Source organism: Lepisma saccharinum, chromosome 4 (genome assembly GCF_977018435.1).
Source record: "Lepisma saccharinum chromosome 4, izLepSacc3.1, whole genome shotgun sequence".
Lineage (NCBI taxonomy): Eukaryota > Metazoa > Arthropoda > Insecta > Zygentoma > Lepismatidae > Lepisma > Lepisma saccharinum.
The window spans coordinates 70,520,050-70,592,138 of NC_139232.1; the positions used below are offsets into that span (position 1 = coordinate 70,520,050).

At 38.2% G+C, this 72,089-nt stretch overlaps 3 protein-coding genes across 4 annotated transcripts in view; 2 read left to right on the top strand and 1 right to left on the bottom strand.

Moving 5' to 3' along the window:
• The first annotated feature begins 19,578 nt into the window (after positions 1-19,578).
• Positions 19,579-20,451, top strand: LOC145986966 (uncharacterized). Its single transcript, XM_083121430.1, has one exon. It carries the CDS (start codon positions 19,579-19,581, stop codon positions 20,449-20,451), a length of 873 nt encoding a protein of 290 aa, XP_082977556.1.
• A 21,066-nt stretch (positions 20,452-41,517) lies between these two features.
• Positions 41,518-59,285, top strand: LOC145987192 (coiled-coil domain-containing protein 167-like). Its single transcript, XM_083121709.1, has 4 exons — positions 41,518-41,538; positions 47,085-47,151; positions 52,889-52,983; positions 59,095-59,285. The coding sequence occupies exons 2-4, from the start codon at positions 47,116-47,118 to the stop codon at positions 59,264-59,266; spliced, it is 303 nt and encodes a 100-aa protein (XP_082977835.1). The 5' UTR covers positions 41,518-41,538; positions 47,085-47,115; the 3' UTR covers positions 59,267-59,285.
• A 7,674-nt stretch (positions 59,286-66,959) lies between these two features.
• The window catches only part of LOC145986565 (WAS/WASL-interacting protein family member 2-like), a 6,148-nt gene continuing 1,018 nt past the window's right edge, over positions 66,960-72,089 (bottom strand). The window contains exons 2-4 of one of the 2 annotated variants that reach the window (XM_083120723.1): positions 72,060-72,089; positions 70,272-70,368; positions 66,960-68,686 (exon numbers count right to left, since the gene is read on the bottom strand). The exon at positions 72,060-72,089 is cut by the window's right edge and continues 72 nt beyond it. In XM_083120723.1, coding sequence (XP_082976849.1) covers positions 70,286-70,368; positions 72,060-72,089 — 113 coding nt within the window. In that variant the 3' untranslated portion in view covers positions 66,960-68,686; positions 70,272-70,285. The remainder of the gene's footprint in view (positions 68,687-70,271; positions 70,369-72,059) is intronic. The other variant, XM_083120722.1, reaches the window with a different exon arrangement.

The following is a 72,089-nucleotide window of genomic DNA, read 5'->3' on the forward strand; positions in this document are numbered from 1 at the left end:
ACGCGTATCGATGAACATGCTACGTGAAATGTTTCCAGGGCGTCTGATCTCACTTTTAAGTCACCTTCCATGGCCAACTCGTTCTCCCGAGCTCGCACCCTGCGACTTCTTTCTGTGGGAGTACCTGCAGGCTAAAGTTTACCAAGGAAGGCCGAGGACAGCCAATGATCTGAAAGATGGTATCAGACAGGAAAGACCGGCAATACCGACCAGACATGACGAGGAGGGTAATGCAGAACTTCAGAGCGAGACCTCAGAAATGCGTACACCGTGCAGATCGGCATTTGGACGATATCATTTTAAAACAAAGTCAACTATGTCACCCAAAATGGTGACTTGTGGCAATTTTGTAAAAAATAATTGGAACATTTTGTTCTTTGCAAATGTGCAATAAAATGGTAAACCTTGTTCTTTCCAACTGTGCAATAAAGTTGTGCATAACATCTATCGTTGCTTCGTTATTCACAAATGAAATCCGGAAGATATTTCTGCCGCACCCTAACTTTTAATTGTTACGCTGTTCAAGCATGGTATTGGCATTGATGAAAATTGAGTATAATAAATGCTAAACAATTATATTTTGATAAATTACTTTTACTACTTGGTAAGTCTTTCGGGGGGAAGGGGTCCGGACCCCCTGGACCCCCACAAAAACGTCCTTGATACCTAGGTATAATGTGAAGCCATGAGAAATATTCTCTTTTAGAAGAACACACACGAATGTCCTGTTATTTAATGCAAAATATGCATAAATATTTTTCATTGTTTTTGTTAGTATTTAAGTTTTTTTTAAAAAAAACAGATTTTAAAATCAGATATCAATTCTGAAACATATAAGGCTAAGCTCTGGACCTCATTCTGGGCTTATTTGGATTTCACGGAACAGAAAATCAGGAGTGAGGGGGATCTTGAGCCACCCCAACCAGGAATAATCATCTTCCACCCACTGGATATAGAAACTACATTATATAGAGTTCCACTTCAGTTCCGTTCTTTCTAATTTTAAAAGTCCCATAGCTACGCATAAAAATATCTTTAAACAATTTATGGCAGGTGTGTACCATATCCAATACCTTTTAGAAGCCATGTATTTAGTATTTTCTCAGACATCTATAGGGTGATGTATTAAAAAAGAAAAAAATGAGTTCAGATGGTTCCCAATCAACTCGTAAGAAGTCTAACTTTGAAATATTTGTGAAAAATATGACAAATCATTTATTTGTAATATAATTAGCTGTACCTAATGACGTTCTTCAAGTACTGAAAATAATATCATTCGGTTCATTTACAAAACCGAAATCCTTCAGCTCTCAGAAGTAGCAAGGAAAGCCATACGCTCAAAAGTTTATTCTTTCTTTTCAATTTTTGGTGGACAATGTGAAGAGCCGGCCAAGGTTTATTTTCGTATGTAGTGGTATTAAATGCAGATGCATGCGTGTGTTTTAGGATGACAGGTCAATTTCTCATTTATGTGAAAATGTAAACTTTAATGTAAACAGAAGCATGTGCGCGTCACAGTTAAAGATTTTCGCATCTACAAAGAAAATCCAAACACATTCCCACCTCGCCGTACTCCGTGGCGGAGGGGTGTCGACCTCCGTGGCGAAGTGGTTAGCAGAGCGCGCTACAACGCCAGGGGTTCTGGGTTCGAGTCCCGGGTAAGGCATGGGTATTTGTGTTCGTCCAGTTGATAAGAAACAAAGAAAAAATGTAAGAATTGAAAAGTGTAAAAGTGAGAAAAAGAGTGAATGGTGGGGGATACCTCCGTGTAGGGGGTATTTCCTTTTTTTTAAAAAAAAAAAGAGGGGTTAGCATAGCGCGCTATGATGCCTGAGGTCCCAGGTTCGAATCCTGGCCTGCCCATGGGTGTTATTTTTGAGTGTCCATCAATTTCATCATATCATCATCACTCATCCTCATCTTCGCGATTAGCCAAAAGTGGCAGAAATGCGAAGTAAAATAAACCAAATCAATCCATCAAATATTCCCATCTTACTCCCAGAGACCTTGTAAATTCAATCCAAAATCTACCACTAGAACCTGCAGTGAGTCTCATTTATCTCGTGCATTCATCTGACTAATGTAATTTTCTTACAATTTGACTTTAGAGTTTAACATAAAATGGCGTTATGTTTGTGTTGCATTCGATATCACAATTAGATTATAAGCAATTTATGTCCAATTATAAGTATACCTAATACATAGGTAAGAAATAGTCCCCCCTCTGATAAAATCGCAAATTGCACCCTGTTTAAATGTCTAGGAAAGATTTCATTTCACCTAGGAATGGTATCGCGATGCGATGAGTCGAGAATTGTCACAGCCTCATCTTGTATCCTGTGTGGTGAGGTCCTTCTCGTTCTTGTTTGTGCTTATTTTTCTTTCGGTTTCCACTCTGAAGTTATGAAAACTTATTCCAAATTTACCTCATTCTCAGATAGGCTAATCGGCACTCTATTTTTTAAAAAAAATATATATCTTAATATATAGGTTTAAGTATAGTTTTCCCAACACCATCTTACAAATTTATGAAAAATATGGGTGAGGTACAGGAGTGCATTGTAACCCCCCCCCCCCCCCCCCCGTTGGTCTGTCGTGTCTCGTCTCGTTCGTGTAAGTGTTCCGTTTCGGAAAATTCCATTATAAATATTCAACAGAAAATGGGGTCAGTCATATACTCTTCTGATGAAGATTTGTATCTTATCTTCGAATCGACGCGACCACTGCTTTAGAAATGTGTACCCCCACCCTTACGCAAAGCAGCAATCGTCTGCAGCGTAATTGTCTGAGAGTCAATCTGATTCCATCGTTCCACACACATTTTAAACAATTTTCATTTCGTTAAAGAGGTTTCAAAGAACTTAGGTCAATGAACTAACTAGTAGCAAGCACGATGTAGTATAATAAGTTTACAATTAAATGTTCTGAATTTCTGTGGTAAGGACTATAATGCTTAAAATTTATAAACAATAATACATTTTTAATTGGGCGAATTGATAATAGGTAATTTTAACAGTAGCACCTTCCGTCTGCTGTCAAATTACCAAAGGGGGGTACAGGGGGTACAACTCGATTTACGGATTTAGGGGGGTACAGTACCCCCCTTCAAAAATTTGCGGGGGTACAATGTACCCCTGTACCCCCCCGTTCCTGCGCCACTGGTTAGGTAAATACAATTAAGTTATCTAGAAAGAGAGAGACACATGAATCTCTCTTAGATTTAGAAAGATAAGAAATCTAGGAAAATGAATGTTTTCTAGACACATCTAGAAATAGCGCAGCTGTGCATCATATACTGTTAGGTAAATACAATTAAGTTATCTAGAAAGAGAGAGAGAAACATGAATCTCTCTTAGATTTAGAAGGATAACAAAGCTAGGAAAGGAATATTTTCCAGACACATCTAGAAATAGCGCAGCTGTTCATCATATACTGTTAGGTAAATACAATTAAGTTATCTAGAAAGAGAGAGAGAGACATGAATCTCTCTTAGATTTAGAAGGATAAGAAAAATAGGAAAAGGAATATTTTCTAGACACATCTAGAAATAGCGGAGCTGTTCATCATATACTGTTAGGTAAATACAAATAAGTTATCTAGAAAGAGAGAGAGAGAGAGAGAGAGAGAGAGAGAGAGAGAGAGAGAGAGAGAGAGAGATATGAATCTCTCTTAGATTTAGCAGGATAAGAAAGCTAGGCAAATGAATATTTTCTAGACACATCTAGAAATAGCGCAGCTGTTCATCATATACTGTTAGGTAAATACAATTAAGTTATCTAGAAAGAGAGAGAGAGAGAGAGAGACATGAATCTCTCTTAGATTTAGAAGGATAAGAAAGCTAGGCAAATGAATATTTTCTAGACACATCTAGAAATAGCGCAGCTGTTCATCATATACTGTTAGGTAAATACAATTAAGTTATCTAGAAAGAGAGAGAGAGAGACATGAATCTCTCTTAGATTTAGAAGGATAAGAATGCCAGGAAAAGGAATATTTTCTAGACACATCTAGAAATAGCGCAGCTGTTCATCATATACTGTTAGGTAAATACAATTAAGTTATCTAGAAAGAGAGAGAGAGATATATAGATGAATCTCTCTTAGATTTAGAAGGATAAGAAAGCTAGGCAAATGAATATTTTCTAGACACATCTAGAAATAGCGCAGCTGTTCATCATATACTGTTAGGTAAATACAATTAAGTTATCTAGAAAGAGAGAGAGAGAAAGAGATAGAGAGAGAGAGAGAGAGACATGAATCTCTCTTAGATTTAGAAGGATAAGAAAAATAGGAAAAGGAATATTTTCTAGACACATCTAGAAATAGCGCAGCTGTTCATCATATACTGTTAGGTAAATACAATTAAGTTATCTAGAAAGAGAGAGAGATAGATGAATCTCTCTTAGATTTAGAAGGATAAGAAAGCTAGGCAAATGAATATTTTCTAGACACATCTAGAAATAGCGCAGCTGTTCATCATATACTGTTAGGTAAATACAATTAAGTTATCTAGAAAGAGAGAGAGAGAGAGAGAGATATGAATATCTCTTAGATTTAGAAGGATAAGAAAGCTAGGCAAATGAATATTTTCTAGACACATCTAGAAATAGCGCAGCTGTTCATCATATACTGTTAGGTAAATACAATTAAGTTATCTAGAAAGAGAGAGAGAGAGAGAGAGAGAGACATGAATCTCTCTTAGATTTAGAAGGATAAGAAAGCTAGGCAAATGAATATTTTCTAGACACATCTAGAAATAGCGCAGCTGTTCATCATATACTGTTAGGTAAATACAATTAAGTTATCTAGAAAGAGAGAGACATGAATCTCTCTTAGATTTAGAAGATTAAGAAAGCTAGGGAAAGTTGAGTGTGCAAGAAACAATCTAAAATGAGCAGATGTGCAGTAAGTAGTGTGAGAAGAAGATGGATGTAAGTTGCAGTTAAATTAAAACAGGAAATGTGTAAATAGAAAAACATGGAAAAAAGTCTCAGAAAGAACTGATCATTGTGTGCGAAGGGAGAAGTTTAGAATTTATTATTTTTGTAAGATTAACCCGGATCACTCGATACAAGAGAAATACTTAAATTACTTTAGAATTATGCTGCTATTGCTGTGTTTAGATAAAAGTATTGAACAGGTTTAGGTAAAATTATAGTGATCATAGGCACTGGATAATTAGCTTATCTTTACATAAGTTGCTGGTTAGGTTATGTGTGTAAGATAATGTGCTGTGTATATGAGTAACTATTTGCATGGCATCCATTCTGTCGACACTACCCACTCACCATTATTATTATTACGAGGTTTTACATTACGATATCCTGTATTCTTTCTTGACATTATGAGGCTGTGCCATGGACGCTTACAGTGTTTCAAACTCTTTGGTTACACGCGATAAGAAAAATGAAAGGACAGATATCCAAAGCAAAGAAAATGTTGAAAATAAAAAATGTTCACGACCAGTGTTTCTTTTTTTCAGGGAAGAAAGGGTTCGCTACTCTTGAACATTATAAAGTTATTATGTTCATCGTAAGAACTAACGAGTTCAAGGGAGGTCAAGGAAGGGGTCGTTTGCCCCCTCACCCATTGGAGCAAGGAAAAATTGCCTACTACCCCTTCGTTCGTTCCTTTTATTTGTAACTTCCCCCCTTTATTTCCCTGTATCCTCCTTCTAGATTTTCTCGGTTTTAGTACACATTCGTAACTGTTAACTTCCTCCCTTGTTGACTATTTATTTTCTATTTTCCCTTCCTTTTTGTGTGTTTTTTTAATCTTTCTCTGTATCGACCTTATGCGCTTTTCTTTCTCTCTCCCTCTCTATGCCTAAATTTATCTTTCCTTTCTCACGCTTTTCTATTTTTTCTATCTTCCCTTTCTCTCCTCTCTCTCTCTCTTTTTCTCTTCTTTTTTCACTCTATTTCACACTCTTTATTTCTTTCTCCTCTCTCTCTCTCTCTATTTCTCATTCTTATTTCTTTCTCCTCTCTCTCTCTCTTGTCTTTCTTTCTTCTCTGTATTTCACATTCTTATTTCTTTCTCGTCTCTCTCTCTCTCTCTCTCTCTCTCTCAAACACACATTCTTATTTCCTTCTCATCTCTCTCTCTATCTCTCTATTTCACTTCCTTCCTTTCATTCTCTACCGCATTATTTATCTCTTTCTTATGATGGCACGTAAACACGATGTCAATATGTCTAACTTCAGGATGAGGTTTTTCGATTTTGACACCCCTTAAACATTTTCTGCAGGCACCCTACTCAAAATATTGTTATAGGTTCAAGAAATATCTTGCATTGATGTTGTTACAAACACACACACAAAACAATCTTGTTGTTAAAATACTTATTAGTTTCTTCTCACCTAGAGCATGGTGTCTAGTCTATGCAGTGTACCGTTGCGTACCACCGGAAGAACAGCACAGGATGTGACTAAAGCTTGAATTTAAATTTGATTTGGTTTATTTTACTTCTCTTCTTTGGTAATCGCGAAGATGAGGATGAGTGATGATATGATGAAATCGAAGAAGGGACACTCGCAAAGAACATCCATACCAAGGCTAGGATTCGAACCCAGACCCCTGGAGTCACAGCGTGCTGTGATAACCACGCAGATGATAATAAGGGACCGATGATTATAAAATTAAATCTGTTTCAAACCCAGGACTTTTCACTTTCCAGATCATGCTAATAACGTCAGCCCAAATTCTGCTTAGGTATCCCCTTCCTGTAGGCGTCCATGGCCTCCAGTCTTGACAGTCTCCAGCATCTCTTCTTCGTTAGGAATAGCATTGGCACCAAGATACAAGTGGGAATGGCGAAGAGGCTGGGTCTAAACATGCTGTTACACTAAAACTATTTCCACACACAAGAGAGTTTCTGTGCTACCGCTATTTATGAGGTAGAATATGGGTTTTTATGCTTATTTTAGTGAGTAAAGGGGTCTCCGGCTGCCTAGAGGCGGCTAGAGATCCCATTAAGTATAAGGGGGTCTCCGGCTGCCTAGAGGCGTCTGGAGATCCCATTAAGTGTAAGGGGTCTCCGGCTGCCTAGAGGCGGCTAGAGATCCCATTAAGTGTAAGGGGGTCTCCGGCTGCCTAGAGGCGTCTGGAGATCCCATTAAGTGTAAGGGGTCTCCGGCTGCCTAGAGGCGGCTAGAGACCCCATTAAGTGTAAGGGGGTCTCCGGCTGCCTAGAGGCGGCTGGAGATCCCATTAAGTGTAAGGGGGTCTCCGGCTGCCTAGAGGCGGCTAGAGATCTCATTAATTGTAAGGGGGTCTCCGGCTGCCTAGAGGCGGCTAGAGATCCCATTAAGTGTAAGGGGGTCTCCGGCCGCCTAGAGGTGGCTAGAGATCCCATTAGGTGTAAGGGGGTCTCCGGCTGCTTAGTTGTTCACCCTCCAAGTCCCCTCTTAGTTCCTGCTAGCTCGTAGTTTATATTTTATTTTTCGTGTGTGTGTGCGAGTGTGTGCATGCGTATTTGTGTAAGTGTGTATGTGCGTGTGTGTGGGCCTCTTCTGTCCCTTTCGTCGTTCACTACGGCGGTTCGGATACATTGCGCCTTTAACGCCGGCGCCCAGGAATCCTGGGGGGCTCATTCCTACGGGGAGGGGGGATATGGAGGGAAGGAGGGCGGAAGGCATGGAGGTGCCCCACGTCCCCCTCCGACCTGGGCTCTTCCATTGTCCAGGATCCTTTCCGCAGTGGTGGTTTCCCCCTAGGGGAGATTGGGGGCTCAAAGGGGTCTCAGTGGCCCTCAAAGGGACCAAGGGGAAACCTGAAAGGGTCCCGGGGGACTAAAGGGCCAAGTTGGGCCTTAAAGGGCCCAGGAGGCACTTAGATCCTGGGGAAGGGAGGCTCAAGGAGCCAGGGAAGGAACATGTAAGGCTGATAATTCCATCAGAGAGTGGAACTCCAGTTCCGCGGGAGCATGGGGGGGAAAAAGAAAAGAAAATAGAAAAAAAAAAAAAAAGGGGAAGTGCCAGGGCAGAGATCTGCGCCAAATTATGCAGCCATCCAGGAACATGGAGTGCAGCGTACACAGGTAAGTGTTGTAGTTCTTGTGTGATGTAGTATGAATGTAAAATGTGTATCGTTTGAAAAGAAGTCAAACAGTTTTAAGGTAGAGCAGATGCAGATCGACGTGGGTGCTAATGTCTCTCCAAATTGGCAGTTTTTTTGGATATATTATTATGCCTAATATTTATGAACACTCAAATGTTCTGTGTGCTCACAAACTTTAACAAGCTCCATTATTTTTTTAATGAAGTTTGCTTAGATTAATTTTATGTTCATAATAGGCTAATCGGAACTGGACCTACAGTTTAAATTTGGATCCGAACCTCTGTGAAATATGCCTCCAAACGGTATCGAACCCGAGAGATCTTGATAGAACAGGTTTTTGCTTGCTTTCTGTATTTACTTTACTCTCCATATCTGATCAATGGGAGGAAATCGGATAACCTCATAGCTACAATAACTACCCATTCCAACCTTGGACCTTATTTTTGTAAAATAACACTCTAATCTCTATGATATGGAAGCCAGCTTGGTTCATGTTTGTTTGTGGCAATATATATTATTTACACTAAACAGTACAACTGTACCCAGTGTGCGAATTAACGGGGTATATGCCGGGGATCAGCCCCCCCCCCCATACACGCACACACATTTTTTTTTATCCCCTGCAGAAGAAACATTTTTTAATCCCTGGCAGGAATGTTCTTATCCCCGCCAGAGAAAATGGAATTGAAAGCACATTACACCATTTCTTAAGTAGGAACAAACACCACTGATACTGGTGATTGGGGAAAACAGTTAATTAACCTTTAAGACAATTGCTCCCTACTTCGCGTCAGAAGTTCTATTTTAAAATAGTTCATTGTTTATTTATTTATTGTCGTCGGATGCAGAGGATTTTCCAAAGGCTCCTAGAGTAACTCCGATGCTCTGTCCATTGTCAAGTAAAGTACGAAAGCCTCGCCGTCAGCTCTATTCGTTGGAGGTTCGCAGATCACATTCTCGCCGCACGCCGTCTTTGAGTTGAACGCGCAACAGATATTTGGCCAAGTTTTCTCGGTGTTAACTAGTTGAATAGCTCTTCTTGTGCATGGGTTTTCTTAGAATGTAAATGTACGGGGGTTTCTAAATTACATCCAAATGTTATCGCACTATATAATGTTCTAGGTACTTGGAACTGGAAGGCAATAGTAGAGTTTGTTAACTGGAAATATATACAAATATGCATATTTTTAACCCCCGGAAATGAAATCACAAATACGACATTGAGTGGACATCCTCCCTCCCCAAAGCTTAATTCTCACACTGAGTGTGAGGTGAGGTACCCGACTGAAATTCGCCTGTCCCAACTGTAACTTCCGGATCCGCCACTTACTTAAAGTGGCCATGTTGAATGTTGATTAAGAATTCAAAAACAGACTCGTGTTTCAGTTATGTTGTAGGATAACATTAGTTTACAAATGTATATATTTTTATGTGCATCAGCTGAAACTCCGAAATGAAACTCCATCTTGCAGGAACCAAATGTCAGATTCTGTCAAAGAGCAATGCAAGCAGAATATTGTTCCACGTAAAGAGAACTGAACGCGATGTAATTTCGCTAAAAATCCAAAGGTTTCTTGTATAGCCTATAGCATTAGACTACAAGCCCTTATACGTGATTAGAGTGTATTTCTTTCAGCTTGCATTTGTCAGTAAAGCATGCGTTGAAATTTTATTTCCAGTCAAGAAAGATATATCCTGCAAGAAGAAAGAGTCACTCACCTCAAATTCGCCTCAACTGATCCCAGGTGCAACTGTAGAAGTCACGGCAATAAAAGTTTTCGTTTGCAAGAAATTTATGTTTTACTTCCAATATTTATTACTTTAGTGTTATTGTAGGGTGAGAAGGAGTATCTGTATAAAGATATATTTATCAAACACTTACGATGTTTAGATTAAAATGTAGATATGAAGTATTTTCTCGTAACATGAGTTTTTATATAACTTCCAACAGGTATTTGAAGATGAGTTATCTCGAAAATGTATAATCTTAAATTTTTCATGTTAAATGAATAACTTGTCTTGAAATGAACAATAAGGACGGATACTTAGGTTAATATAGCGATTTTTAGGTAATACAATGTTGTGATACACAATGGTTCAATCAGTCATATGAGAGAAATTTGTTTCTTTGTTTTGTTAACAGAGTAACATTATTTACGACTGTAAAACTATAATATAATACATTTATAACTGGCTGGTAATCTTACTACACCAAAATATTGCTTCATTTTTGTTATCCTAGTAATCGTAATAACTATATTCAGCATCTCACCAAAGAAGACATATGTACATGAGCGTTAAATAAATAATATACACACTATTATTTACAATATTAAGAATAGTTATAGAGTTTCACAATCATATTAGAATTTATTAACTAATATTGTTAAATGTCTACCTTCAGGAAAATGAACTATGTTTGTTCCACCATCTATTTTCTCTGCTTATTATTAGAGAACGAGTGTTAGACAAAATATCTATTCTATATTTTTATAGATGTCATAACAATGACTTAATATAAGTTCATGTCAGGGTATTAGGGTTTCGTACACAAAAGTTAATTTTGCCTGGAAATTTTGACCAAATAATTCGGTTACTCCAAACAAACTCGCACGATTTCTACAAGAAACTGTTTCTTGCGAATAATTATTTCTTTGTCGCCTATGCAAACAAATATTTGGTTGTCAGAAACTGTTTTCGGTGGTTCCAAACTAACTTTCTCTACTTCTAAAAATTACGTTTTTCTCTGCATAGGAATGATTCGAAACAAGATTTTTGTTGTAGAGAAGTATATTAGTTATTAATTTCGTTCTTTTCAATGTAAGCATTTTCTATTTGTCGCATACCTCACTTTCCTCAAAATTCCAATTCATTGCTCATATATTTGGGCCTGCATTCACATCAACCCCTCTTTGAGTACGCCATTGCCCTGAATTGAGATCTTCTTCCTGGGTGCATTCTACAAATGGTCGTCCGGCAAAGTGACAAGCAGCACCAGAGGTGACGATTCTCACAGTTAACTTTTGCGTCCTGCTATTGTTCCGTTCGAAGAAACAATGTCTGATTAACACGTCGCTCGATAAAGGAAGACATGGCGAGAAGGAATGTTGCGTAGTCACGTGCCAAACGACATGTAGGATAGCGGCGGATGATACTCTCATATAAACAAACGGGATATGATTATCGATTCGGAACGTGGGTGCACATCAGAGATGATGTTGGAGGGAAATGTGAATTCTTATCAATTGCGTCACAACAGAATTTTGTTTAGGTGGTCTCAAGCATGGACGAGATGGTCTGTCTCATGGCTCCCACGATTCTCTTTTTCTTATTATTCTCCTCACTTTTATTTCCCTTATTCCTCTTTATTCCTGTGTCCCTATCTTTCTCCTCGCTAACTCTTTCCTTCTCATTCATCCTTTCTACCTTCTTCCTTCTTTCTTTTCCCCACTTACTTCCTCACTTCCCTCTCGCTCTTCGTTTCGCCTTTCTTCCTCCTCTTTTCCCCCTTCGTTTACTATTTTTCACGTTCTTTATCTTCTCATTCTCTTTCCGATCACTTATTATCTTTCTCTTCCCCGTCTTGTTACCCCTTTATCTTATCTTCTCCCTGTTTTCATTCATTTGCTTTTTCTCTCATGTCATTCTTCCTTTTCTTTCTCTCTTTCCATTACTTTCTTCCTCCTCGTTCTTCTTCTTTTTCCCTCACTTACTCTGCCTCTATTCTCCTGTCGTTCTTCCTCCTCCCTTATTCTTATTCTCTCCTATTGTTTCTGTTTTTCACTCACTTACTCTGCCTCTATTCTCCTGTCGTTCTTCCTCATCTTTATTCTTATTCTCATTCTCTCCTATTGTTTCTGTTTTCCCCTCACTTACTCTGCATCTATTCTACTGTCGTTCTTCCTCATCCGTTAGTCTTATTATCTCCTATTGTTTCTGTTTTTCCCTCACTTACTCAGCCTCTATTCTCCTGTCGTTCTTTCTCATCCCTTATTCTTATTCACATTCTCTCCTATTGTTTATATTATTCCCTCACCTACTCTGCCTCTATTCTCCTGTCGTTCTTCCTCATCCCTTATTGTTATTCTCATTCTCTCCTATTGTTTATGTTTTTCTCTCACTTACTATGCCTCTATTCTCCTGTCGTACTTCCTCCTCCCTTATTCTTATTCTCTCCTATTGTTTCTGTTTTTCCCTCACTTGCTCCTTCTCTCTTCTCTTATCTTTCTTCCCCTTTATATCTTCTTCCTCTCTTTTTCCCTCATTCATTTCTTGTTCCTCGTTCTTCCTTTCTCCCTTCTTTCTTCTATCGTTTCCCTCACTTATTTTTTCTCTTTTACCCTTATTATTCCTTTCCCACTCTATTTCTCTGTCTAAACATCGCCTCAGTAATCAAACAATCTCGCCACCGAAGGCCTCTGTGTATTATTGTGACATAGTCAGTTCCACCTAATCTACGTTCATCGTTATCGCCGCGTAATCGACACTATACGGCGTACGCTTTTAGAAGGAACATGAGTTCAGTCAATACGCAGCCAGTGCTGTCGCGCTGTTGCCAAACAAACTGCTAGCGGAAGGGAAACACACGTGAATTTGTTGTGTCCAATATTCAGCTTTTTATGGGTATAATGCATGAACGTGATATTTCAGTACAATGAAATATATAGTGAAGAATTCTACACAGGATTATATCATATCACTGCAGCATATAAGAGAAACTCGTACCTGAAAGAAGTTTGAAGGAATGTATTTATTGTAGAGGAACTGCAAGGTCACCATCATCCCTCTCGTATCTGTTTTCTGGCATGTTTCCCAGAAAATTTGAATAGGGGTTCACCGATTTCTGTGGTAGATACTTTACCCTGTTTTATAATGCGCAACACAATATGCACAAATACACCACACACTCCAGCGGCAAGTTCTCGACTCTGAGAAAACTAGATTGGAAAGTCCATATTAACAAACTGCTAGAAAAAGGAAAACAAATAATCAATCTTCCAAAGGGCTTGGCGAACAAGAAATGGGGTGGACACCCCTCCATTATGACTTTGTTCTACAAAAATTACTTTCGCTCTTTATTCGAGTATTCGGCACCCGTTTATGGTGGAACGATTGATACTTGGGCCGATAAAATAGACATTTTACAGAGACAGGCACTCCGCGTTTGTCTAGGATTAATGAAATCTAGTCCAAATATTAGTGTCTACAGCGAGAGCGCTGAACAGGCCCTTTCATTTAGACGCCAATATTCTACTACGAAATTTATATTTAAAATATGGGAAAAACACACCCATCCTTTCAATAAAGCATTTGCAATACAACGACAACTGGGTGAAACTTAAACCTTGGATAGATCATGTTCTAGCTAACTAACTAACTCTCTAGCCTTCTTAAACCCGAAGGTTCATGGCTGCAGCAATACAGGCCTTCCATCTGTTCCTATCTTGAGCAAGATCTATATACTCTTTTCCATCCCTACCGATTTCCTTTAGGTCCATCTTAACGTTGTCCCTCCATCTTCGTCTTGGCCTTGCTATACGTCTCTTACCATCAGGTTTCCCAACAAGAATTCTGTAAACTCCTCTTTCCTCTTCCATTCGTGCCACATGGCCTGCCCACCTAAGTCTTCTTGATTTAATTATTCTAATAATATCTGGACATGAATACAAATTATGTACTTCTAAAATATGTAGCCTTCTCCACTCACCTGTCTCCTCATCCTTTTTAGGTCCAAATAATTTCCTAAGGATCTTATTTTCAATTTTTGTTCCTCTTTCAATGTAAGGGACTAAGTTTCACACCCATATAATACTACAGGCAAAATTACTGTTTTGTATATTTTAACTTTTAGTTTCGTAGATATTAAACGAGAAGACAAAAGTTTATGAAGAGAGAAGTAACATGCATTTCCTGAATTAAGCCTACTTTTTATTTCCTCTTTAATATCATTTTCATTTGTTAATATTACTCCTAAGTATTTGAATTTTAAAACTGGTTCAAACGAGTTGTTATCAATAATTAGATTTTGATTATTACCTAACACTTGGTTTCGGCCTGTAAGCATATATTTAGTTTTCTCTTTGTAAACTTCCAAACCTATCTCTTTAGCAGTTTTGAAAAATATTTTAGCATTATTCTTAATTGTATTTATATCATCTCCTAATAAGTCTACATCATCTGCATATGCTAACAACTGAGTCATACCATTTAATTTTAGTCCTTCGTTAATTTCTTTTACCTTCCTAACAGCATATTCTAAGGCAAAATTAAAGAGCAATGGAGATAATGCATCATGAATTGTAAATTTGTCAGACACATTAATACCCACACGAATTTTACTTTCTGTTTCACTGGTGCATACTTTTATCATACTAACAAGCTTCTTAGGTATTCCAAACTCTACTAATATATTATATAATTTATCTCTTTTGATCGAATCATATGCTTTTTTGAAATCAATGAATAGCTGATGGACATTTTGATTATATTCCCACTTTTTTTCAAGTGTCTGTCTGATGTGAAAAATTTGATCTGTTACGTTTAAATCCACATTGATAATCACCTATAATTTCATTAGCATATGGGGTTAGTCTTGTTAAAATAATATTAGATAATATTTTATATGTTGTTGAGAGTAGAGAAATTCCACGGTAATTATTGCAGTTCATTTTATCACCTTTTTTTAAACACAGGAACAATTATGGATTCTTTCCACTGTTGAGGTATTTCTTTTTTATTCCATATTAAACAAATTAATTTATGAATTTGACATATTATCGAATTTCCACCATATTTAATTAACTCATCTGGTATTACATCAATGCCAGGTGCTTTGTTATTCTTTAGCCTTTTAATAACATCTTTAACTTCAGTCAAGTTAGGTTCTGGAACTAAAGGTTCTGCTGTGTGGACTTCATTTACTTCTGATTTATCTCCTACATGAACATTTAAAAGGTCATTAAAGTAGTTCTTCCATCTATTTAGAATATCACTTGGGTGATATCTTTTATCTTTTATCAAGTTTACTTTAGGTTGCCACCCCTTTCTAAATTCATATACACCTTTATATAAATCTCTGATATTTTTGTTTTTGCTGTTTGTTTCAATGTCGTTAATTTTGCTTTTCAAGTAATCTCTTTTTTTACATCTAAACATGCGGTTAACTTCTCGCTTTATTCTATTATAATTGCTTAGATTTGTATCATCAGAGTTATTTAACCATCTAAGTCTAGCCTGATTCCTTATTTCTATTAGATTATGACATTTATTATCAAACCATGGCTTACTTTTTCTTGATTTATGGTATCCTATACTTTCTTTAGCTGCTGATTCTTTTGCATCATCATTTAAATCCTGCAAAACATCAAATCTATTTGACAGTTTAATTTGGTAATCTTTCTTAATTCTTTCATCAGCAAATTTTCCTGTATTAAATTTTAGAACTTTTAAATTTTGTTGCTTATGATTTATCACTGCGAGTCTTTCTCTTAATTTAGCAATTACTAAATAATGGTCACTGGCACAGTCAGCACCTCTATGTGTACGAACGTCAATTATACTAGTATGCCTTCTCTTATCAATGAGAATATGATCTATCTGATTATGAGTTTTACCATCTGGAGAAGACCAGGTATATTTATGGATATCTTTATGTTTAAAAGTGGTACTTTTCACAATTAAATTCTTTGAGGTTTCAAAAGTAATCAATCTTATACCATTATCATTACTTAATTCATGAAGACTTTCTTTACCAATCGTGGGTTTAAATGTATCTTCTTTGCCAATCTGTGCATTACAGTCACCTAACAGTATTTTCATATCATACTGAGAAAATTTATCAAAGACCTGCTCTAACTCTGAATAAAAATGATCTTTAGTATTATCATCTTTATCTTCCGTTGGAGCATGTATGTTTATTAAAATAATTTTACACCACCTACCCTGTAAAACTGCATATGATATCCTATCATTAATAAATTCTACTGTTTTAAGAGCCGAGATAATTCTATTATTTATGAAAAAGCCTGTTCCAAAATTATGATTGCAGTACCACCATAGAAAAAAGTATAATTTTTAGTTTTACAAGTCCCTTCTCCGGGCCACCTAACTTCCTGGACAGCTACTACATCTAATTTATACTTAACTATCTCATTAACTGTACACTGAAATGCTCCAGGCCGGTAAAGGCTCAGAACATTCCAGGTGCCTAATTTAATATCCTTATTCATAATGTAGATCTTATCCTTAGTCCAGGGACCTCCCAAAGTAGTCCCCACCCGGAGATCCGAAATGGGTGACTATTTTACCTCCGGAATATTTTACCTTGGGAACATCCATGGCCTTATATTATATTGCTGTTTCTTGACATGTCTTTTTACAGTGCAGAGATGTCAGCTCTACGCCTAACCCCCAATATGAATGGAGGACCGCACCTGTTGTTGGTCAGCGGATCCCTCGGATCTAGCTGGGAGGATCACATTGTAGTCCACCAACCATACACCACTTCTGCCGATTGTGGGACGCTCATAGAGCCATGACAGGACAGCTCTGTAAATCCCAACAGAGCAAAATGTTGACCATTTCACTCTGTTGGTTGACTAGAGTTCATGTTCTAGATATAACTTTTTTTTATTGTTACAACATAGATAGAGAAGCATATCACTTAAGTTACACTATACAAAATCCCTTGATTTACACTTTGAGGATTCCTACCGAGTCACCAGTCAATGTCAATTATGTTGATTTCGGTCGACATGAATATTATAAAGAAATTTGGCCAGACTATGACTTCATATACACTGACGGATCAAAAGATGACGAACATGTCGGCTGCCCATTCTACGCACCCTGCCAACACATAGTCAGACAATTCTCCTTACCTCAAGACATGTCCATATTTTCGGCAGAATGTTATGCCATACACCAGGCATTGTTCTATGCCCGTGAAGCGGGATTTTTTAAAAAAACTCTAATTCTAACTGACGCATTGAGTGTTTTATTTATACTCGATCGATGTGGGAAAGATGCATACCGCATGCCCATTCTCCCGTCCCTGATTTTACAAACTACATTAAATCTCCGCCAAAATGATCAACGAGTGCAATTTACATACGTAAAAGCTCTTAGCAATCTTAATATATATCACGATTTAGGGCCAGTTTTTCAATGTCCTGTTAATCTTTCTGTTAACTAACTGCCAGTTGGAGATAACAGCCAGTCTTAACCAGCACCGGTTTTTTCAATGTGAAAGCAACTACCAGTTAACTAAACCATGGTTCATTCTCCGAAACAGTGTGTTGGCAATTCTGAAGCACGGAAATTACAGGAAATCTACCTGCGCGCCATCTGTTAGTATAGTTTCAAACCGCGTCGACTGGCACACAGCCTGGCGTTTTATGGCCTTTCCTGGATGCAGAGTTGAGAAGAAGCGACGTTCCAGTCGATAACAATCGAAAATCGCATTGCGTTGCCTTGTGGCGTCTGCAGCGAAAATGGCAGGACGTATTGGGCTGTTGAATACAGTGCCACTATTCATGGATTATGAATGGATGATGACATATATATCGGATGCTATTTTCCAAATGAACGTGTGTGGTTAATCTCGAAGTAAAGCATGAGTACATCTAGATCTGTGACTAGAGATACAGTTGGGGGGAAATTTGATATTCCTGATTTGAGAACTTTGGTTAGCTACAACAGATTCTCTGTGGTTACAATTTTCTTTTTCCGACCAAAATAATAATACGTAATGAGCATGGAGGAGTGACATTGAGTGTAGAAAGGTTGTGGCCAGTTTTATTTAAGGATATATAAGTATGTTAAATTAAAGATTATTTTCGTATTGGAGCGCAAGTTCGACACAATACTCTGCTTCTTTTGTGTGCGTGTGACCTTATTGGTTGTAAACCTTTGTTAAAACACTTATAACATACGCTACAGTATAAGTGAAAGAATTATTAATTTCGAGAATGTGCTTTGAAATGAGATAGATCATTATTCCTTAAATAGTTTCATACCATTGTTAATAGGCCCCCGTGGTGGGCATGAATGTTTGTGAGTGTCCTTTCATCAATTTCATCATATCAGCACTCATTCCCATCTTTGCAAATTAACCAAAGCTGGCACGAAAGCGAAGTAAAATAAAACAAATCAATCAATATGCCATTGTTAATAGGACAATAATAAATATGATTTAAGAACAGCAATTTTGTTTTGTATCGTCGCTTTTCTGCCACTTTTGGCTAATCGCGAAGATGAGGACGAGTGATGATATGATGAAATTGATGAAAGGACACTCACAAAGAACGCCCAGGCTGGGATTCAAACCTGTGATCCTGGCGTGGTAGCCACGGAGGTCGGTTTACGAACAGAAATGTTAAACAGTGAGTATAAGTTGCAAAATGTGAATGTGAATAAATTTAAAGGAGGTCTGTTGCGAAAAAAATATAGCCGTGTTATTTAGAGGTGGATAAATCACTCAGTATCTAGTTAAATTATTTTCTTCACGTTGGACAAAATCTGCTTTATTTGAGTCGTTATTGTTAATTAATATTTTCACTTGAATGTTGTTACACTTTTTAACTCAATCACGATCAACTAAGATCGAACTGAAAGAAAATACATTTCAGGTGTTTATACGTCACGAAAGGAAAAAGTTAAGTATTATTTATACCGCGTTTGGTAGAACCTGTCCCCTTTCCCGCGCTAGGGAGCGCTCGACAGTTTCGGTGCCAATGAGAAACGAGGAAAAATTCGTCTGCTGGGCAGCGAGGAGCGAATGGAATGCAGAAGAGAGGCGCTTACGCAAACGATGTTGCCACCTTGCGGTCTAACTCCCACGTGTCTTTTGTTTGTGTCTTGAAGAAGCTTGTTTTGTAAGCGTGGTGCTGATTAGTGTGGTGTGCTGATTTGTGTATTCTTGCGTTTTAAAATATCCAGGATGGATTTTTTTCTGGTGATATTTGCTTGTGTCGTTTTTGTGTTTGGTGTCATTTTAGCTGGAACAATCAGGAAGGGGAAACCGCTGCAGTCGGACGCTAGAGAGTTGGTTGCACGTGTTTATGCTTTCATGAAGGAGGAATTCGAGGCGTGCCGAAACAATAAGAGCTTTCTGTCGGTAAGTCTTGTTGTGGATAGGGCAGCCAAAGCAACGGGTCTTAACAAAAAAACTATCCGACGAATTCTGAGAGAGAAGGAAGCGGCTGATGGTAGAAATTCTCCACTCAAGACGCCTGGAAAGAAGAGAAAATATGCAAAGAAAAGGAAATGTGATGTGGATGATTTTGATTGTGATTACATACGACGCACAATATACAATATGTACAAAACTGATTGTATTCCCAGTGTAAGTGATATTTACAAACAAGTGAGGAGGGAAATAAATTTTGAAGGTGCTTTGTGGTCATTTAGAAATGTTCTTCGAAATATGGGTTTTGTATATAAAAAAAATGAAGGCGGCAGAACTTTCTTAATGGAAAGAAACGACATTGTGGTTCGAAGAAATCATTTTCTACGGACAATGAGACGTTTGCGAGCAGCCGGTCGACACATTGTTTACACGGACGAAACGTGGGTGAATTCCGGCCATACCAAATCAAAGATATGGCTCGAGGGCGACAAACCACTCCCTGTAAACATGCCTTTAGGGAAGGGTAAAAGGGTCATCGTTGTTCACGCAGGGTCTTCGTTAGGCTTCGTCACAAATGCCTTACTCGTGTTTAGGTCCAGATCCACCAAAGATTACCACGAGGAAATGGACAGCGACAGGTATAAAAAGTGGTTCACGGATCAGCTACTTCCCAACATTCCTCCAAACTCCGTAATAGTAATTGATAATGCCCCATATCATTCAAGAGAAATTAATAAAGCACCCACATCAAAATCGAGAAAGGGCGAACTTCAGTTATGGCTACAGGAACACAACATTTTTTATGACTCTGATATGACGAAACCACAACTTTATAAACTCATGTGTGAAAACAAACCCAATTTCAAGCAATACGAAATCGACACGTTGGCACAAGTGAATGGCCATACAATAGTGCGATTGCCGCCATACCATTGTGATTTTAATGCAATAGAACTTATATGGTCACAAGTCAAAGGATACATTGCCAAACATAACACCCAATTTAAACTTTCGGCCATCGAATCGTTGTTAGAAACATCAGTAAATAAAATATCAAAGGAGAATTGGAGCAAAGCTTGCACACATGTTCAGGAAACAGAAGAATTTTATTTGAATAGAGACCAACTAATGGATGATATTATTGATAGATTTGTTATCGATCTAAACACGGACGAAGACGATGACGATAGCAACGATGAAGATGATGAAGAACGAAGATCCCATAGTGAGAACGAAGATCTCGGAGTGCAACCTCTCTGCTAAATTAAAGCCCCTATCACACGGAACTGGATTTCTAGTTAGTTGGCGATGAACTAACTTTCTGGGTAGTAATCATGGCCGCCTGGCTGACTGCTTGACTGGTTTTGAGGAATAGGACATGTTCTAATTGCTACTAACTTCTTCGACTAGATTCTGTGGAACAGCCAATCAGAGCAAAGTTTGGCCATGTGAAGATATTCTGTGAGTTTGTAAAGTAGCCTTTTTTTGTCTGTGGCTTCCGAGTGCATACAACACGAAAGGCAAGTTTACAATTGAAAAAGCTAAAATATTCTTCCATACGTGTATAGTAAACGTTGTAAAGTACGTATTTTATCAGCGCCGTTCTTCTCTACCTAAAACCATTTAATGCGATGCGATATTCCTCTCGGTTGGATAGTTATCGTATTTTAAAAGTGTGAAGTGATACGTTGTTTACATCTCGAGCGGCCGCCATTATGGAAACGAAAGACTATCGACAAGTACGGTATAACAAGTACCGTGTGAGGCGAAAACTAGCAAATGGGTAGTCAGTCCAGCGTCAACTAGAGCATTCCTACTAGAAATCTAGTTCCGTGTGATAGGGGCTTTAGGTAAGAAAATTCATTAATTTTGTTTCTTTTTCCATTCTTCGTTCTAATTATTCTTATTTGCATGTTGTGTATATTTGTGCATTTCCTCGTATGTTATTCGCAGCCGTGCATTTCCGCGTATTTAATTCGCAGCCGTGTATATTTGTGTATTTTCGCGTATTTTATTCACAACCGTGTACATTTGTACATTTCCGTGTATATTACTCGCTGCCTGGCTTCGTTTTTCCCCAGCACGGAGTTCACGCGGTCTGCAGCGGCAACACCGCGTGGTTTCTGCTAGAAAAGGGAGCGACCAGGAAGCGCGGGAAGAGGGACAGGTTCTACCAAACGCGGTATAATGCAAGACGTCTAATTCCACCGTTTCTTGCACATTTTAGATGTTTCGCCCTTTTCCCTTCCTTGGGTCCAAAATTTCCAGTTTCTGGGAAAGTTTCCTGCTGGGGCCATCGCGGTTAAACTCCCCTCCCCCCTATTGAGGTCAGAAGGAACCAACCAAGAAGCCAATAATAATAGAGGGCGTTACTACAGTTTTTAACTCGCTCCAAGCTCTCCAATAGGGTAGCTGTACATTTGAAGGACTAGTCAGTGAGCCTTGGTACGAGTTTTTGGAATCGGAACGAGAATTTGGAGTCGGAACGAATCGTTCCGAGGTTTCGTTCCAGTGTTGCCAGGTCTACTGATTTCGCAGGAGATTTCCTGATTTTCAGCACGATCTACTGATCTCCTGACAAGTTTCAAGAAAATGTGGAAATCTCCTGATTTTTTGCTTTCTTAAATATTTATAATGAACAATTATTAACAAAAATCGAAAGTTGATTAAAAATTTACATATTCAGCTGGTGGAATGCAAAGACCTATGAATATTCCGCAGAGAGAGAGATAGAGAGAGAGAGAGAGAGGAAGAGAGGTTGGGCAGGAGGGTCATACCAGACTTGATGATATTGGGAAAGACGCACGGCTTCTTAAGCCCTTTGTGCATTGGGACTCCAAGAAGACGGTGTCCAAACTTTCCCCCTGGTGCGGTTTTTGTCAAAGGGGAGGCAACTGAAAACTGATTACAACTAAATGCCAATGTTGCCACCCACACATACGAACAAGTATTCAGTTTTATAGTAGTGTTTATTGCAAGCAAATGCTAGATACAGGTTCAGGATTTTAACTCTGATAAAAAAGGGAGTCCACATTACAAATGCAGCCAAAGTTTATGGTTATAAGAGCTCTTAGTAAACTGTCGATTGATTGATTTGGTTTATTTTTCTGCGCATTTCTTCCACTTTTGGCTAATCGCGAAGACAAGGATGACTGATGATAAGATTAAATTAATGAAGGGACAACCATGCCCAGGCCGAGATTCGATCCCGAGACGAGATCCTTGATGTCATAGCATTGTGCTAACCACTCAGCCACGGAGGTCGGCTTAGTAAACTGCTGTTGCAAACTTATACGTCGCAGTTTTATTTCTTCTTAATCATCTCTTAACTTAGAAATAATAGTTCATGTTTTTAGAGCGTTGTTTTTTTAAGCTATTTCTGAGCGTAACTACCACTACAATTGCTCTTATGTCCCTTTATACACAATCAATACTGCGACGGTAGAAATTCTCTATCCCGATTATATACTAGGTAATCCTCGAATGCAAAAAGTTAATTTAATTAAAATTTACATTGTCTGGAGTAACTGGGGAAAAAGTTGAAGAAAAACCTGCGACTTGTCTAATACTGGGACACGGGTTCGAATCCCGGACTGGGCATGGGAGCTCTTTGTGAGTGTCCCTTCATCGATTTCACATCTTTACGATTAGACGAAAGTGGCAGATGCGAAGTAAAATAGAACCAAATCAATCAACCAATCTGTCCAATACTGGTTGGTTACCTTCCGTGATTGAAATAAAAGTTTTAATTCGAGGATATTTCGAGGGTTCAGGCATGATAGCCCTCCTCCATTACCATTAATGTGAGTATGCTTTGAATGTGTTGTTAAAAAAATTACATCCTGTAACTTTGGCTAGTTTTAAATATAAGCAATCTAAGGTGTTATCAGGTAGAGTATTTGAAAATATGTACGAGGGCCACTATGTATATTTTGAGCCTTGGCAACACTGATTGAAGTTAGGCGCGATTTGACGTTTGCACGGAATCGTCTGGCATTATTGACCATAACGTACTTCAAATGTTTTGTCAATAGCTTGATTTGTGTTGTTTATGTTGCCTTGGAGATTGCGCGACAACAATAAAATGGAATTAGCTCGTGAACATTTTCGTGCGATGATTTTTTACGATTTTCGACGTGGATTATCAAGACAAGAGTGCATCGATCAACTTACTTCCACATTTGGCGATGAAGCCCCATCCTTTGCCACTGTGAAACACTGGTATAACGAATTTAATCGTGGTTGCCATTCGCTCACCAACGAGATTCGCGAAGTCCCGATTTTTGAAAATCTGACCTGGCAACGCTGTTTCGTTCCGACCAAACAGCCTGGCTGGAGAGAGGTGCGGGTGCGGGTGTGTTTGGAATGCACCTGCGCTTCGTAAAATCAAATGTTCGCTGAAATCTGAATCATAAGAACATCGAATTCTAAAAAGAAACGGACGTAACTATGTATTTGAAGTTGATAAAAATACATTTACATTGAGAGAAGAGCGCAGTAATAATTTGGCATACATAACACTCTAATTTATTAATTATATTCGACGGTTACATTTTTCATCATTCTCCCCCCTTTCCCTCTCATTACACAACCTTTATCAAGAATAGATACAAGGTAAAAAAAATATGAATTATGAACCATTCTTGTTGTCGACATAAAAGAAACTGTTTTTTTTAAAAAAAAACGGTATTGATATATTTACGTCGACGAATCAATTACACGCAATCGGCATCTTTGAGAGATTTTGTTTTACCACATGGCATATTTTTCTTAGCTTTATTTCCATCGCTTTTAGTGTGATTACTATTTGTTATAGGTAATATCAATAATAAATGGGATGGGAATAAAATGCATGATGATAATTTTCTCCTTTCAAAGTAAAGTATAATTTCACATTGTTGAGCAGTGCAGCCGCGAAGTGTAAAACGCTGCAAAACAACATTGAATGGGTCCACCCTTTAGCCGCGTGTAATTAACACACACACATATTACCAGTTCCTCGTCAGCACTTCCTGCATTATTTTCAATTTCCCCCACCTCCTCTCCTGGCAAGGAGGAACGAAACATGAGCCTCGTTCCTCGGAACGAGAGGAAATGATTCCAGGAATCATGATTTCGAAAAGGAACGAGTGAACGAAATCATGGTGGAAGGAACGAGACGGCCGGAGTCGGAACGACTTCCAGTGGAACGAAAGGAACGAAGGAACGAGTTTGAGGAATCGATTCCTCTAGGTGAGCGGAACGAAAGGAATCGAATCAACAAAAGGAACGACTTTTCCCATCACTACTAGAGGTGCACTTGGGCTACATAATCAAATTTGCAACTATATACTTTTCACTCCACGCATCTGTGTTCCGCCGCGCCATGTTGCAAAGCACAGACTTGCAGACGACAGTTGACCGCAGGCAGCGAGAGAATTTCATGTTGAGTGAAGCCGCGGTCGCTCCTTCTCAACAACCAGGTATATAGCAAGCGCCTCCAGCACAGATTAGGCCTCCAGGGCTCTTGCTACTCAACAATGTGGGGTTGCTGAGTGATCCTGGAGGCGCCCATTGGCAGCGCATCCATTTTGTATGCTTACGAAATAAATTAACGAAAGACAGCACTACAAATTTGGTTTTCTTCTAATAAAGGCCAATTCCACGTGGGGGAAATGATGTTATGAGGCGCAAACGCAGATACTTTCTTGTAGAAGAAACGTGAAGAACTCGAAAGTCGAGACATTAATAATAACTGTTTGTTGATATAAACACTATTATTATTATTAATATGTAAATATTGTACATTTGACTGCATGCTTTGTACCTCTCTATGCATGTTGTTGAGCGAAAAACAACATGTTAATAGTAAGCATGCTTTCTAAACTTCTAAAAATATGAAGGTACGAGTAAAAATAATTTTAAAATTTACTGTAATATTTATCCGAGAAGATCATTCAACAATAAAGCGTGAATTGAATGCAACACACGTAATAAATAATTGACAAGAAAAAAAATACCCGTGACCAGGACTCGAACTCGTATTACAAAACACAACACGCTGCGAAGGCCGGTGCCGCTAACAACTACACCAAATTACCGATTGGAGATTATCACGCCTAGTAGACCGGATATCCTGGCCACAAATTCTCTAACACAACCTTGCCCGCGAATTCTAGCAACTACGCTGCTTAATTTCCATATTTGCATGGACGTTGGTAAGCTCTGCCAAACAAAACAAGTCTTTTTCTGTACCAATTTGAAAGTTTTATGAATCATATCTTGTTTAATCTGACAGCGAATTTGCGAGTGTGGAACTTCGATAGCTGCACGAGCAGGGACGTAGCTAGGTTGATCAGTTCGGGGGGGCCCAAAACTTAAGATTTTTTTTTCTATCAAACCATTAAAAACTAACAAACTATTAATATACCATATAGGCCTACATAAGTATATTATGTACAGTATATATATATATATATATATATATATATATATAAAATATATATAACATCTTATTGGAAGAGAACATTATTTTCTCCTGTAGCCCCCAAACATTTACGGATATAGACTCGCGAAATCCACGGCCATTATTCGGGAATCTAAATGCAGAATGAACTTATTAACTTAATGACATCTAGACAGTCTTTAAAAATCCATGTATTTTTTGAGACACCAAGAACAATGTTATTAGTCTTTACTCCTTAGATTTGTAAATTTGCTCGAAGAAAATTGAGAAGTAGAGAAAACCCTCTTGCGTCAGTTTAGACATAAAAAGGTGCTGGAATCAGGTGCACAAGTATGACAACGGTGCGAAAATGAAATTTTTGTGTAATGAGTTCAAGATAGGCATCCCATGTATATTGTTTATACCAGAATCGAATCCGGCGGCCTTTAGTGCAAGGCGACACCCTTAACCACTATTCTATGGGACATGCACGAGCTTTTTGTGGCGTCGTACTGTACACATTGGAGAATGATGACTATATATATGAAATTTTATGCACACATCTAATGTCTTAAAAGTAATCTTTGCGCGTGCAAAACTGAAAGTGCTCAAATTATTGCGCTCTAGTCTTTCAATGTTCGATCCCTGGTAGGCACTCCAAAATTTTTGTGATGGCCTAACATCGTGAGGACAATTGGGAAGCTACTTCAAATCAATATGTAAGCGAATTCCACTCTCAAAACTAGATGGGACTTGATGTGATGACCACGCGTCACCGAATGGAAAAACACTTCGGAGGCTTTGTCCTTCAAAATTAATTTTACTGAATAACTGTAGTTTTCTTTAGAGGACCTAAATATGGCTTTTTTGCACAGTACAATGTTGTTTTCTTTCACCCTACTTTTATAGTTTTTCATTCAAAGGATTCCACTCCCGAAGCATGAGCATGACGCAGTACGAAACAGTTCGGACCTTGGACAGGTGTGGTTGCATCATGTCTCGCATCGCTATTCCTTCGTATCATCATTCAATCTCATCGTCGCATTTAACCCAAGAGGTAGAAAAGCGGCGTAAAATAACAAAATAGAAATTATTGATTGACTTGGTTCATTTTACTTCACCTTTCTGACACTTTTTGGCTAATCGTGAAGATGAGAATGAGTTAAGATTAACTTGATGAAAGGACCATCACAAAGAAGACACATTCTCAGCCGGAATTCGAACACAGGACATTCTGCTTCGTAGCGTAGCCTGCTAATCACTCCACCACGGAGTTGTCGGCCCAAATAGAAATGAAAATTAGAAAATGCCGTCTTGAATTTGCAGGAACCGAGTTCACCAGCAAGGGCAAAAGATTTTCGCTCCCACTAGGATAGACAAATAACAGGAAATGCTTGATTAGTAATTTGACTCTCCATATTTCATGATATTATTATGGAAGTAACTATTATTCGCTATATAACTTTGGATTAATTTTATTTGTACGTGTAGTCAACTTTCCCGCCTAAGCAGCAGCCACAGCGTCTGCATTTGCGGGTGGAGGCCTAATTTGTTAAAGGTCCAGGAATTTTAAATAAATTCAATTCCCATCCAGGAGAGAAAATTAGCAAGTATAAATGGGTTCTGGACCGTAAGGAACCTCTTCATCTGTAACGTTTTCAATTCTGTCCATGAATTTTATTCCACGTGAATTTAATTTCGGTCCAGGAACCTTATTTCCTGAAGAATTTTAATACGGTCAACGAACATTTTTTTCCGGATCAGTTTAAATAGGGTCAAAGTTCCGTATTGAAATGAAACAATTTGCAACTTGGTACGAATTTAGATTGTGCGAGAGAAAAGGTTCCGATCCTATAACGGAATCCTATAGACCAAATTAGAATGTATGCGTTCCCTAATCTTTAACAATCCCAGGGTTGCTAATGGTCCAGGAATTGTAAATAAATTCATTTCACATCCGGGAGAGAAAATCAGCAAGTGTAAATGGGTTCTAGGCCTCAATTCGGTCCAGAAACCTTTTTTCCGTATGAATTTAAATACGGTGCAGGAACTATTTTTTCGGTAAAATTTAAATACGGTCCAGGAACCTTGTTTTGCGGCTGAATTTAAACACTGTCCAAGAACCTTTTTTTCCAGGATCAATTAAAATTCGGTGCAGGAATATTTTCCGGATCAATTTAAATACGATCCAGTAACCTTTTTTTAATGGATCAATACACTACTAGGACCGAATTTAAATTGTGCGAGAAGAAAGGTTCCGGTCCTGCAACGGAACCCAATAAAACCCATAGAAGTTATGGGTAGATGGACCTTTGACAACCCTGATAGAGGCTAAATGAAGAAAAATCACAAAATATGCAGAATTTTGAAACATATTATTTCTAGAGCATGCACACTACTATATAAAGATAACTACATACCTTGTTTCCTTCCTTAATTGAAATGTGACTTATTCTTCATCACATCAACCGCCCTGGGAGTCAAACCCGGTCTCCTGTGTGGTAGTCGGTCACCAATTTAGAAAGTCAATGTGTTGGACATTTGTTCGATCAGTCGATCCTACTTCAATTTTTTGGAGAGGAAAACGAGCTGGCAGCTTCACACTCGAAATTTCACTTCGCCTACCCCCGTGGTGGAGTGGTTAGCACATCGTGCTACGATGCCAGGTGTACCGGGTTCGAATTCCGGACTGAGCATGGGTGTTTGTGAGTGTCCATTGATCAATTTAATCATATCATCACTCATCCCCATCTTCGCAATTAGCCAAATGTGGCAGAAGAACAAAGAAAAATGAACCAAATCAATCGAAATTTCACTCGCAATGCATAAAAATGAGATCTCAAGCACTCCGTGATCCTACAGGAATCTCACGTTTACAGAAGCTAACTATGAAACCACTTCTCGGATCAAACTGTTCTTCGAACTAGCTGACAGTCATCAATTGTCGACCAATCAACACAGTAGGGCAAAAAGAAGCAGGAGGATATAAAGTCGGTACATTACAAAGGCTTGTTATGGCATTTCCTTTCATTGCAGGTTATGAGCACAAGGGTTGAGTGTGGGAACCTGAAGGAACCGCCACATCTTTGTCATTCATCTCCCGCCAGAAAAGGGACAAACAGTAGAATTTTGTCTCTTGCAATTTGAAAAGCCTATGTCCATCCTGAACCATAAAGTAATTAACCCAGAAAGTCCTAGCTACCTGCAGTGTGTTTCGGCGCGGCCGATAACCAGAGCCAGATGAAGAGAAGATTTTGTGGGAAGGGGTGATCTGGCTTAGGCCCCCTAGTGTGCATGAAGGGAAAGTGTGTTTTCAAAAGGTTCCCGACTTCCCAGAAAGGGACGGCCCATAAAATCACTGCATTTCCTACCAATGCATCCGGTTGTGTTCAACCAAAGTGTATGTTACCGTAGGATCCGAGCTCTTCGAGTTCTGTCGGTTGCGGGACTTCTTGAGTCTTTTGTCAACATGGTGCCAATCAGAGTTTCTTTCTGCCAAGGTCGTTGCACCTATGAATCGCCTCTTCAGCTTGAGTGGCAAAAGACATGTTGTACGGAGGAAAGTTGCACCGGAAAAATTACCTTCTTAAATACGATGAAACCTGTAAAACATCCACGGATATTTATTCGGGGGTGGTCCCTTTGACAAAACATCAATATTCTAAAAAATCTTCAAACGGACTGTGTAAAACATTGCAATACTCCAAAAACTAAACCTGCTCTGCAACACAAGGAAAATGTCTCATTTAGCAATCAATGTACCTTTGTTAAGTTGGTAAGTTCAGTATGGCACTGCATTTTAAATAATACTGATGGAATAAATCAATAAAGTTTGTTAAATGACAACGATTCCTTACCACAAGAATATAATTATTCTTTGCGGATATCCCCTATAACGGTTGGGGGTTCGACGTGCTGACCCCACGTCACCCCATTACTGGTTAAAGATCTCCACACCTCTAGGTAGGATTGTGGGAGGGACTGGCAGTCGGGAGATAGACCAAGGCCCTTCCAGGGCTGTCGAACCACGGGTTATTATTTATTTATAGATGCTTAAATATATGTGCAACCTCACATGTCTTTCCAGTGACTTATTGCAAGGGTTTGTTATTGTACTTGACTCAACAAAATAAGCTTACTGTGTGAGGCAGATTCATACGAACCAAAAGTACCCAAAATAATAACAACAATAATAATAATTTACTTCAAAATTACAAAAATGTATTTACTAGTTCTTGTTTAAATTTTCGATTCTTCGAGAAGTTTGTTAAGGAGTTGAGTTGAGTTGGTGTTTTTAAGTCCACTTTATGCACAGTAAAGCAAATCGGGACTAGACCTACAGTTTAAAGTAAGATCCGGACCACTGTGTACCTCCACCCATGTATCGAACCCGGGACCCCTCGATTACAAGGCAACAACGCTATTACTGCGCAATCGGGGAGGCATCGTTTGTTAAGGAGGATTCTCAAAATCGGTCTTCATGATATCGAGAAAAATATGCGACTCGAGAAATCGTACAGTTTGTGAAGATAATTACTTTTAACACGTTGCGTGTTTTAGACTGTTTCAATAGTAGAATAGATATTTGGTGCGAATAATACTACTTACCCGGAGATATGAGGCATCCTGACACCATTATACTTATTTAGCGTGTATTGCGCTCTGATTCGGGACTAGTTGTAACTGTTTGAATATATGTGGTTTACTGCTGCACAAGCGGTCGTTCTTCAATGTACTCAAGCTCAAAACATTGTTTGGCAACACTCAACGCCCAACCCTGCCTGTTGTTGACCTGCGACTGCTAGGGGTGGAAAGACCGCTCCGCTCCCTCAAAATTCCGAGAAACAACGAAGTTCTAGGTTCCTACACTGACATCCACTATAGCTAGAACCAGGAAAACGAGAAAAAATGTGGTTTTGGGTTCGTGTCACTCAAAATAGGAACAGTGTTTCTAACTGAAAGAAAAAATTACTGAAAAACTATTTTGCAATATTTGTCATGAAAGTAAAATTTTCAGCAAATGTAGAACAGTTTGCCGGGGCCACGTGAACGTTTCGGGGGGCCAGTGCCCCCCCGGGCCCCCCCTTAACGACGTCCCTGTGCACGAGGCATCCATGTTGCTTCGCAACTTCCAGTTAGGCTGGTAACTGCAAGAAGAAGTACCAGTAAAGATAATCGCCACCAGAGTTCCAGTTACGAGCTAACTGTACATTGAAAAACCGAAATTTTCACTAACTTCCAGTTACGTGCTAACATGCTAAAAAGGCGAAGAACACTCTTTTTCCTACTCCCCTTCGTTTATCCTATACTGATCTTTTACCCCGAGTTAAAATGGAACTTTTAATTCCCAATGGGAAGCTCGGGCACTTAATCAAATTGCAAATACGACCGCTTATAAATGGTACGCAGAAAAAGTGGTCAGCCGACCCTGGTTTCAGAAACTGAAACTTCCTCGTGAAGTTATAACTTTTACACTTCGCATACGAACGGGACACGTTTGCACAAACGATCACCTAGCAAGGCTACATCAAAATCCCTCCCCTGCTTGTGATTGCGGAGAAAACAAACAAACGCCAGTTCATCTCTTCTTCCATTGCCCGTTAAGGAGCAAACATAGACACGTTCTTTTTAACAAATTACACAAATCCAAAGTACCATTTCCTGTATCCATACCCTCCCTATTATCATAGCTATTATCGTCTCCTTCCCCTCGTACAATGTGGATATTATATAGTTTTGCCCGACAGAGTGATATTCAATTTTGAAATTTGTGTGCATGTGCAAGCTTCTGATCAGTGTTAAAGTACAGTGAAGTGCAGTGGCGGTCCCTCCATGGAACAGAGGGAACAGGCTGTTCCCTCCTACTTATCGCCCATTGAAGCTATTTTAATTATCTATATTAACATAATAAGAACACTTCTTTCTCCCGAAATCAACACTCCGAAGAAAACGATCCGCATGGTCCCACTTCCCACCTCCCCCACCAAGGAAGCTGAACTCTATAGCTGTTCCCTACGAGAAACAGCGAATTCGTTTTCCTTCGAGTTTTTGCTATGTGCTAAAGTTTAATTGCGTCGTAGTGATAGTTTTGAGTGTAGTAAGTCTATAGTTTCCTAATCTCATTGCAAAATTGCGTCTGACATTCATAACGAACTGGAAAAATCTTCTACAGTTAATCGTCTGGGCTAAACGCTGCGAAATAGCTTTCGAGGGAACAGCTCGCATCCATCTGTTCCAATAGCCCCAAGACCAGGCGCACGCAGCGGCAGGGCAAGAAGCGAATGTTGCGAGCGTAGGGTTGAGAATGTTGTATGATCGACAGGCTGAAGACGAAAGCTTTTAGTTCATTGAACTTTACAGAAAAGACAGCAAACCAAGACCTACCCTAACCGAATTAAAAACGTAAACGAAATCGTACACAAGGCATTTTATAAAAAGTGTTGTCCTTGTTTGTTCCCGAGAAGGGAGTTTGGAACAGTTCGGGTTTTGTCACAATTCTACAAATCTAGTGGACGTCATGAAAAAACTCGGTCATCTGATTGCCATTATTGCATTAAGGACGTTTGAATTACAAGAATGCTCAACTCTACAAAAAAGTCAACTTAATCTACAAATAGAGAGATGAAAGAGGTTTCGACAAAACATTTTTTCTCTGATCACTCATAAATTGCTTTTATTATTATTTTTTTTGTTGCGTATCAACAATTTTGTTTTTAATGTTATTTTTACATTATAGTATCATATTTGCTTTAACATTGTTACTGTCCAAATTTTAATGTGCTTCATGTATGTTACTTCTGACAATTTGTAACATAGGTATCGTATGTTTATTTTGTCAGGAGGAGTGCCAACAGGGGGGATTATGGCGCAGGTTGCGCTATCGAGATTTTTTTTCAAATAATATAAAATTCAACATTTATATCTTTTTCCAAAATATATGTAAAAATTTTACACATTAAATGCACCAAATTTAATCCATTAGATGAAGAAAAGAAAGTGTTTAAGGGTATTATCGACGGGGGGGGGGGGTGAGAAATGTCCAACTCTTACATATTAGGCCTTAATTGACACGGGGGTTCTAGGGGGGATTGTGAATTAAACTTTGGGGGGAACAGTATCCAACTCTAGGTCTTAGATTACTGCGGGTATTTTAGTTAGAGGGGTTTGAGCCTTAAATTAAGGGCAATTATACAATTATTGTGTATTACTATTGTCTTAGACAGACTATTGCGGAAATTCTGGTGTGGAGACTGAGAATTATTTTTTTGGAGGAGGCATAATCCACTCTTCAATATCAACAGTAAGTCTAAAATTGGCATGGAAACTTTGGTGATACAAGACAAGATATATTCTCGATTATGATGAATGATTTTAGGGGTGGTCTTGAGTGATGGGCACCCCTATTTATGAAGGAGGGGCAGATCAATTATAGTGTTCAGTAAAGCTAAGAAAGAAGTTACTTTCAGTAGACACGCTGTTGTAATTAAATATGTTGTGGGTATTACGATATGGCACAAATTACATGATTTGGAGGGGATGCGCCATTGGCCTTGGGGAAGGGGGGGGCACCCCTGTTTTTAGTTCATTTCAATAAGGATTGAATTTTACGGGTATAGGAGGGGAGGGGGCAAGTGCAGGTCACCTGTTCCCCTGTCTGATTTTCTACATTCAGTATTATCGATAAAATGTTAAATTATCACTGAGTTTTACATCGTCTAATCAGTAAATGTTGTCTGTGGAGTTGTATAATCTGTGGAATGCATGCTTATGATGACGTTTACGCACGTTTAGGTTTTTTGTACGGTACGGGATTTGTAATGTTTTGTTTAGTAGGTTTTTTTTTTTTACATAAAATTGCATGTAAGGGAATAATATTACAGCAGGTGCATTTCAAACTGTTTATTAGAAGTTTGGGACACTTTGGACTTGCACTCGAAATGGTACTAGTTTACTATAGGGATGACACCTATAAATCATTTATTTCGCACTTTTTTACATTGCTAACGTACAAAGAAATGTATCAATAGCAGGGCACGTCATATTGACAGGCAGTGGGTTTTTTGAGGAATCGAAAGAGGAAACGCTACACATTTTTTCATGGTTCCTGTACAAAACCGAAGCGAAGAAACTGCTCGAAGTCGTCCGCAAATTCATCCTTCCTGGAACGACAATCATCTCCGATTGCTGGAAGGCGTATGTCAACTTACAAGGAGCAGGCTACAGACACCTGAGAGTTAACCATAGTGTGTAGTTCATCGATACACCAGCAAGTGGACACATTCATCAAGAAAACCTACAGCGTATGATGAACGACGACATTCCAGTTCACTTTCAGAATATAGAGAGAGTGTGGCGGAATGTTAGACATTCAATTCCAGTTTTTGGACGCAAGAAATACCACTTCACGGGATACTTATCTGAGTACATCTTCAAAAGTAATTTTCCACTGGACAGATGAATGCATGAATCTTTTAAAGAAGCCGGTACCCACTGGATACCCAATGAACATGAACAAAACACAATCACGACGCATCATGATACAGTCACGATGCATGATGGTGTACGAAGGTGTACGCGCCAAACGCTATTCTCCGTCGGAGAATTAATTTTCAACGAACAACATGAATTTCAGCTATGAAACATTCCCACATCACACAAAACACCCTCCCGATGTTCGACAATGCTACAGGAACTTATTACGGTAAGTAGTTTCTTCTGTAAAAATAAATAAATGTGTCCGAAGGATAGTAAACAAGTACCATCCAGTGTTTCGAACTGTCTGCGTTTGCAACGAGAGTTAGAAGGATGACGTGTCCTGGATGGGTGGTGAAGTTTGTGGATTTTCTAATTGAACATGGGGTCGTGAAGAAAGGAAACCATTGGTGCTAGCCCCACAAACCATTGGCGCGTGGATAGGTTAGTTCTGTTAGGTTAGGAAACATAGTTAAAATTTGGTGTCGTGTTAGTATCAGGATCTAGAAATTGGAAATAATTGCGAACCATTGGCACTAGCCCCACGAACCATTGGTAATGTGAAAAATTGCAATTAATTTCTTCAAAACAACGTTGATACACCTTCAGGAATGTTCCGCGAAGCAGATACGTAAGTACGAATGTCAAAAATTGACGAAACGAAAAAAACTAGAGGTGTCCAAAGGATAGTAAATATTTACCATTAGGTTAGGCAAGCATAGTTAAAAAAAATTAAAAATACTCAACACGTCATGTTATAGTGAAAACACGGCGAGTTTGACTATGGGGTTTACGACATCTAACACATGGAACATTGTGCTCTAGTGCAGAAAGCAAATGGCGGAAGCAGAAACAGCATGTCGGACAGAGATTTTCGCAGAAAACAACATGCATTCGCATTAAAATGGATCAAAACTACATTCACGAAATTCCACAATGCTACAGATGAAATTTGAAACTTCCTTAAAGTAATGAGGTGAAGGATTTCTTACTTTTTACAGTAGAAAGTACTTACGCAAATCATTTTCTTTAGTGTTGTGGAAGTTCGTGAATGTAGTTTTGATCCATTTTAATGCAAATGCATATTGTTTTCTGCGAAAATCTCTGTCCGACATACTGTTTCTGCTGCTGCCATTTACTTTCTGCACGAGAGCACAATTTTCCGTGTGTTAGATGACGTAAACCCCATAGTCAGTGTTTCAAACTCACAGTGTTTTCACTATAACATAACGTGTCGAGTATTTTTTTTTTTTTTTAACTATGCTTGCCTAACCTTACGGAAAATGGTTTTTGGGGCTAACATGAATGGTTTTTGGGGCTAACGTGAATGGTTTGTGGGGCAAACGTGCATGGGTTGTGGGGCTAACGTCAATGGTTTGTGAGGCTAACGTCAATGGTTTTGCGAGGTATTAGCATAATTTCAAATTCAGGCACGAAAGTAGGTATTTTCCAGTGAACAAGGTTGCAACACTGCATAAATCGACAAAACACTATCACAACGTGCGATGAACCAGTATGCTATCGTCATAATGTGTGTTAAAAAGGTAAAGTGTTCCCCTGTGCATAGCACCACGCCATGAAGGCGTATAGGGGGTGTGGGGGTAACGCCCCACACTTTCTTGATCCGGTCGTGAGTGGGGGTGATGTGATCAGCATCACGCCCCTGACCGCCTTTACCCCCCAGGGTTTCCCCCAGGTACCCATGTTATTCGACGCTGGGTGGGCGCCGGGGCCGCTTTCACCGTTAGAAAAGTTCCCGGATTTGAACCGGCCGGGGATCGAACCCAGGACCTTGAGCATGGTAGTCAGACGCGTTACCGACTGAGCCATAATAATGTGTGTTACAGAATTGAAATAACGAGTAACAGTAAGTACTCGTAAATGTAAGAAATGGACATTATTTCACCTAAAGAAATGTTCTGCATTCCAGAATTGTACGTTAACAATGTAAAAAAGTGTGAAATAAATGATTTATAGGCGTCACCCCTATAGTAAAGTAGTACCAAAAATTGATTTATGTTGGAAAAAAACAACTTTAAAATTACCTTACGCAAGCATGCGCACTTCCCATGGACAGTATATTTTCCGTTGACAAATTACTGTAGCTGCAGGCTTTTTACAGGGAACTGATGACTTTTCGGGAACAAGGGTATCTATTAAGGTCACCCTCACGATAACTGTCGTACTTTATCTGACCTGTAATTTTACAGTCAAAGCTTGTCGTATACAGCCTAATAAAGCTCAGCACCTTGTGGTAGGGTTTATGCAGTAAATGCCTGTATTTACAAATTCTTTCTTACCGTTCCGTTTACGCCCAGCATTAACGATAACGGGGTACACAACAGTAAACCTTATGAGCAGTTGCCTAGAAATCCAACGCCTCAGTCCCCAGGTGGGGTACCACTGGTTGATAGTGGCTGAAACCTCCTGCAGTCTTGAGCGCCGACCACACTTCTTTAGGGTGCTTGGCCTCTCGCAAAGCAGAGTGCACTTTTCTTCCAGGTCAGTTTTTAAGAGAGATCTTATCATGAGCAGAACTGAATGCCAACTCAAGAAAATCTGCTTTGAGGACGGTGAGAGAGCAGGCAAGGCTATCTCTACGGCAATAGATTGAACTACGTGCTCAAGGCACAAATGATAAATACATATTGTAATATTAAATGTGTGCTAAACGTTAATATAGAATTATAAGATAAATATTACAAATTCTTTGTGACCATGCAGGGCTTTATTAACATTACAACTCAGCATAATATGCTAACACAGAGCATCTGACATACATTATTAATAGATCATAATAGCATTTACAATGAATGGTTAACACAAATAACGTTTACAGAATTAGCAATTAACATGGAATAATAACACTCAGAAACTAAATAATTGTGATGACCTCGCAGGATCATTATAAATGCCCCTCCTCTAGGAAAAAAAAAATTCAAGTTCTTAATTCATATTAAAATTTCTGAAACATTTTTAACATTCAACTTCTGACAACTGTTACTTATTCAAGTCATTACATCTGTCACACTCTGATTTCTGGGATGCTATAAGCTGAGAGTGCAGAAGAGAAGTTAGTCACTCACTAATTAGTCTGGCACGACCAGGCCCGTAGCCAGGAATTCTTCGTAGGGGGAAGTCAATCCTAGAGGGGGCAAGTTTTTAATATATTGTGTCACATTGTCAGATATAGCAGGGTACACAGAGGCACTTGCCCCCTCCCCCAAAAGAAATAAGTAACAGAAGAGGGATGGTATCTTGAAACTGCAACAAACAAAAACACTTCGAGCAACATAGCAATATTTCGTTAATGACATTTCCAGATTGCCAAAGAATATAAAATTTAACATAAATAGGCTAATAGGGACTGGATCTACTTGATATTTACAGGTCGATAATGTTAATAGACGATTAATATGTACCAACAGCTTTGGGCCTCTCTGCAGAACTGATTAAGGGAGCCCTTTATAAATCATGCTTCATAATGATTCCCTCTAGTTTCCAGTATGCAAGATTTTTATGCACAAAGGAATCTAACGAGAATCCAACAACAAAATTGTGTTGTGTTATGCAAGAAAAATCGCATTGATAAAATAATAATGGTTACGTATTATCTACACTTCGATGAAATGTGTAAAAATTTGTAATACATTTTTTTGTACTTGTTAAAACATTAAAACATGGGTCCCTTAGTCCACTACGGACTCTACTTCCTTCAAAGGGGAGACTCTTGCATCACTACAGATAATGTTTGCCTACTGGTTACGTTAACAATTTTGCAAAATATTGTGTGAATTGTATTAATTAATACACTTACACGGGAGGTCTAAGTCTCCCCCTCCGATTTCCATGAAACTTGGCAGGTGCATAGAGGCCCCCCTCAAATGTCAAGATAAGGAGAAATTGAAGTGGGGATCTGACCCCAAAACCACGTAATTTTATGGCATAGGAAGAAACAGGGTGCATAGGGCCTCTCGATACACCTGTCAAATTTCATGGGAATCGGAGGGGGACACAGGGGTCAGATCCCCACTTCAATTTGTCCTCATTTTGACAATTGAGTGGGTTTTGCCCTGTAAAACCATTTTTTAGCTGAATCAAAAAAAAAACACGTATTTCTTCCTTTGGGCCCCATTATACACCTGCCAAGTTTCATGGAAATCGTAGGGGGATACATAGGTCAAATGCCCACTTAAATTTGTCCTCATATTAACATTTGAAGGGGGGGTTGCCCGCTAAAACAGTTTTTTAGCCGAAACAAAAAAAAACATGTATTTCTTCATTTGGGCCCGTTTATACACACACCTGCCAAGTATCATGGAAATCGGAGGTGGACACAGGGGTCAGATCCTCACTTCAATTTGTCCTCATCTTGAGATTTGAGGGGTTTTGCCCCCTAAAACCTTTTTTTTTAGCTGAAACAAAAAAAACACGTATTTCTTCCATTGGGCCCCACTATACGCTTGCCAAGTTTCATGGAAATCGGAGGGGGACCCTCCCTTGTCAGTCTTACACTTTGTAATTATATAACACTGCATATATTATAATGTTTTGTTTTTTTAATTTGTAAAACTGTAACTGTAGAGCAATTGTATAATTTTTGTATAACATTTCTATCTTGTTATTTGTGTTAAAGGTTTCATCCTGGAATGGAATGTCTCACATTTATGTGTGTTTCCATTTCCAATACATTCGAATGAATACATATTCGTTTCAATGGCATTTACAAAATCACCTCTGACATTTTATGTTAAACAAGTAAGATTATTTTTGTGCACGAGTGTGTTAGCCGATGCGTAGCAAAGTATTTTAGGAACAACACTTGAAAAAAAATCTTGTAGGACTAATTAATGAAAAATTTCTTTGTAATCGAAGATTTTAAGGTGTGGTAATATTATAATGGGATTGAGATACGAAACTATCGGATCCGGATCCAGATTTTTCGGATCCGGATCCATCTGGCCATCCCTAGAATGGACTTCCATCCAAGGTCAGGGGGGGGCAAAGCCTACTGCCCCCCTGTAGTTGAGGCACTGTTTATGAGTGTGTCTTCATCAATTTCACGTTATCACTCATTGTTGCAATTAGCTAGAAGTGGCAGAGAAGCAATGCTAAGTAACAAAAATCAAATATCCACTCCCTCTCTCTACCACATGAATCACTATTATCAAAAGATAGACTTAGGAAACAAATATTTAAGCAGTTCCAAGTTCATAGCAACACATCCAAGAAAAATATCCGAACACATTTGGCACCTTTAATACAAGACTACTCAAAATGTCACAACTGTTCTAGATACTGAAAATTTGCGAAATCATTTCCCGAAGTCTGAATCTGGAAGGGAATTTTTTCCCTCAATCCTGATAGGACATTATACGGAATCCGATACACCCTAATAAATCACAAAATCAATAAGTGTATGTTATGTTGCTAGACTAACACATGATATAATTGTAAAGATCAGTGAGAATTCCAGGTAGGAATGTGTCCTGTATTTTTCACAGGGGGCAAAGCAGTCTCTCAGGAGGGACAGTTACCCCCCTGCCCCCCCTCCCCCCAGCTACGGGCCTGGGCACAACCGTGACCTTTGGTTGTTTAGAAAGAATCTAGTAGTTTCGACCGCTGTTTCTGTATCCAAATATTCTCGTTGATTTCCAGAGTAGTACATCCTGGAAGTATGAGGTTCATCTCTATCAAGTACTTCTCTTTCGGCACCAGCCTGACCCTGTGGCCTAGTGGTTAGCACATCACACTGCGATGCCAAGGGTCCCAGGTTCGAATCCCGCTTGGGCTTGGTTGTTTGTGAATGTCCATTCATCAGTCATCCCCATCTTCGCAAATTAGCCAAGAGGCACTAAATGTGAAGTAAGATAAACTAAATCAATCAATCAATCTTTCGGTACCAGATCTCCAGTTTCTGTCTTGATACCTTTGTTAATTTCTCCTTGGTTCACCATGTCTATAATGCTCAAATCTCCCTCTATTACGTTGAGTGTTCAAACTTCTGGAACTTTGAGTACTTCTCATCTTGTTCTGCTGTGCAAACTTCAAGACCACGTACTTGGAGATTGTTTTGATTTTATCTTCATTGCTTCTGAGTTCAGCTTCATTTCTCCAAGCTTCAGGTTCATCAAACAAATCAAAGTCCTTTAAAAACTGAGCCAACTGATTTACCTACTTTGGAGCACGAGCTAAACAGAGATTTCATACTCGGTATGGCAATTGACCAATACGACTAACACAAAAGTTCACCTTCAATTACATTATACATCTCTTTACCTTCAGAGTGAAAATGGAAATTTTTATGCCACTGGTTACACTGGAATGAGTCTTTTCGCTCTCCATAGTTCCTACAGCAAACAAATTCAGTCTCTACATCCATTGTTCTTAGATCTGCTTCGGACATTCTTCCCTGATTTATCACCATCCATGTTTTCACGTAAGTTCATCACTTTCACTTTCAAAAGTCCTTTAATAGTACTCACTTTCCTTCGGACCTCACTATATAAGGGCTCAATATACCTTGCAAGGGAACTTCCAGCTATTTAACACAACAACTAATATTTCCGATGAACGTTCCCTCTAATGTTGCACTCTCGGGCAATGTTCACAGTTCGAGAATATTCACTTCGGGCCCCACAGTGTAAGCGCCAAATAACTTTGCAACGTTCCGAGAGACATTAGGCCTTACGCAAGCACGTCTGTGGCGGTGCAAACCAACTACCTTGGCAACTACCAATCAGTAACACCAAACCCACTGCAAAGTTTTATCCATTTGCCAACTTTTTCTCTAGCGGTGGCCGAGACTTTTATTCCACTCAGGGTTCGGGAAAAAATACACTGTCTAAAGTTTAGAGAAAGTTTAATGACCATAGATGGATACACTTATAGCAACTGTAAACGGTGTAAGTTTAGCACCTGCCCGAGTAGGATATTACACTCACTTGGCCAATATCCTGCCACACAATGGTGGGAGAATGGCTTCTGTAAACTGGGAACAGGAACACTGCTGCAGCTGCCCTCTGCAGTTGTAACCGGAGCTCCAACACACTTGCGCCGACTTCTGTAGCTGCTGGCTTTTGGGAATAAGGGCATTTATTAAGGACACCCTCACGATAACCACCATACTTTATCTGACCTGTAATTTTACATTGAAAGCTACACCCCGACCCTTGTCGTATACAGCCTAATAGCGCCCAGCACCTTGTAGTGGGGTTTAAGCAGTAAACGGCAATGCCTGTACTTACAATTACCATTCGTTTATGCCCAGCGTTAACGATAATGGGGTACACAACAGTAAACCTTATGAGCAGTTGCCTAGAAACCCAATGCCTCAATCCCCAGGCAGGGTATCGTTGGTTGATAGTGGTTTAAACATCTCCCAGTCTTTAGCAGAGACCACACTCCTTTAGAGTGCTTGGCGCCTCGCAAAGCAGAGTGCATTTTTCTTCCAGGTAAGTTTTTGAGAGATGTTATCGTCAGCAGACCTGAAAGCCAACTGAAGAAAATTTGGTGCACGGTCTTTTATATAGCCCCGGTTCAGAGTAGCACCTCCAATACCGTTCACGCGAACTACGTGACCATCTCTCATGTGCTAAACATTAATATACAATTATAAAATAAATATTTCAGATTCTTTGTGACCACGCCAGGGCCTTATTAACATTACAACTCAGCATAATATGCTAACACAGAGCATCTGACATACATTATCAGTAGATCGTAACACCATTTACAATGAATGGTTAACACAAGTAACATTTACAGAATTAGCAATTAACATGGAATAACAACACTCAGAAACTAAATAATTGTGATGACCTCGCAGGATAATTACATAGTGGAATCAAAGTAGTTGACTGATTTCCCGGAATATGAATTATTTATTTTACTTTGTTATTGAATGAGAAATTTATATTGAAATTATTTCATGTCCATCTCATTTCCAGAATGCAGTGTTCTATCTACTCTCAAATCAAAGCTAGTGTTGCATGCAGTTGTTCTATCTAACATTTCAATTATTAATTACAGCATAAGTACCTAACGAAACACCTTTTTAGAGAGAATTCCGTATATCAGCCTTTGCAATGATACAAACTTTCAGTGCAATGGTGACAAAGGTTCAATAAATATATAATGTCAAACTTCAAAGGGCTCTCCTGAAAAAAATGGTAAATTGAACATAGAACATTTACATTCTCAGTGTAATATAAATATAAACCTCTTCACCCCCTAAATGCCTTCATGATACAGTGCAATGCACAAGAGATAACTTTACTTTTTATTATACTGGGTTTGGATTGGTGCAAACATAATTTAAAATTTATTCAAACTTTCCATCTGGAACAAATTTTAAAAATATACTGTAATCCTTAGTTACAACATGTAAATAAAAGTATTTTACAAATGTCTAAAATTCAATATCTGTGTTGTAAATCCTCCTTTTTTAGACAATAATTTTGAATGTGTAAATATAATATAAGGTACTCCAATAAGTTTTACCTGTTTTCCGTCAATATGTAGTTACATAAATGTTACAGACCCTCTACATTTCAACAAAATAATGAAACCAAGACTACCTACTGTATTGGTATATTTTTTTTAAAATTCTTAACATGTTGAGTAATGTACGCTAATAACATTAAAACTTGCAATTTTTCATGAAAAAAAAGTTTTAAAAATCAAAATAATAAAAAAAATCATGATTTAATCACTGATTAAATAATTTTGATTATACATTTTCAACCCTGGCATGTACATGTGCAATTTGAAGAAAACAGTAGATTTTTACCTGTTATAATCATATTGAAAATGATACTAGTTCTCTTATAATCATATTGAAAATGATACTAGTTCTCTTATAATCATATTGAAAATCAGTGGCGAAGCGTCCTATGAGGCCAGGAGGCCGGGCCTACCCACGCCATTACTCTTTTAAATGTGTATTTACTTATTTCGTCAAAACACATGCAATGCAATGGAAAAGTTTGGAATTTTCATTTATGATAATTACAAAAAGATTCTAACCCTGTCCAGTCAGTATACGAACTTTCCACGGAGTGAGGCACATTTGCTGGGGCCTCTTCTCTTCACATTCCGTCCTACGGTGGTATATGCGGGAAGCCTAATCTTACGAGTACTGTACGTATGCTTATAACGCGCTCCTGAGGCCGGCCTCCCGGTGTTACCCACTAGGACGAACAGCATATCAGCAACACTGCATTTCCGCCAGGGTTGGAAATTTGTGGTGTACCGGCATTTTTTATAAACATTAGCCTGTGTTCGTGCAGAGAGACTTCTATTTCATTGTACATTCTCCATATTTTGTACGAAACTTAGGTTTTCCTTCCTTTCATCGACAAGTGTAAGTGAAATTGAAAATTACGGAGTACTGTAGTTCTGACTTCGTTTTCTGGTCAGAGTGCTGATGGTCTTGTCGATTCACCCAACACCGTAGCGTAAACAGAAAGTCCAAAGAACTTATATGTGTAAAGTAAGTCTTCATACCAAATTACGTAAATTAAAATGATAGTTACGCTTTATATTTACAAAGTAGTTTTACTTTCACTGGGAATAGAATAATTTATTTTTATCGTAAACGGGGATTCCCCTCTCGTTCACCCTCTGGGAAAACTTGCCTCCTGCTCACGACGCTAGAAGGGAGCTTGGCGCTTGGCTCGGAGCGCGAGGTTCGTGGCGGTAGAGCTTTGTTTTTGATTCGTGTCGTGTGCTGCGATCAGATTTATGCAAGAAGTGCTGGACAAGAACAATCGAGTTCTTAATTGAGTGAAGAAGTAATCATCGGTAAGGTAGGACCCACTTTTGGTCTTTCATGTTTCCTTCTTATAACAATCATTTCTAAAATGTTTTCAAGTATATTTTCCTTTGCAAGTAGCAGTGGCAAGTGACAGCAAAATATTTTTAAAAATTCAAAGTTGTTGAAACGTTATTTAATGCGTTAACACTGTCGTTGAATAAATATTACAAGCAGATATTTTTTTTTTATGCAGCCGACACAAGCGAAGAGGTAGGCAGTTTCGTTTACCCTGAAGGGATAACAAGAGAAGAGGGCGGCCAAATAAAGTACAATGCAAGGGAAGACTTTTTTTGGGTTTAGGACAAAGAGGGTTATGGGGTTATTGCGCGGGCCATGTCTGTTTCAGGTCTGGCGGAACATGCCAGTGTTGTCACATTGGATTGGCAGAAAAGAACTAAATTGCGCCTAAAATTGGGATTCTATTCTCTCAAGCAAGTACATTTATTATAACCTGTTTATATGTTACATAGTAACCTGTCGTGTTGCCGGGTCCCAAACAAGGATCCTATGTTCTGTTATCACGTAAGGTTGTCTACTAACACAAGGGGTAGAACAAACTAGGATGCGAAGTATACACACTGAATGAGAGAGGTCACCTTTACTTATGTTTTTTTCTTGAAAGCCCCGTAGTCGTCATCCTAACACGTTACGAAGCCAGGTGACCTAATTGTGGTCATGTCAATGTTTCCTGGTCATCTTTAATTCATTCTCCATACATTCTCATCGTCACGATTAGCATAGATCAGAACAAATGAGACGAAAATATTCAAAATTTAAATTATGTTTACTTGCACATACAGGTGTCAGAAATTCATTTATCTAGAAAGCCAAGACTGGAATTAACTACAACCATTCCTTTAGTTAGACAACAGATAACAATGGTGTTTTCCTCGGTGCGAGGAAGTCTTGCTACAAAAACTAAGTTGGCAGCAATAGAACATACCAAACTGACAGTCGCTGAAAGTGCGGAATTCTGTCGTCTGCTCACGGCACAAACGTCAGACTAACCCGAAAGTTATGGGGTTCTTCTAGCCCTTTTCACCTCAATTGCAAAATATATAAGTAAATTTAGAAAAAAGTGATGAAGAATTGACAACAGGGCTCGAGCACTATTCGTTGGATTTTCGCGATGTCTCATGATTGGTAGTTCTTTCTGGAGGTGTGTGCATAAATCAGGGGTTGAAAAAATACAAACAAATAAAAAAAACAGAAGTGAACAAAAATCTAGATCGATGACATCTGGTGGGTGGGGGAGAACGTCTAAGACACAATTATCGTGCTGATGGCCGGTAACAACACTTTTGAAAACGTCATGCCACTGCCAAGTAAAGAAGCGGTCTGGAGAGACATTGAACCACTCTCCATGACATAGCCCCCCCCCCTCCCTTTCTTTTTACAGATTTAAGCAACTAATGGAAATTATCGCACTTCTGTGCCTACCCTGCTAGGAACTCTACGCTTCGCCACTGTTGAAAATGATAATAGTTTACAGACAGAATTGCATGAAATAGATATGTGAATAATTACAAGATTTCTTTTGTACAAAAGGACACATTTATTATGTTGCAGTTCTTCACTTATGTCTAATCCCCATTCATAATTCACATCTGTTGTGTAATTCAGACTTCATTTCTAATTTGTTATACTATGCGAGTTGCTAAGAAAATGAAGATTAATTCTATCTCTTAAAGATACCATGGAATGTACCAAAACATAGAAATGCTATATTTTTTTTCCAGTTTGTATGGTAGCATAAATGCTAAGGAAAGTCCTTCTGTTGAAGGTAGCCAGATGCTGGATTTGAAGAATGCCACCTAATATAAACCCCATGGACTTTCTATGTGAGAAATTTTGAAACCTGAGATCAATATCATGCCCCAGTATTAAAATAAAGAAAAAAAGAACATCAAAGGCAGGGAAAGATGGCAAAATAAGGGCTGGCTTGTAAAAAAGAAATACATGTAACCTCTCCCCCTTTCTAAATCCTGCCCATGCCTTTACCTGAGATGATCAGGATCATCTCCAGGAGAAAATAACCACTGAAATGGCTTCCCTAGATCTTCACATTTTGAAGAAATTGAAGGACGAATTTGAGAAAGTGTGTTGAGAGTGGTGGCAAACAGATGAAACACGTTTTGTAGATAGGAAATTTGCTGTTCTTCAGTTCTCCTATTGCAACAAGACTTTTTGGTCACCCTGTCTATAAAATGGCATAGGCATCTTTAGTAAGATATACTTCCCAATGGTTGTTTGAAAATAGTTTTTCAATACTAAAATATGTAACAGCTCTCTCCTCAGGGGGAAATGCATACCATGACAATTACAATATACTCGAAACTTCACTATTGTCCATATATCTTCTGGTCGAAATTGAGTAACAAGTTTGTGGTCTTCATTATTGCCAACATTGATGGGTTTGTTACTTTCCAACTTTTAGTCAGGGGTAGAAAAATACAGGGTGCCCAGTAGCCATGGCACCTGAATTTTCAAATTCAGTTCTTATTATTTTTTTAAATTTTTCTGTTCACTTTTCAATTACTTTTGTAATAAAATAAGGAGTGCAGTATGTGGTTTTAAAATTTTTGTATGTTTTCTGTATCGATTGATTGATTTGGTTTATTTTACATCACATTCTGCCACTTTTGGGTATTTGCAACGATGAGGATGAGTGATGAAATTGATGAGAGAGATGCTCACAAAGAACACCCATGCCCAGGCTGGATTAGAACCCAGGGCCCCTGGCATCGTAGCATGATGTGCTAACCACTCTGCCATTGTAAATTTTTGTACCGTTGCAAGCTGAATTTTAAAATCTATAGCAATATGATAAACAGTCAGCTGTGTATTAGAATGTACTTCGTAACCCAGTTAATAATGCTATTACCGGTAGAACCTTCTTTAGGAGGCCACTCCAGTACGATAGTTAATTACTTGTAATCTAATCTTGTATTACTTCATAAGTTAAATGTGCTAAGATCACATTTCAAAATATTGGCTTTCACAGCCTGTATACATATGTAGGCTATATATAATGCTGCCTCCTGAGAAAAAGGGGCTATAATTGAATAAGAGGAATACTTGTTGAGATCCTTTTATGTGGGCTGTACATATATTAGTGTGCAATAAGATAATTAAACAAGTCTTTTGTACACAGAGTCTGTTCATTGGTTCATTGTTTTTCAGATACCAGGAGTTAACATTAGGTAAAGGAGAAATGGGGCATGGTACAGGACAATCTATCCTCAATGAGGTAAGTGTAAAAGATTTCAGGGTATCTTCCAACAAGTAATTAATTGAATTTCAGGAATTAAAATTGAAAAAAAAGAAAATCTTAAGACAGTGGTTCCCAAAGTGTGTGCCACGGCACCCTGGGGCACGGTGACTGGCTTACAGGGGCACTGCAAAATGTTCCATATTTTCACTGTAATTACACTTATTCCAAATATGTGTTTATTTTTTAACTTAAGGCAAGCAACGTAACCATACCAACTTAGCATTGAGAGAGTTAGATAGGCCTATATTCTGACTTTGGCACTGCAGAAAAATCTTTAAACACTAAGGGTGCCATGGAATGAAAAAAATTGGGAACACCTGTCTTAAGCTGAAAATTTGAAACTATCTTATCATAGTTGTTTCCTAGAAAATGTATGGACAATACTTCATGTGTGTTTATACGTCGTGTTTGTCGTGCATTCATTTTCTCGGAAAATTAGTTTTTTTTAAGAAATAAACACCTAAATAATTCTAGTTAAATGTAAAACATAGTATAAACATCTCAGAAGAGGATTCCATATAAATTGAACACTGAGGTAATCGGTTATATCTTAATGGAACTGATAAACCATGACAGGCTGTGCAAACTGTATCCATCTTCACGTGCAAAATGAAAAGCTGTGAATAGAGTTCCAGTCAAAGAACAAAATAATTGAACTATTAGAAACAGACCTGCACCTAGATGCCCCAAAAGGAAACCGAGAACATGAAGTAAGTAGCATGAACAAAGAAAAAGTTACTTGGAGTGAAGTTGTTAAACGAAGTGCAAGATCTAAAGTGTGTCCGAGTAAAGGAGTACTTTCGTGTGCAAAAAAGTGCATTCCTCCAAACTCCGTAGTGCTACAAAATACATATGCTGTTCTTGACACTAGTGGTGTGACAAAATAGAAGAAAAATGAGCAATGCCAAATTGCGGACAACAGGAAATGCAAAGGTTATCAAAGGTAAGGAACCCCGCATAAAAAATGATAAGAAGAACATTAATTATACGAACAAACATATGTCCGATATTGAAATGAAAGGTGATTGTAATGTTTTAATATTTGCGGACAGCCATGGTTGTGAATTAGCATAAAAAAAATCTGCAACCTAAATCCAAAATTGTACTGTAGAAGTAATGTAAAGCCGGGAACAAAATCCCATGACATGTTAAAAAACACAGCTTAGGAATGTGAAATGCTAAATTCAAAGGACCATATTGTCTTAATTACAGGAACAAATGACATCGTGAAGAAGGAAGGTCAGAATGTTAACAAAGCCCTTAGAGAAAACCACTACTGAAACACACAAATGTAATTGTTGTTAATGTTCCTTCCAGAATGATTTAATTAGTGAGTCGTGTGTTAACATAGAAACAAACAGAGTAAATAAGGAAATAAAAACCCTTCAAAAACGTTCCACAAACGTGAAAATACTAGAATTAGACTGTTTACAGAGATCACTACACACTAAGCATGGCCTACATTTGAACAAATAGGGAAAACTATACATAAGTCAAGTCATAATAGAACTTGTTACAAATAGTAAATCTCATGAAACGGATGTTGCTATCCCACTTGGTTGGACAACCAATGTTCCACTAATAGGAAGTAAGAAAGACTCTCATCAAAGTGCTGCAGTGAACACTTCAGGACTGTCCGAAAATGATTGCAACATGCTTGAAGATGACTATGATAAAAGAAATGAGAAGGAAAGAAGACCAACAGAAGACAGTGACAATGTACCAACAGAAGAAAAAAGTTCTACACTTGACAAAGTAAATGAAGATGTAAGTTGTGCAAAGAAAAAGATGGAAAGAATGAATATAGTGGCTGGTGGCTCTGCTGAGGAGAACTGTAAAAAGAAGGCAAGTGTGGTAGCTGCTGTCCGTTCAACGGGCAGGAAGATAACTTTGCCAGCAAAGCTGCAGAATGATTTTTTATGGTAGAAAATGTAGGATATGAAACAGGTACAGTAGACAATGAAATTAATAGTATGGTGAAGGATAGCTCAGGAAGTGACGGAACATCAGCAATCCTGAACATCTTCCGTCAAAATGTTCAAGGTTTGAATATAGAAAAAAAAATAATATTAGAATTTCACTTACTGGAAAGGTTGAAAAATACAGATATTATGTGCTTCACAGAACATTGGATAAGCTCTGATGAATTAAATTACATTAATTTTCCTAATTATGATCTAGCTTCAAGCTACTCTAGACTTAACATTGGGAGGGGAGGCTCATGCATTTATTGTAAAAAAGACACAACAGTTAAAGAATGCTTAAAATTTGCCAATCTAAATGTAGAAAAACACTTCCAATCCTGTTATTGAATTACCTAAATTTAAAACTGTAGTGATATGTGTTTATAGAACTCCAGATAGTGACCTGAATATTTTCATAAACAATATAGATATTATCCTTAATCACTATCAAAAGACCAATGTTTAATAAATACTATGTGGGAATTGCACAAAAATTGACAACTACCAAAACAATTAAAGCAAGATATATATATATGAAGCAAATGTAAATTATTGTCCCAAAACAATGTTTGTGCATCCAGTCACTACCAATGAAATAAAAGTTATCATCAATAAAATAAAAAGTAAATGATCCTACAGTGTAAATGAAATAGCTTCCACAATTTTCAAACAGAGCAACTCTCACATTGCCGAACCACTCTGCCACATAGCAAATCTGTCACTCTCAACGGGGTTATTTCCAAATAAAATGAAAGAAGCAAAGATAAAACCCATATATAAGAAGCGTGATAAACAAAGCATGGAAAATGACACACCACTTTCATTACTCTCACCATTCTCAAAAATTCTTGAAACTGTCATGTATAATGAAGTCACACTATTTCTGAACAAAAACAATATCATCAACACTTCTCAACATGGATTTTGTATATAGGGAAATCAATGGTTTCAGCTGTATTGGAATACCTAGTATATGTGAGGGATCTGTTAGACAATAGGGACCAAAGTATAGGGCTGTTTCTTGATTTGACAAAAGCTTTTGACTTAGTGCCTCATAGTCAGCTACTAAAAAAGCTAAATCAAGTATGGAATAATAGGCAAAGCAAATGATTGGTTTCAATCATATTTACAAAACTGGACTCAAGTCATAGAGATCAGGCAGGTAGATAAAAAAAGCAGGTGCACAAAAATATGTGTCTCGGAACAATGTAAAATAACATGTGGAGTTCCTCAGGGATCTATACTGGGACCAATACTGTTTGTGCTATACATAAATGACTTACCAAAAAACCTAAGCTCTGTGAGATCTGTCTTATATGCTGATGATACAAGCGTGGTGGTGACTGGCACAAACAGTGAACTTCTTTCCAACATTAGTCACACAATAGAGGATCTCAGTAAGTGGTTTTCAACAAACAAACTGAAACTGAATGTTAACAAAACTATAGCAGTAAATTTTCATCATGCAAGGAGCAAACCACAAGGTAGCCCTTCCATCAAAATAGAAAACAATGTGGTTAACTACGAGAAAATTTTTAGGGCTATGGATCAATGAAAATCTGAGTTGGGAATCACAAATCAACTATTTGGCAGGCAAACTGAGCAAAATAATCTATGCTGTCAAAGTAATAAAGGCCACCACAAATTTGGAGGCAATGAAAATAATTTATTTTATCTTATTTCAATCCTTGTTAACATACGGCATTATTTTCTGGGGTAATGCACACAATAGTAAGCAGATTTTTATTTTACAAAAGAAAGTTGTACAAATCATGATGGGTACAAGATCAAAGGAACCATGTAGGAAGCTATTCAAGGATCTAAGTGTTTTGCCAATCCCATGCTTGTAGGGGAGACTGGGGCATAGCGATCCCCTGGGGCAAAGTAATCCCTCGAAGAAAATGCACTTTACAGTGCTGCTTCCAAGCGGGAAACATGTAAACTGCAGAGCAACCATCGTGAGTGTGTTGCAGCCAATGAGTGTTGCGGCTGTGAACAACAATTGGCGATAAAAAAAATGTTTTTGGCACGTCTGATCTAAGGTAAGCAGTTTGCAATATCGTGCTTTGTTAATTGCGCCATTGACCGAGTCTGCTGGTTGAAGCTTGTGAGAGGCAAAATATGAATGCTATACACATATTAATACTCTCGGAGTGTTCTTTGATGGTGAGAATGGCCGCTGATATTCAACACTGGTGTGGGGCACAGCGATCCCTGAAAAGGAAGGATGGATAAAGTGCAATGGATGCAAACAATGGAAACACGAAAAATGTGCTGGTGTGGAGGAAGATGATAGTGCTTATAATTGTGACTTTTGCCTTGAAAATTAGGCTAAGTATACTTTTAAATTCCTTTAAACAAATTTTTCTTTATTTTTATTATTTTTCATATGAACGTGTTTCATATTTTCTTCTCTGAATTACACTTGCTTTCTTCAACGTGTTTGTAAGTTACTTACTTTTAATACATTTACTTTTTATTAATAAAATTAATTAATTCTATACTTAAAATCGTATTTGATAATAACATTTTGAAAAGGGATGACTTTGCCGCGAACCCGGGGCAAAGTGATTCTCTTGCGTTACCTTACTTTTGGCCAAATTACTTCTTAAATACACAATAAAATAACTTCAAACATATATCAATGTAAAAACAAATGTTCTGGTATCAACTGTGTTAAGTTTCAATGTATTCGTTGCCATACAGTGTTCTGCAGGAAGGTCAAAGCTTAGGGGGATCACACTGCCCTGGTCTCCCCTACATTTTTCACCTGCTCCATTATCGAAAAGCAAATTTCTATGAATTGTTTAGGTGCCACCATGACATACACAATTATAACACAAGAAATAAAACTAACTTACTAATACCTGCACACAATACAGTTTTATATGAAAAAGGGCCTAAGTACACAAGTACAACCTACCAAACCACATAAAAACAATCGTAACTTGCAAAGCTTTTAAGAGAGTACAAATATTTACTAGAACGTTGCTTTTACTCAGTTGATAAATATCTAAGCATGCAACAATAAAATTTCATTTTTTATTCTTTTATCTTATTTACTTTATATATATTACTTTTCACTGTATACATATATTGCATCTCATTGTTATACTCCATTATATTTTATATTTTATTATATTCCACTGTAATCATGCACTGCATTGCCAGTGTATTATTGTTGTAATGCTCATGGCATTGGTAACATTTCCATTGCTGTATATGTATTTCATCACATTAGACTATATCATTGTATTTTACTATATTTCATGTGTACATATATTGTATTTCATTGTACTGTTATATTGAAATATCTATGATACTGTAAATATAAATTGACATGTTCGATATCACTGCATGTAAATGCAAACAATGTGATTCATGGACGAAATCAATCAATCAATCATAGTACATTTTTTACTAGTAAACAAAATTAAATTTGTTTTATCTAACAAATGAAGAAATTTTACTGTGATTAATTTATAGTACTATTAATCTGACGTCCACATTTTGTTCTTGTATTATTTTTGTAATAAATTTGAAAATGGTAAAATGGCATGGCCTTGAAATATGGGAAATTTATCCTGAAGATTCTCAAATTGAGGATGAGGTTTATCTTTTTGCTAAAGTAAATGGTGAATGAATACTCAAAGTAATACTGCCAAAAATAATTTCCAATGTAGAACATCGTGTTTGTTGATGGTTTTGGACTAATTTGTCAAATATTGCAATGAGTCATATATTTGCAGATTGAAAAGACTGAAGATTCCATTAAAGAGTGCTTCTACAGAGTTGAGTCTTTGGAGTCTTCTTTAAAATCAAAATTTTTGACATCAGAAAACAGGTAATATGCTTCCTCTTGTATTTTCAATATGTACTCCTGTTTTGGGAATGCACTGTATTTACTCTTGTATCTTGCATCTTTGAATAAGCTGTGCACCCAGATTTCCAAGTAAGAAAATCAGAACCTTTTTTTTAAACTTATCCCCACCCAGATTTCCAAGTAAGAAAATCAGAACCTTTTTTTTAAACTTATCCCTTTGCCAATCCTACACTTTGCAACAAAAGTTTTGTCTTTGCATTTTGCATTAGTTCTTTTATTGAAGGTGGTAAATGATGAGCAGATTCTCTCGTGACAATGACGAGGTGAGTTCTGGAAAGGTTTCCAAACTTTCGATTAAGAGATTCTGCATTTCCCCATGAATGGCTAATTGCTTCCTTGGTAACATGGTTCCATTGTGACACGGGGCTTGGACTGGGCACAACCTGGCTATAGTCAATCAACAGCATGGATGCAGCAGATGTGAGTCCTGATTGGTTCACCATCTACACTGGGAACTTTCCACCCAAAGTACATCTAAACTGGGTAAAAGCTCAAACATTTCCAGAACTTGGCTAGTTGTTATCTCAAGAAAGTCTGTTCGTCATTTAATCATCATCATCCTTTGCCGTTTCCTGCCTCTGGCTGGGTCGGCATAGAAGTCAAGCCTTTCCATTTTTTTGTGGTCTTCCACCACTCCTCTCTTTCCATGGTGTTCTGATCTTGTGCTATTTTCAAAATCCCAGTGAAAGCGTGAAGCTGTCGTTCTGCACCCCCAAGGGATAAGACTCCGTTGTGGAAGAAAACTTCATGGGACACTATTTGTCGAGCCATTGACCTCTTCAATTGGAACCTGTTTTCTGAAGGCACCGTGACCAAGGCTGTCAAACTGTGTACGGGCGTGATTCATTCCCTAATTCAGGACTGTGAGTCTCATAAAACAATGAAATGTAAAATGTTTCCCCCTTGTTTTCATATAGAGTTGCAGTTTCTCTTGGTTTGATAAAGAGTTGCAGTTTATCTTACACAACAAAAAGAGAGCATGGGAACTGTAGAAAAGTTTCTTTCCTCTTTCCCCAATCCCCATACACACACACACACAACACTTTCGAAAGCATAGTAAACCTTGTGGACCTTGTGAAACAGAAATACATTGAATATGTAAACACAGTCACAAATAATCTTACTAATCCGAAGAGATTCTGGACATTGATAAATTCACGGAGACAAACCAAACGCATCCCTTTGGAAGTAACACACAATGGCATTTCAGCTTTTGGTAATGTAGAGCTGAACTATTCGATCAAACATTTAAAAAAAATGTTTCAAATGATGTTTTAGATCACCCACCTATCAAATCTGCTCTCTCTCTCTCTCTTTACCATCTTTACAGAACCAGGTGAAGTCTTACACTTCCTTACCTCCTTTTCATCTCACCTAGCATCTGGACCAGACAATATTCCTTCTATTTTCCTTCAAAAAACAGCTCACTCACTAGCTACTCCTCTTGCAATGTTATGCAATAAGTGTTTGCTTCTCTGAAGCCTGCTTTCCCACTCAATGGAAGAAAGCAAATATCATTCCTATTTTTAAATCTGACAATGTGAATGATACTTTGTGTTACAGGTCTATTTCTTTCCTTTCCACACTTGCTATTGTCTGTGAAAAAATCCTGAAAAATCGACTTCTGAAATTCTCTTCACCTTACATTAACCCAGCACAGCACGGCTTGCTAATCTGTCTTCTATGCAATCCTATGCCATAACCTCCATTACTAATCGTGGTCAGTTGGATGTCATGTACTTTGATCTGTCCAAAGCTATTGATTCAGTGGATCACCATTATTTACTGCGTAAATAAGCTTACAGATTTAACATCACTGGAAACACATTAAAAATTGTGAAAAACTATCTAGGAAACAGACAACAATGTGTTATACTTCCTGGAACTCATTCTAACTGGCTTCCTGTTATATCTGGCATGCCGTAAGGAAACGCTCTTGGCCCTCTATTATTTGTATTATATCTGGATGATTTCACAGACTTCTTTAATTCCCCCCATCTCAAGCACGATTCTAATGTTCACCGATGATTGCAAGATTATTAGAGAAAACAAACAGCCATCAGATATGCACATTCTCCAAAATAACATCAGCAAATTCTCCGAGTGGTGTAAGCAATGGAAACTGTCCATAAACCCTTCTAAATGCTCTTACATAACAATTTCTCTGAAACAAAATATTCTTGAAGATAATTATACACTCACTAACCTCCCTCGACAAAGAAGCACAAGATCGAGATATAGGTATCCTCATAGATTGAAAACTCACATCTTAACCATCACAAAAAAGGCAATGTGTATGCTAGGCATACTGTACAAATGTACCAAAATCAATAACCCGAAAGCACTTGTGTTCCCTATTTTAGAATACTGTTCAACCATATGGAACATGGCTGCCCCTTCTCATACCTCCAAGATCAACAGTGTTCTCAGCTTTTTCCTTTCCATCGTTCGATATAGAGTGCCTGCACTAAGACCTTAGGTTTGGCACCCCTCTGAGGATAGTTGCCTGGGTCACGTGGCCCTTAAGCCACCCCTGACATTCCTCCCAGTAAAGCGGGCTGTTTATTTGCAAAGAAAGTGATGGGGAAATGCTCCCAGCCTGCCAGCGAGACCCTGTGATCGCCAGAAGCTGAAGTCAAATCGTTGCACACTAGCAGTGAGAAAATCAACCCAGCTCTTTTTCAATGGAGTGGTTCAATGTTAGATTGCATTTCTAATGAGCATTTTAAAATTATGTGTACACAATATTAAATAATTTTCACAAAAGCATAGTCTTAATCATTTCTGCTCTCCCATCCGATTCCGGGGCATTAATGCATCCAGAAGAAACTTTCTGGGACATTGGGACAAATGATACCGTTCCAGGACTGTCCCGGAAAATCCAGGGCACATAGCAACCCTGCCTCTACTTCAAGAAAAAAGACACTAGAATTAGAAAATCTATTTGTGTTTATGAAAAAATTATACAAAAATGGTTATTTCGCTTTTAGCATTAATTATCCACAATAAAACAGAATGTCATTTTTTACCTTTTACAACAATACAGTTCGAGCTCAAGCACTCATTGTAATCACCACAGCTGTTTACTCTTACTACCACTAACGTATGCAGAGGAGGTGCTGATGGGGTTACAACCCCCTCTGGAATTTTGTAATCAGTAAAGAACTCAGAAAAACCTCCCTTTAAATGGCCCCTATTACCATTCTTGTTTTCTTGGACAACTTTTAAAACGAAGGTTAAAATCAGGAATTGCGAAATATTTTATTGTGTATCTCCCACCCCCTCCCTCCTTATGCAAGGACAAAATCGAAATTCTTGGAAAAATCGTCAATGTTATTTTTGTAGGTTTTTATAGTTTAACATTAATACGAGGGCTATCCAGAAAGTAACTCACGTTTTGGATTAAAAAGAATACAAGTGAAAGTAGACATTTTTTATTATATACATTTTGAAGCGACACTCTGACACTACTTTTCGACATAGTCGCCGTACAAGTTTAGGCACTTATCATAGCGATGAACAAACTTACAAAGTCCATTGTCATAAAAAGTTGGAGCCTGTGACTTCAACCATTTCTGCACACCAGTCTGAAGGTCTGCATCGTCATCAAAGTGCTACGTTGCTAGCCAGGTCTTCATGTGGGGAAACAAGTGGTAGTCACTTTGTGCGAGATCCGGTCTATATGGCGGATGGTCGAAAACCTCCCAATGAAAGGCCTGTAAAAGTTCCTGCGTCCAGTTGGCCAAGTGCGATTTTCACGAATCTTGGAATTGATTTTTGCGACCAGTTCATCTGTCACAATGCTCGGTCGCCCACTTCGGTCTTCATCGTGAACGTTTGTACGGCCATCTTTAAACATGAGGCACCAACACCTCACCCCATTTTCACTCATCACATCTTTACCGTAAACTTCCCACAGTTGTCAATGAATGTCAATCGGTTTAGTGTCTTTTGCCAACAAAAATCGTATGACCGACCTCACTTCACAACTGGCAGAATTTTCAATCGGAGCACTCATGTTAATAGTGTATTATGAACAGAACAGAAGTGACACGAACTTCACACGTCCACAGCTGGATGCGCACTGAATGGGCGGAAGTCCCTGCACAAAATGGCGGCACTCGCCCCGCCCCTAGCAGCACCTCGCCGAAATGTGAAGTGACTTTCTAGATAGCCCTTGTATATTTCATGGTTTCAGGTGGTCATGGCCCCTTTTGGGCATGGTCATATGTATAATTAGTAATAGCTGATGAGTGTCGGTTGTAGCATATCAAAATACCAGGGGATAGGCTTGTCAACATTATCAGCTCCAGAGCCTGAAGTTTTTGAGTCTGCGACTTTTTTTTCTTCCTTTAAAAAAATGATCGTAAGGAATTTTCTTCACCACGAACTCCCTCGTTGCACTCAGTTCCACCACCCAACACATATGAATAAGCTGCTCACATGCTTTATGCCTGTCACTATATTTGTCACTTTTCACCTTCCATAGACAACGCATAGATAAATACAAAGAAAATCTCTCCAATAACAGTGACTCATTTTAACTACCTCAACCAAACACCAGAAAAACAGCGAAGCACGCTTTGTTTTAGATGTGGCTTTACTGGACTGATCCAAAACTTCCAAATGTTTGGAATGCCAGAATCTTGGGGAAAACTGAAGGAATCTTGCTACTTGAACCCACCTGCAAACCCCATCCACTTTCACATTTGGTTAGGACAGCACTAAACCATTCTCCTGCCTAATGAGAGGGGCTGCAACTTTGAGGGGAACAAAATGACCCATGCTTCTTTGAAAATGAATGGGCCGCTTTAGGGTTCGTCCTCTAGGGCAGTGGTTCTCAACCTTTATTAGACCACGGCCTGGTAAATGTTTCTACGTCATTGCTAGAGTTCCAACAATTTTATTACTAAAAACCTTTCTATTATTTTTACCTTTATACATATTAATTAATGTGCACTGTTGAAATTAAATATAAATAAATTATGACATAATCGTAAAGAGAAATACTTAGTTCCATTATATCTGAGCTTCCTACACCGCGTCTAAGGTGTCAGGCTATGGGATGCACGCAGCTTCGAGTCTCCTAGGGAGGAAGCGGAACAGCTTTTCTCCTAAATTTTTGGCCTGTGTATGGGATCGGTGGCTACCCACTATCGTGAGGCAATTGGGGAGCTACAAATGAGTAGCGTAACTCGGTCACAGAAACCTACAATAACCACTTGAGGTTGGCTGTGCTGACCTCACGTCTCCCCATAACTGACTGGATGATTGCCCACCTGTGCTGAAGTATGTGGGAGTGAGACCAGCAGTCGGTAGGTAAGCCTTGGCCCGCAAGGGATGTTGCAACAGGGAGGGGGGGGGGCAGGGGTATTATGTCCAAGCTTTTTGACAATATAAAATTAGGTTTACATTAGTTGTAAATCACGAGATCTAACATCATCTTGTAGTTTCTTCAGGCCCATATCATTAAATTAATGTACTAAGTCCTGATTTTCATTGACATGTTAGATGTTGAACAATTATTCCAGTTACTTGGGAAGTCTATGACTGTATTATTATACTTGGAAAACTGAAAATGATATAATTAATTTCATTTTAATGAAATTTGTTGATGATAAACTGTTTCAGAAACTTTCATGGCCTGGAATAATTGATGCCAGGGCCCGGTACATGGCTGCAGCCTGGTTGTTGAGAAACACTATTCTAGGATTAATGGATTTACACAGTTTTTGTTATTTTCTCTGTAGATGCAAAAACCGATACCCAAATACATGTTAACTGCATCTACTGAAATCTACAAGTATTTTGGAAGAAGGGATTATGTAATTTTCCCCTTACATTTCATATATTTTATCTTTATTGGAAAATTTAATGAATTAGTCCATTTAATATCTTTATTAAATTAATGTAAATAAAACTAACAGTCTATTGTATTTTCATAACAGTAATATTTTGAATCATCCACTTGTAACATAAACTTATAACTCCCCACTCATGTCAGTATTATGTAATGAAAAAGACAACAATGTTCCTGCACTCCAGTTATTTCCTTTATTCTTGATATTACAGGGAAAGAATAGAAAAGGAATTGGAGGAAGTAAAGCAACTTTTGAAGCAGCATGAAACAGAACTTCAAACACTGCGCAAAGAAAACACAAAAACTGCTGTTGCAGCCATAATTTTATTAATTTTATCCTTTCTGATATATGGATTGTACAACATGTTCTGGAAGGAACGATGATGACTGTAAAGTGTGGAAAGAATGCTTGTAGACAACGGAATATGAATGCAGTGTATTCGGGCATTGCCACAAGAAGTCAATTGCATTTGTACAGGTATTTGTGTTACATGAACAAGACTTTGATGTGATATGACAATGTTCTATTTCCTTAAATACTTTGGGCACTACCTGGTGCCATGGGCGAATGTGAAGAGTGAAATAATAATCTATTAAAAATATTTGTGGTAAAGATTATATTTTGGGTGATATTGAATTTAAAAATAAAATCACTTTTCTAGAGTAAATAGTTGTTTCAATGTAATTTTGTTCTGTATTTCTACAGGGTGAGTCAAAGTCCCTGACCACCCCATATAAAATGAAAGGGAGTGTAGATTTAGCAATTGGTCTGGTAGTAATATGTTAGGCCTAGGGGGAAACTTTTTGGTGCATGTCGTGACAACGTCCGCCATCTTGGATCCAACTTCGTTTCTTTAGATGGGAAGGGGAGCATGTGGGGTATGGTTTTGGGCTAGAATTTCACCTCTCCAGTATTCTATGGTGTATTTATGGCAATATCTGGCCGTGAATCAGTCTAGATGGAGCATCTTCCACGTCTCATTAGTTATGTGGTCCTGATGCCTTAAAGTGGGTCATCCATTTGCAAGGAAGCATGCATTCTTTTCTCCTCCTCAAGGTCGTTGACCCTCGCACCAGGCATGAGAAGGCTTTATTGCTGTCTCAACCAGATGTGAAAGTGGATGGGTGTTGCAGGTGGGATCAAGTTCCAAGATTCCTTCAGTTTTCCAGAATTCAGGCATTCCAAACACTTGGAAATTTTGCAGCAGTCTGGCCAATTCGCACGTGCGCAAAGCTTGCTTCGCTGCTGTTCTGGTGTTTGGTGGATTAGGCCAGTCAACAAGGGGTCCAATAAGGAAAAGAATCTGGGAAAAGTGGAACAAATTTTATCATCTTCGTAATAGTGTTCTTAACAACATATTAATTGTGCACCCCTCTACCACTCCTTCTTTGGCCGCCATCTTTGAAAAATGGCACCTAAAATAAGTTTTTTGCATATTGTAGCAAACTCAGTTTCAAGAATTTCTTACATTATAGTGTAATTAATATTTTAAGTGATACATTCATACCTTTTTTCAGCCATTCAAGAGGTTGAACCTTAGGCATCTTTAAACAGACAACTCCCCCCTTCCAAATGCATAGTGCAATATGAATAGAAGAAAATAATTTCATTGAATTTATTTAAATGCAGCTTTTTGCTGCTTGTAATTGTCTGGGTGTTGATGTAAAACAACTTTCATGGTGTGTAGAACACATGAGGGCACACACATTATGTTTGAAATAAATTTTGAACATACTGATTTTATGTAGTACAGTGTGCAGCACAGATAATAAGCAAATTGTCCATTGCTACTTTTATTCTCTTTTCTTTACATTCAGAGTTTTTAAAGGTAAGAAGAACAATTTCATTGTTGCTTTTCTTTCAATACTTATCCCCACACTACCTAAAGAAGTGAAAATCCATATTTAAACACATGCATCAGGCGCGTATATTCTAGGCTACCTAGGCTATCGCCGAAGCCCAGATTAAATACAGAAAATAATCGACTATCAAATGTGACTGATGCTTCACTCTCAAACAACGACCGCGGGAAAAAATGATACCATAAAACCCGCGACTCCTGTGCACCGCTCCAGCGACGAGAGGAGGGGGAGAGTGGACCATGCTTTCTTATGGCCCGAGCTCAAAGGAAGAAAAGGCTACGCCAGGATCACTCTATACATGGGGATGGACTCCTTTGCTTTAAAACTACCACCAAACTTCAGCGGTTACATTCTTCGCCGACCAGCGCCTGGGGGTGGTCGGTGACGTATTTGTAGTGGCTTCTTAGACAGGGAACTCTTCGTTTTACAACGGTGGTAAAACCTTACAGTGATGCCAATGCACTAACCAGCATGCGATTATCCCAGGTAAGGTAAATTTTGAAACTAAACTACTATTACAGGAACGGGAAAAAGAGTGGCTGGCATGTGATAGGGAATTTGTCCTGTAGGCCAAAACAACACTTTCCCTCAAACACATGCAGAACTCACAGGTCGCTGACCTTCAACCAACGACGTTTTCAACCCCTCTGCTGCTTTGTTTATGACTGGCTGAGGTAGACTGACTGGATGACAAAGGGCATTTTGCGAGGGGAAATCGCGTTGAAGGAAGTTTAAGAAAATTAGGTTTCTTACTGTGTGGATTTTCTTACGTGTATTGAGTGAGTGAATTACGTATATATGTTTTGAATGATCTGTGCTGCGTCGTGTAGTGAACGAAAATGAATGGCATAATTAACGAACTGTTGCCGAAACAATTTACTCTGCTTTTGCATGAGGATAAACTTCAAATCGTGAGGATATGCAGGCCTCTGGCATCGCAAAGAAGAGAAGAATGGATTTGATTTGTTATTTTGCGTTGCTCTTCTGCCACTTTAGTTAATCGCGACGATGAGAATAAGTGACGATACGATGAAATTCATGAAGGGTCATTCACAAAGAATACCCATGTCCATGCCTGGATTTGACCCCTGGCGTCATAGTGCGCTGTGCTAATAACCATTTTACCACAGAGGTTGCCAAGAGAAGAATGGGGTTCCTGTCCAAATTAAATAAGGTAAGAAATTTTTTCTCGAACGTAGGCCTACATAAATATTTCACAATATGGGCCTCTATATTTTATAAATAATCATGAAATATTTGAAATGTTTTCCTTATTGTTTTTATATTAATGACACAGTGATATTTTTATAATTAGTAAATTGTAATGTATGTATTTTAATGGCAATGTCACATCACCTTAAAATCCAAGAAATTGAACGAAAAAGAGCCTCCCATTTGAACATTATGATAAAAAGAGATAGCCCAGGTTTTAAACCCAGCATACGCCACTGACATGCATATGTATAGTGAAAACATGGCTCGACTGTTCTTGACATTTTAATTAAACCTACCTTTTTACCCAGAGTTCTGGAATACACTATGTTGCCATTCATCACCGGACATCCCTCAAAAAGTACACGTCATACAACCTATAAAAGGCGTTGCCGGTTGAGAATACACTCATACTAGCTACAGCAGTCAATATGGGCAGACAAGACGACACGAACGAGTGAGGCGGAAACAGGGATGATCATTGGAGCCCACAGGTTTGGGCATTCGACCCGTAAGATTTCCAACAAATTTCAGATACCCCGGTCGACAGTGAGTGATGTTATTGTGAAGTGGAAGCGAGAGGGGATCATGACTAAAGCCCGGATTTCTATGTAATTACATATTTTTTCCTTTATATGTACAAGCGTGGAATTAAAATATATTGACGAATTACGTCAGTAGAGATGTCACAGTGAAGTTTTATATTACATATTTTTTTTACTAAATGTTACATATTCCTAAGATATGAAATATGTTTTACATAAAACAGTCCTTAAGAGTAAAATCCAATGAACTTTTGGCTTACTAGTTAAAAAAGTATCTTCTCACTTCCCCTCCCCATTTCCAGGTCTAAAAAATAGAGTAACTTAAAAGAGTGATTTGCCTTCGTTGTACGTACATAGCAGTTCGTTGATTCACCGCATCGTAACAATTACATCAAGATTCGACAGTGTTTCAGTTTCCAGTTTGTAACATGGAGCGGCAAGCAACACACAGCGGACGAAGAGAACCAACAATGGAAGGCGGCAAGTACAACGCTGAGAGGCACTTACCTTTCATCCATACATTGTTGTGATCATTTTGATTTTTGCAGCCAGCGGCGACAAATCTTGAATGGAGTATTGTTAACTCAACCATAGAATTTCGTATATATATTTCGTCGCCTTTTCATTTTAACCATTGGAGTTTTAAGAAGAGCTTGCCTCAGTATTTAAACAGTGTTTTAGCTGTAGAAAGCTGCAATGGCTCCGCCTACCTCCTCGTTATCTCAAAAGTTGCGATCTTGGATAGCAGTCGATGATGCATTTACTACGGATGGTAAAGTTATTTTTTGTCGAGTGTGCGATAAAAAAGTTGGGTGCACTATGAAGTCTCAATTAGATCAACATGTTCGCACTTCACTTCATGTGAAAAACAAACAACTACGGAGTGAAAAGAAGCAAGTTTTACTAACCCAGATGCAAGAGGATTCTTCATTCAGTGTGTTTTACACGGAAATGTGCGAAGCAATGATTGTAGCAAACATCCCTTGGTATAAAATTCAAGTACCGAAGTTCCGGGATTTTCTGGAAAAATATTGTGGCCGTAAACTTCCTGACGAGTCAACCCTTCGAAAGCGATATCTTCCACATTCCTACAAAGAAACTTTAGAATCAATTAGGGCAGAAGTAGGCAGTTCCTATGTGTGGATTTCCATCGACGAAACAACTGATGCTTTGGGATGGTATGTAAGTAATTTCATTGTTGGAACGCTAATTGCTGATTCTCCATCTACACCACATCTCATTGCATGCAAAGTTCTAGAGCATACTAATCATTCCACCATAGCACGATTTGTGAATGACAGTCTTAAATTGTTGTATCCGGATGGCGTACAAGAAGAGAGAGTTCTTCTCATGTTCACAGACAGTGCGTCATACATGTTTAAAGCAGCTACGGCACTTAAAGTGTTTTATCCTAACTTGATCCACTTGGCACATGCTCTCCAACGCATTGCTGAGGAGGTGAGAGGCAATTTCCCGGAAGTCAACCAACTTTATTTCTTCCACGAAAAAGGTGTTTCTGAAGGCACCACGTGTGCAAGTTTACAAGGAACAATTGCCAGGTGTACCACTTCGTCCGGAACCTATTCTTACTATATGGGGCACTTGGATCCAGGCAAGTAAGTTTTACAACGAACATTTTGAAGAAGTGAAATCTGTGCTTGACTCATTTTCGGCGGACTCAGCTGTATCGGTACACACTGCTCAAAATCTCTTCAAGGACACCAAACTTGCTTGCGATATGGCATACATAAACAGCAGTTTTGGTTGGATTGATACAAGCATAAAAAAACTTGAAACTGTTGGGCTTCCTCTCCTGGAAGCCATGGATATATATGATGATGCAAGAAAGAAACTGTCTGCTGTTGGAGGAGATGTGGGAGAGAAAGCTCGAAGAAAATTTGACGCAGTGACTGAAAAAAACCCAGGTTACGTCAGCTTATTTACAGTGAGCCGCATTCTCAATGGTGAAACAGTTAACCCTCCCAATGATATTTCTCCCGACCACATTCACCTCCTGAAGTACGCTCCGGTTACTTCTTGTGATGTGGAGAGAAGTTTCTCTGCGTACAAGAACATATTATCTGATCGGCGACAAACATTTACTTCTGAACATTTGAAAATGTACCTGGTAACATATTGTAAGTTAAATAATTAAATACAGTGCCTCCCCAAGATCAAAGGTAACCTGAATTTTTGTAAGTGCTTTTTGAGTGAAAAATTTGAGCAACGAAAATTTACTACTGAACATTTTGAATGGTACCTGGTGACATTGTATATTAAATATATTCAAATTGTGGTTAATATTTTTGCTCTATAAGAACATAAAAAATACTTTGAAATAAACATATCCCTTTGTGAGGAAAAAATGTAACAAAAATAGGAAGTAACGTTTGGAATAAATATTTATAGTACATATTTCATTATGAATTTATATTTCAGACATTTTTATTACATATTTTAGGGGTTGATATTACATAAAAATCCAGGCTTTAGTCATGACATGCCGACTCAGACCCAGTAAACTGAAAATATTAACAGATCGTGACTGTCGATGCTTGAAACATGTGGTGAAGTCAAACCGGAAGGCGTCGTTACAGATGGTGGCACAGGAGTTTCGATTGGCTTCCAGTAGTGCTGCAATTGATCGTACTGTCTGCCGGGAGATCGTCGCACTTGGTTTTCATGGTCGCGCAGCAGTTCACAAGCCGCACATCACAGCCCGCAATGCGACCCGTCGGTTACAGTTGTGCAAGGAATGCCGCCATTGGACTCTCGAACAATGGAAATCCATCCTATGGAGTGATGAATTGCACACCGATGGATGTGTGTGGGTGTGGCATATGCCCGGTGAACGCTGTTTACAGGACTGTATCGTACCCACAGTAAAATTCGGCAGAGGTGGCATCATGGTGTGGTCCTGCTTTTCGTGGTATGGTCTTGGTCAGGAAAACATGAATGCCGATGCATACCAAAAAGTTCCGGACAATTCTGTGCTACCGACATTGTGGGAACAATTCGGTATTTGCCCATACCTGTTTCAGCACGACAATGCTCCATGTCATATGGCAGGCATTATCAACACGTGGTTCGAGGACATGGGTGTGCAAAAACTTGATTAGCTAGCCCAAAGTCCAGATATCAACCCCATTGAACACCTTTGGGATGAGTTGGAGCGCTGCTTGAGAGCCAAGCCATGCCACCCAAAAAACACCAGAGCTGTTTGCCGCTTTGCAGGAAGAATGGGGCAAGATTCCAGTCAACACGTATCACAAATTGGTGGAGTCTTCCTCGAAGGGTTGCGGACGTCATTGCAACGAAAGGTGGTCCTACACGATACTGATGTGGTGCTGCGACCGGATTAACGTACTGGTATGGGGTGCCCGGTGATGAATGGCAACATTCTGTATATCACATGTAAGGCATGAGGGTTTTGATGTTTGCATTTCTGATTGAGAAATTCCACTTTGAAGTTATTGTACTTATTCAAACTTTCTACAATAATTCTGAACCCATAATATATTAACAAATATAAATTTGGTACTGGTTTGAAATAAACTTCAAGCTACTACTCAAACACTGGGGAGCTGACAGTCACACTTGTTAGATTGATTTAATTATCAGTGATGTTCATAGGATTTTTGTAAGGGGCATTTATGTCTTCTGTTTTTAGTCGTCGGTTCTATATTTAGCAATCTCTTTCTGTTTGATATTGCATTTTTTTAAGGGAATGTTTGGCCTTATAACTCTCCACACACGCTGTGTGGGCATGCCAGTGTCATTGCGTACTTACATCAAGCTCATTGCACATGCACTAATTTAAGGAACGCAATTTCATATAGCCTCTGAATACTACAGTGGGACAAAGTCACGATCGTATATGAGAAAGATAAACATTCCTCCAAACCTGACAACTTTTTACATCCATTAGATGGACCGATATGAAATTTTGGCTGTTACAGATATTAAATTTACTAATACCGATAACAGATATTCTACCACTCAGATATAAAATTCCAAATGTTCCTTTAAGGTCTGAAAGGTTTATTGACCTTAACAAATGTGGGTTTTGAGGTGCAGTGCAAAATAAGTTTCATATTTACTTTTTTTTTAAGTATGGCATGGGAGTTATCCATAAAAATTATGACAAAATGGTAGAATTTTGCACTAATTATAAGGTATTTATAGATATATCTGATCGGTAAAATAACCAGCAATTTTACCGATACACAAATATGCCTATATTAGCCGATACTGATAGAGTACCGATTTATCTGTTCCATCCCTACTATACATATGAGTAGTACCCAATTGTTAATTTTTGCCTCATGGCATACTTCTCCCAAGAGCTCTTTGCAGTTCTAGATTGTATATTTTGCTTCACCCTTTACCCAAAATCAATACAAGTAAATAATAAATGGGAAACATATCATCCTGTAAAAATTTAAATTACCAAATTACTGATAAATAACAACAGTTTGAAAGGTAACATTATTTTAATATTTTTAACTACAGAATAAAAATAGTTACAAGGTTGCATGTACATTAGATATTTTTATATTCTCTTATACAATTTATTTGCATATGTTGTACATATTTACAATCCCTTGGTGATTAATAGGCACTAGGGAGCTGACACAGTCGCTAGCCACAGAAGATGGATTCAAACTTCTCATCAAAACCATACCTTATGCCTCAATCTTTTGGAACAGCTGACTAGGGATTCTGAACACACAAGGCTTAAAAGGCATGATAATATGCATATTTACAAGTATGTATACGTTAAGTATTACCAAATTAAAACTACCATGTACTGTCAAAAGGAATAGTAAACAATGTGTGCGCATCACCAGAAAACACCCACTCTATTATGCATAAAATGAATACTTTAGGAAAAATTAACAAAAGATAGAACCCTAAATCATCTGGGATAGGGCAGGGGGATCAAATACTATTATTGCAATACATATTTTTCTGCTGTTGAGCTTGCTTTATTACTCATAATACTTTTAAAAATGCTGACAGACTTTCATTAGTTATTAACTGTGAAAGTAATTTTCTTCTCGATCTGATTTTATCTAGAGGCATCACTGTGCCAGTCCACCACCTTGTGCTTACATTTGACTTTTGAATTATTTCATTTCTTACACTTTGGCCATATGACACTTTATGTACAAGGCAAAAAAGCCAAATTCATTATAACAACAATTCACAAGTGTAATAACTGAAAACAAGTGAAGTTTGACACCTCTAACACAGGTAATTAAAAAAAAAAAACACTCAGTCTTTAAATACTTATTCCTCCTTAGCTGAGCACTCTCCTCTAGAGTTCACGCTTACCAAACGACCAAATGATTACGAGGATTTAAAATTAAAATCTCACACTGAACATTTTGTGCTTCTTGTTTACAAACTCCGGCAAATGTAAGTTATCACACTTGGTAACATTGGATCTTTTTCTAAATCCAACATAGCACCACCTACAAGATTTTTCACTGCACTCAATTGTTCCTGCCCATATGCACCTTGCACCTTCCAGACGTGGCACTGCAGAATACTTTTCAATGTAAGTATATAAAAAAAACTGAGCAGAACTTCCACCCAAGAGTTACAATGTTCTTAGTTAAATCAATAAACATTTGGCATTAAGTTAGATGAATAAGACATTCCCCCTCACCGGAGGCATTTAATTAATCCAAAAAAGAAGGCGGGGCATTTTTCCGTTGCATGACATCTTACCTGGTTAAATAAGGAGGGAGAGGGGCTCAACTGTGGCTGGACCGAACCTACACTCACATATACACCTTTTATTATCCCATGTAGTAAATTTTATCTCTTAAATCAACTCAATCATCACAGCCAAATAATGACTTCATTTACAAAAAGAGGAGAGGAAATCGCAACAATACTTTGACCTTTTTTTATTAAGCTCCAAGTATTTCCGATTGCTCGCTTCCTAAACTAGCAAGAATCTATGCTTATTTCTCGCATGCTCCCTACATACAGACTGCTTTTGTCCTGTACTTCATTGGTTAATGCCAAAGGAAGACTCAGGCTGCATCGATCTAACCTAGATGCAATGTAGGTTAACAAACAGATGTATTGCTGGCATACATCTTGCTCCCCAACTGCACGACAGGAGGATGTGAACCTTGCGACCCTGGAGGTAATGGAGCTTGTTGTTTAGCTGGAAAAAAGCAAACAGTCTAAATTAGATAAGGAATGGAAGAAATTTGCATTTCAAATCAATACAAAATAAGGGTTCCCCAGTTTTCAGTCGGTAAAAAACATCTCTCTTCTCTTCTGAAGTAGACGACTATAAACTCCCCCCATGCATCCATTTGCAATCATGGCATTTTATGGCAAGATCTTTACTACAATGAAACGACTGAATGCTTTGTAAGATACTATACTCATTGCCGGTCTTCCAATCAACTAAATTTTCAATCCTAAAAGATCCTGTGTTTTATTAGGACTGCTCATATAGAAAGTCCCTAACCATTTCAGTGAGACATTATTGAGAAAGAAACATAATATTTTGGACCTTTTCTGGATTTGAAGCCAGATAACTGAATAATATAATTTTTCTTTTAAACAAAAATCATTGTTGAAGCAATATTCATGCACCATTGGTTGAGACATCTCCAATGGTTTAGACATGTTGCTACAATGAGAGAACATCACGAGCCTAAACAGGTCTTTGAGGCCAGATTGAATGGCTAGAACGGAAGAAGACAACCACATATTCAGTGGGAAGAATATATGTAGAAAGGTTTGGAAGGAAGGAAGAAACAAAAGGGAAAACAATGCTGGAAATCTGAGACCTCATCTTGGACTGAAAAGTGTATGAGAAATAGATGATAGAACTCGATGCTTAATGGCAAGAGGGAATGCAGATAAAAATGATGAACTTGCCATGCAAGGTGATTTCAATGCAAAAATTTAACCATTTCCTATATACATAACAGAAATACAATGTCATTTTCAGCATGGCAAACCTAAAAATTCTGTTTGTGTATTGTAAATATCCTTAGATATTTTACACTGGCATAGAAATAGTTTGCACATGGTTGTGAGAAGGAATTAAGTTCTGGCATTCGAAACCACACAAAAACTAAAATTTAAACACACACATTTTAGTTTTCCTTACAGTACAACACTATACTGCACTAAACTTGCAAAAACTATATCATTTTATCCTGTGTGTTCAAAATTTTGAAACCAAGGAATTCCATATCGGAATTGGTTTAACTAACAGAATTTTAAGCAACTTTGATCGATACTCTTACATTGGATCTCAGCTTCATCACTGGATGAGAGAGCATATGTATTATATTAATAATAAAGTGAACACAATTTGACAATATCTTAAGACTGTGTTGCTTTAATCACACAAATTAACTTAGATGTACACTTCAAAATGTAGAAAATTTTATTTACACTAAAAATATAAGCACTGTAGCATAATTCTAATTCTTTCCTTACCACAATGCACTAGCAATGCACTAGCGGTGGTTTCATTGCAGTGTGGTATTGCAACTACAATGTTTCAATTTCAAATCCTAACTCCAACCACCACCAAAAGAAAAAGCCATTTACAGTGGAAATATACGTAAAGCAAAAGCGATAACTGCATTCAAAGTATAAATATATACACACACAGATCTATTATTGTATCTTTTTAGATCCATAGTTACAATACTGAGAACCACACCTGTTTCAGTAATCTACAACCTCAACCCAGCTAAAGTTTGAATCACAGATTAACTCACTCGCAATAATGACATTATTGCTTTAGGTTGTAAATAACTGAAGCAGACAGATGCACTGTAGTTTTTTGGATGGCATAATCTTCAGTAAAACCCTGACCTGAAAATTATGAATATCATTTTAAGCATATATTAATAACTATTCCTGTATAATATAGAAAATATTAATTTTTTTCCATTTATATGTTGTATAAAATAAGAAAGAAATAGGAAATACTCACCAGGCAATAAGAACATTTTGCAACATTAACTGCAATGTCAACAGAGAACAAAAGATGTGTAGATGTGTGCCAGTGTGAGTAGCAGGGTTGCCAGGAAATAAAACTAATATTCACCCAGTGAGAATTCTGGTTAACGGCCACATTGCTCTGACCTGAAAACCTTGCAGCTCTTACACTGGCCTTGAGCAGGTAGTTCAAAATACTATTTCTTTTTTTTTATTGTATAGAGAGCATTTCCTATTTCCTCATGGTCATTCTCTTATTATAGTTACATTTATATAAATCTACACTTGAAACATTAGTACACACCACATACGGAATAGAACATGTCTTGACTTGTGTTAGTACAAGCCACCATAAGACAACAAAATATTAACACTTGCATTTCACAAGCTTTGTAGTCACTGGAAAGATAAAACTCAGAGGAATGGAAACTAAATACACGTGGGAAGGGGCAAGAAGATAACTCTCATAATGTACGAAGCGTAGCCAGGTGATTATTGAGTTTGTTGTATGAAACTGAAGAATAAACCAAGATTCTGCATTATTCCTCACAATTCTGGTGGTTTCATTTTTTAAATTTATTTTTTGTGTGTTGTGTATGGTTGGCCTCTACTGACACAGTTGAAGGTATCAATAATAATATATTACAACATTAATTATGTAAACTGTTAATGAACTTACCAGCAGCAAAGGAACGGGTTCAACAATTGTACTACATTGAATTTAAAATTTTGGATACGTCAGCACTTAGGCCATTTTGCACCCGTCACATTATACGGGGTCCAGCCCCTTACCATTACAAATAACAACTCTAACGTTGCATAACTAAAAGCTTAAAATATTCTGACTTAGGATAAAAGCTGAGGCTGTAAACGGGCACTCAGCACACGTAAGGACAAAACACAGGACAACACAGAATTATACTGGCCATAGTGCCAGTCGCCAGAGCCTCGTTTGTCTGCAAAATACAGTCCCGGGTGTACTACGTGGAAGTGAGGTTGACAATTGGGCACACTAAATGGAAGGTCACCCCTTACACCCCAATTGTACTACATATAAGCATGGCTCGTTATTTATTATTGAGCCTGAGTCTTCAAGAAGTTTTACACATTATAAGTTATGCAGTATTAGTATGTAAATGAATATAAAATTAACTCAATTAAAAATACTCTTCTCAAATAAATTGATGCAAATAGTTATATTGTCATATTTAACAAGTTTCTTCATGAATATATTTTCATTGCAAAATCAGATTGCACACATATAAAATGGTATTGTTGTTTGTAAAACATATTCTCTCTCTTGTCTCATATTTATCAGCAAGGAACTTAATATCTACAGTTTTGCCAATTTTAGTGGTGAAAAGACATTGATTAGAAATTTGCAATATGAGCCTTTGTTGCATGACCATGGAAGAAATGCCTTTCTGAATGTACACCACAGCCTATCATTCTATCACCCCTAATGAACAGTCATGCTGCTTGAAAATATTAAATACCTGGATCATGGCTTAACCTATCCTACCTTTCCATATATATAAGTATTTTTCAAGGTTTAAAACACTTACCATTTTTACTATTGTATGTTTTCATGATAT

What these genes read in the sequence shown, in the direction of transcription:
- LOC145986966 (XM_083121430.1), top strand. Translation starts at nt 19,579, where the DNA reads ATGAGACGTTTGCGAGCAGCCGGTCGACACATTGTTTACACGGACGAA.
- LOC145987192 (XM_083121709.1), top strand. Translation starts at nt 47,116, where the DNA reads ATGGGGCATGGTACAGGACAATCTATCCTCAATGAG. An exon ending in GACAATCTATCCTCAATGAG is followed by an intron (nt 47,152 to 52,888) that starts GTAAGTGTAAAA and finishes ATATATTTGCAG; the next exon opens with ATTGAAAAGACTGAAGATTC. An exon ending in TTTTTGACATCAGAAAACAG is followed by an intron (nt 52,984 to 59,094) that starts GTAATATGCTTC and finishes TTGATATTACAG; the next exon opens with GGAAAGAATAGAAAAGGAAT.